General features: G+C 39.2%; 1 protein-coding gene and 2 pseudogenes across 1 annotated transcript; 1 reads left to right on the top strand and 2 right to left on the bottom strand.

The window, feature by feature from the left end:
• Positions 1-15,340: 15,340 nt before the first annotated feature.
• On the bottom strand, positions 15,341-41,770 carry CTR9 (CTR9 component of Paf1/RNA polymerase II complex). The gene is made up of 25 exons (XM_039863600.1): positions 41,526-41,770; positions 40,231-40,329; positions 38,021-38,260; positions 37,420-37,537; positions 36,849-36,938; positions 34,050-34,198; positions 33,025-33,132; positions 28,762-28,869; positions 28,423-28,659; positions 28,108-28,197; positions 27,837-27,965; positions 27,545-27,728; positions 26,134-26,222; positions 25,433-25,618; positions 25,260-25,347; positions 24,935-25,083; positions 23,235-23,351; positions 22,930-23,075; positions 21,644-21,715; positions 21,012-21,147; positions 20,708-20,854; positions 20,133-20,290; positions 18,991-19,087; positions 18,643-18,755; positions 15,341-16,418 (listed from the first exon to the last, which is right to left on the bottom strand). Exons 1-25 carry the CDS (start codon positions 41,568-41,570, stop codon positions 15,992-15,994), a joined length of 3,522 nt encoding a protein of 1,173 aa, XP_039719534.1. The 5' UTR covers positions 41,571-41,770; the 3' UTR covers positions 15,341-15,991.
• LOC120603272 (uncharacterized) lies at positions 26,943-27,061 on the top strand (annotated as a pseudogene).
• LOC120603283 (uncharacterized) lies at positions 31,682-31,800 on the bottom strand (annotated as a pseudogene).
• Positions 41,771-60,948: the final 19,178 nt, after the last annotated feature.

Below are 60,948 nucleotides of genomic sequence, written 5' to 3'. Positions count from 1 at the left end.
TTGCTTACATAGCACCTAAGAGTAACCTGTACTTGGTTTGGGGGGAGCCTCAGCAGACAGTAATAAACCGTATTGCTGAACTTGACAGACCCTTTGATGTCTTTAATCTACCTCCTGTTTTTCCAAGAAGGGTGGTGGGTAGAACCAATAATTGTGTCCTATTTGAGTCAGAGAAGTTGGCCCTTCCTGTATTCTAGTAGGCTCTTTACTGAAATTCTAACGTAGGAAATGATTTATAGCTCTCGGTGGGTATTATGAGTACAATGAAATGAAGCAGAGACTTATGTAAACACTAGATAAAAGAGAACTTTAAGAGACTGACTTTGCTAGGCTATAGAAATGAGCTATAAATTGCCTTATTCCTAGTTTGCTACCCAACCCTCCCTACCAAGGGGGAGAACTGATTTTTTAACCTGGCAAATGAGGCATATGGTTAGAGAAGTAGATCTTTGCTTCAGTTTACAGCCAGAGTTCCACTTCAGCCAGAGAATTCTTAGACCTTACGTTTTAAAACTGATGTGCAGTGTTTGTCACTGATTGCAAGTCAAGCTTCATCCACTCCAGTGCTTCAGGGATGACTCATATCCCATCTTGTTCCACACTGTGGAATAATATTTGTATATACTCAGTATGGATATCCTTATGTGGATAACTGCTTTTATCGGAGTACAAATATGTGGTGACTTAAGAACTGTATCTGTACTGTCCCTTTGAATTGTCTATTCGTTTTGACAGTTGGTTTTTTTCCATTCTCAAACAGGCTGTACTCAGACACCAAAGCTTTCTCAAAATCAATAACCAGCTATATCCAGTAGGCTTTCATTATTCTGAAGGCAACATGTGACCATAAATGAATCTTTGAGACTGTTCACTTCTTCCCAGGACACCTAATTTTCTTTCTACTAACTGGCTATTTTCAATTTCCAATTGCAAATGCCTGATCTCAAAAAACTTGGTTGACTCAATCCCTGCATCTAGTCTATAAGTCATGCTGACTCCCGTAAAAACAAATCGGACAACTCCCCTCTGCCACTCATTTCTAGATGCCACAATAGTCTTAACTAGATTCTCTGTTTAGCCCCTCCTCTACTTTTAGTCTCAGGAGCCAGAGGAAGAGGAATCCTTTTAAACAACAAAATGCTTGTCAAAATCCACCAATGGCCTACCACCTAGTTAGATTTTTAAGTCAAAATATTAAATTTGGTCTACACAGCCCTACATCTGATTTAGTCTCCTCTGCTCCCTGTCTTTACTCCACACTGACCTAATATCCTGTGTCACCCTTGCTCATTCTGCTCCCACCACACTGGCCTTGAGGTTCCTGGGATATGCCAAGCATTGGAGGATTTCTGTTCCTACTTACCCTTGGATAACTAACTGGATGACTGGTTAGCTGCTTCATCAGATCTTGGCTCAAATGTCATGTTCATTAGTAAGGTTTCCACTGTCTATATCCTATTTAAAATGTAACCCCGAACACATACTCCCCCATCCGTCTCCTTATTTAGATATCTCCATGTCTACCGTTATTATGAGACCTACTGCATATTTACATCTGACTCCCTCCAGAATGTGAAGAGATTGAAAATTTTGACTTTCGTTCACTACTGTATCCCCAGCACCTATAACAGTGCCTAGCATGCCGTAAACTCAAATTATTGTTGAACCGAATTACAAATCAATAAAATCCTACGTGGCATGATCTGTACATAGAAGAAAAGTAGAACTCAGACATGAGTGCTAGAGGTAGGATTCATCCCTACCACTTATTAGTGTGATCTGAGGCAAGATACAGCATTTCTCTGAGTATTGATTTCTTTTGAAAATGGAGCTAATGATTAAGGATTGCCATGAGAACTGAATAAGATATGTCAGTTACTAGCAGAGAGCCTCGCACATAGTAGTCCTTCAATATATGTGAATTCAAATCTCCGTAGCTTTTCCAAGACTTCTCTCAGAACTGCTTCCATCCTGAGCTTCCAATCACCAGATCAATTTAATGGGCATTTCTCTATCTTATTTGACCTATCAAAAGCAACAGGTGACCTCTCTCTTTCTTATTTTCTTTTCCTCTCAGGCTTCTTCTCAGTCTCTTTTTAAGGCTCTCTCCTAGTCTAGCTTATGAATGTTCTGCCTTCCTCCCTCCACTATCACTTAACTCTTATAGCTCTAATTACCACCTATGTGCCGATGACTCTATATCTTAAATCTATATCTCTTTCCAGAATGCCAAGCTTGCACATCCCACCAGCTTGCACATTTACCTGAATGTCCCATAAGCACTTCAAACTGAATATGTCCATCACTAAACTCCCCCAAACCAATCTTTCCTCCTCTCCTGGCTCTGAATGATACCTCCATCCAAACCAAAAACATGAGTCATCCTTGACCCCCTACGTAAATTTATTCACTTGTACATTCAAAAGTGAGCGCCTCATCACTGCCAGCCTTGTGCTAGGGGCTGGGACACAGCATGAGGAAGATGACATCTTCCCCCAAAGGAGCCCACTGTACAAGAAAGGAACAGATTATGTAGGCATAGGTGATGGGCCACACTGAGGTGTGAGCAAGCTGTCACCTGAAGTAAGAGGAGGAAACATCCTGGACAATCAGATTTCAAGGAAGAGTTGCTTTCCCCACAAACATTCAAGGGAGAGCTTTTCAGGCAGAGGCAAGGAACCCAACTCTGCTTTTTCCTGGCTCTACAAAGCTCACATCTCCCACCTACTCTATATCAGAAGGACAGAGTGCCTCTAACACTTCTGAATGGGAGGACATCCTTCTTCCACTGGAAGTGGCTGTAGAGAGCAGTTTCAGATATCAGCTATGCAGTGTGGCCAGCAGGACAGGGACTTACAAAGTTCTTTTCCACTTATCTCACTAGCTTTAGAGACAGCCTTCCAAGGAGTGTCCTCCAAGAAAAGCCAGAACTCTAGCCAAGGAGATGCCTGAACACAGAGCAGAAAGGAGCCGAAACAGGACACTGAGGTCACATGGACTGCCCAGACCCACAAACTTGTCCTACCCTGCCTCACCTGGAGTTATTCCAAAAGGATGGGAGAGAGCAAAGCCACCCATCAGGACACTGTCTCTCTAGCGCCCTCTGCTGGGCACCCAGGGAGAAGACCCCCCCTCCCCGCTTTGGCAGGATACAAGGGTACTTTGTCTAGTACATCTCATGGGAAACAGGACTAAGACCTATTGGACGTGCTCATCAATAGGAGAAAGGGAAAGTGAGAATTTTGGCCTCAACTTGGTCCCCCTGTCAACTGTAGACAATACAAAGATGTGATTGCTAAGCCAGTGAACCTCTGAGGACTCCTCAGTTCAGCCTGGGACATGCAGAGTCACAGACCAGAATCCCAGCTTCCCCATTACTTAGTTCCATGAGCTTAGGTCAATTGTTTCACCTCTCTAGGCTTCATTTGCCTTATCTGTGAAATAATTCTTGGTTTGCCTACCTCTTAGGATTGTTGCAAGGAGCCAGATAAGTAATGAAAACAATGTTGACAGGTGTGGGACTATGCTACAAGTCTATTCATCTCATAAAAATTTATTGAGTACCAACTATGTGCTAGGCACTATGCCAGTGCTAGGGATGTGACAATGTATGAGACAAAGGCTTTTTATGGAACAAATATTCTGGGTGACAGGAGAGAGAGAGAGAGAGTAAATAAACAAATATAGAGTATTAGGTAGTAAAAAATGCTACATGTAGATAAATAAAACAGAATGAGAGATAGAGAATGATGTGAATGCTACTTTGAATAGGGTATTCAGGGACAGCCTGATGAGGAAGTGACCTCTGAGTGAAGATCTAAATAAAGTGAGGGAGTGAACTATGCAGATAACTGGAGAAAGGGGTTCTGGGTGGAGGGGAAGCAAAGCCAAAGACCCTGAGATAAGAATGCACGTGGAGTGTTTGAAGAACCATCAGGGAGCCAGCGTGGCTGAGCAGAGAGTAGGGGCCTAACGCTGGAGAGTGACAGAGACAACAGGTAAAACTAGTCGACATAGTAAGGCCTTTGGCTTTTATTCTAAGTAGAATGGACTGTCTTTGGAGGATTACTATTATTAACAATATTAATCATTCATTAATACTATCCAGAGCTTTGCTATGGCATATTGTTATGATTATTCTAGCCATCATTTCTTGAGCATTTAATATACGGCAGTCTGGACTAGGTACATTAATCATCTCATTTAATCTTCCAACCCACCTTAAGGCAGGTACTTTATCAGAGTAAGCACCTTACCCAAGATCTTTCCTTTATTCAACAAGTTAGTAGGAACATCTGCATGTTCTTTCAGAGTGCTAGGATACTTAGCTTTAAGTCATGGGATTGTGATTCGGACTTGCGCTGCATCTCAAGAACCAGCACTTATCACTGCTATGCCAAATTGCATGTTGAGGGGACAAAAAGAAAAGGAAAGATAGCAAAGCAAGCAAAGCAAGCAAGGCAGCAAGGCAGGAAGGCAGGAAGGCAGGAAGGGATTCATCCCAGAGGCAGTGAGGTCGTCCTTCCTGGAAATGTGTACCCCAGGCTGGGTGACCACAAGAAAGTGCAGGTACCTCTGAGGGTGGGCCACAGGGCCTGAGGTGAGGAACAATCAGCTACCAGATCTCCCTGTCATAGGTCCAAAAAGATATGTTGAAGTCATAACTCCAGCTACCTGTGAACGTGACATTACTGAGAAATTAAGTCTTTGCAGGTGTAATCAAGTTAAAATGAGGTCACTAGGGTAGAACTCTGATCCAATATGATGGTGTCCTTAAAAAAGAGATGAGACACATCGAGACACACATCCAGAACACCATATGATGACAGAGGCAGAGATCACAGTGATGTCTCTACAAGCCAAGGAATGCCAAGGATTGCCAGCAATACCAGAAGCCAAGAGAAAGGCATGGAACCGACTCTCCCATAGAGCAGAGGTCCTCAACCTCTGGGCCACAGACCAGTACTAGTCTGTGGCCTGTTAGGAACCAGGCCACACAGCAGGACGTGAGCAGTGGGCAAGTGAGCAAAGCTTCATCTGTATTTGCAGCTGCTCCCCAGCTAGCATCACCACCTCAGCTCCAGCTCAGATCATCGAGCATTAGATTCGCATAAGAGTACCAGTCCCTGGTGCCAAAAAGGTTCGGGATCGTTGTCCTAGAGCCTTTAGAGGCTGACATCTTGATCTTGGACTTCAAGCATCCAGAATCATGAGAGAATAAATTTCTGTTTTTTTAAGCCACCCAAGTTGTCATACTGTTACTGCAGCTCTAGGAAACTAACCCCCATCCAGGGCCACCATGCTGCCTTCCAGGCTTCCCTCTTCCTATCTCCTGCCCAGAACCCTATAGCTGCACTACTCAGCGGGGTGCAAAAGGTGAGGGGTTTGGATGAATGAACGAACCAATAAATGAATGAATGAGTGGTGGAGCTTCATTTAGTTCTGAGAAAAATGAGCTCTTTGAAGAAAATTACTGTACCACTAATCCATTTTAGCACTAAAAAAATTAGAAAAAAAAAGTCAAAATAAAAGATATAAAGTTAATCACATTAAAATGTTCATTATTTGTAACAGCGTGACCTTCTAAGCATGATATCAAGGACAGTTCCAGATTTTGTAGGGCCTGAAGTTTATATAATTTGAGGGCCCCCTTTTAATAAAAAGGATACAAATTACAAATACAAAATTAGGTGCAGAGCCTTGGAAGAGGCCTGAGCACATTGGGGATCCCGAAACATAAGCTTCTTTCACTTTATGGAAAATTCACCTTTGCATGAAAAATAAGATCCAGAAACCATAAAGGAAAATGTTAATGGACTTATCCATTAATCTATTTGGCCCAAAACAAACAGGACAAACTAAGAAAAATATTTTCCATATACATAATAAAGGGTTAACCACAAAAGGCTCTTAACAATAAATAGGAAAAAAGGCTAATTTTTTTGAACCAAAGTGCGTGTCTGGCCCATGACATGCATTATTGCATTTGATTCTCAGAACAGTCCTGGGATGCAGACATTGTTATTTGAATTTAAATAGTAGGAAATTGGGGCTAAAGGAGATGAAGGCCACATTGAGATAAAGCCATCCTCCAGTGTCATATAGTTTGTCACTGGAAAAGCTAAGATATAGAGTCTGAAGAACTGTAAAGCTCATGTTTCCTATGAGACATGGTCAGAATTTCCAAAGGTAGGGAAAATGAAAGCAAGCATGGCAATTCATAACACAGATATTCATACAGGTTTTCATCCCCAAATTACCCCCTGAAGAAGGAGTGGCCTGACACTTTAGCTCTAACAATTTATACCCAATTGTACAAGGCCCTCTCAATTGCTCTTTTTTGCACAGCAATGTACTGTTTGGGGATGACACATTAACCTGACATGGTCCAACCAATGTTAGTTTTCAGTGTTTATGAAGCTGCCATGATGGGCTTGGTGTAAAAATCCAAACCAAAGCAAACTAAACAAAAAAAGCTCAAAGAAATTTAACACAGATTTAAGCATTATTCCTGGAAACATGACCACACACAATCTAATGAGTTAGCAAAAGTTATAAACAAACATTTTAAGGATAGCTTTAAAAACTGTACACTAAATGGAGATGGAAAATACCTACTCACTGGACAAATGGAAAGGTCAAATGTCCTGTTGGGATGCAGGTGAGCCCTTGTGGTTCCTGGTAACACTTCCAGCAGAACACAGAGTCTCAGACCTGGATCGCCAACAATGCCCTGGAAGGGAAGGGAATGGTCGTTCGAAAACCATGTTAGATGATTTGAAAAGTGGCTTGAGACCAAGACCCTGGCCAAATATTTTATGATTAATCTTAATAAACTTATTTTGTGAAATGCGAATGGAAAAAAACACTAGTTCTCAATGTTTCATTTTATACAACATGATTTTAAATGTGTTCGTAATGAAATTAATAAATTAAATATTACTAGCAGACACTAAAATACTTTGCCTATATCCCAAAAGTTTATAAATTTAAGTTAATTAAAAAACCTCTTGGGCAGCAAGAGAACTTTTACAATGGGAATGCGTTTTCGATCACGTTATATTCAGGCCACCTTATATTTGGGCATAGAAGATATTTGGGGCTCAAAACACAATTATTGCTTTATCTTTGGAAATGCTGAGCAGAGAATATTAAGTCATCAGTGTAATGTGGACACTGCATTGCTTAAATACATTGCTTTTAAAAAGCAACATTAATCACACATGCCATAAAAAGACAAGGTTGCATCCATATGCCTTATGCTCTAGCGCTACAATGTGGCAGGGACCTAGAGGAGGGGTTCCAGGAGTAATGTTGCTCCTGTCATTCTTATGGCCCCTCCCCTGTGCTCCTGAGAAAAGATGCATGCATAACCGAAGCTGCAGGACACAGTACCCATTCATGGCCCCACTCAATGCAGATGAACTTGTTACCCATCTCCTCATCATGCCTCACTTCCACCTCAGCTTACCAGAAGCCCGAGGCCCCTTGGTCATCCACCCTGGACCCTCACCCCATAATATCTCCATATTTCTCCAAATCTGTCGCAATTCCCCACCCCCTGCATTCTCCAATCTTTCTTCTACACCGTCTGAGTCCCACAGTCTATCACCAGCAAATGTCCCTGTATCTCAATCTCTCTGAATACTCCTATCACCTTCCTACTCTGAAGGAAATTAGCTGTCTCCTGATGCCATCACTTCCCCTGCTCTCTTTCCTCTCGTGCCAATGGCCTTGGTGTGGCCAGTGTTCACCTTGCTTACCACCCATGCTTTCCATACACTTCTGTCCTTCTTTCTTCCAAGGACCCAGATGCTCTGACATTTGTGCCACCAGACCCTACTACCTCTCTGATATGTTCACTTTCCTGATCTTCAATAACTATTTCACATCTTCTTTTCTCTCTAAGCCTCCTCTGACTCTTCCCTGTCCACATCCCCAACTCTCTACACCCCAGCCCTAGCTGATGAAATTGCTTTGTCAGGCCTTTCAGCAACACTGAAAAAATTATGGGTGTTCCCCCAGCAAGGGTGTGTATATAACAATATACAACCTTGGTATTCAAAGTGTAGTCTTTGGGCTAGTACCCCCTGGGAGCTTATTAGAAATGCAAAATATCAGACTCACTCCACTCCAGACCCACTGGATCAGAATCCCTAGGTTCTTCATTAGCCTATTAAAGTTTGACAAGCCCTGATACACAATCTAGTACAGGCTCCCTTGCTGGCCATCAAGGATTGTAGTTTGTCCCCAGCCACAGTGGTCTGGGACTCAGCTTCTATCTCACTGAGAAGATATTCTACCCATACCCCCCATATCTTCTATCAGCTTGCCAACAATGGCCCCAACACATGACTCCCTTCTTTTTACTATGGATGAAAGGTCTCAGTTCTTTCCAATGTCCAAACCCTCTTCCCATTCTCAGACTCCGTTTCCCGGGTCCAGAAAAAACTGTAAGGCACTTTTTGTCCCCATTGCAGGAAACAAGGGGCCATTGGCCAGAGCACGATGGCCATTGGGAGCACACTGCCAGCTCATGTGACAATTGAGAGCTTCAAGGTTACCTTGCATATATAGTCTGTGGACAAGATCAGCTGTTTGCAATCTGAGCTTCCAGCAGGAAGAGTCCCTGAGTCCTCCCAGAGGGTCAGAGGGGTGGAAACCTGATTTCTGTAAACCGTGGAAAAGAAGGATGCATGGTTGCAATGCCAGAAAGTTCATACTAGACCAGAAGAGGGCTGCAGGCTGCAAAATGTTAATGCTCATTAAACCAGTCCCAGCACTGGCTCTCACATAATTGATCATGGCCAAGGAATATGGTGGTACTCCCTTCCCCTACCTCCATGGCCCAAGCATGCTCCTCTGCATTGCTTCAGCTGCTACTCCAAGCTAGAAGCAGCAGGAAAGAGATAAGCGAGTATCTGCACACAGGCACAGGCACACACATGTGGGCCAGGACAGTCTAGCAGCAGGCTGAGACAGGAAATGAAGTCTCCACTTCTTTCCAGTAAAGGAAATTAGAACACTAGCTCCCATTGGAGAAATCAAAGCAGCATTGTTTCAAAGAACAAAACAGTCCAGGAGAGAACAAAGGTTTTGGCATTGATCCCTCTTCGGAGAAGATGCTATCACAGACACTCCACCCAACTCAGATGAATCCAGCCTGTCTGGAACTAAAGATCAACTTGCAATTTAATTTATTAAGATCATGCTCAAGGCTACTGATCGTTCTGTAGTTTGACTAACACTCAGTGCCTTTATAGTTGTTAAAATGAGAACAAACTCTGGTGAGCAAGAAGAATGGTTTCTAAGAAACAGCAACCTTAACAACTTACAGTGGAGAGTTTGGCAGCACATCTGCTGATGGCCACCATGTCTGTGACTCATGTCTGGACTCAGGTGCTCCTCGACTCAGAACAAATGTCTGCCATCTACAGCCCAAGTGTAAACATCACTCCAACAAAATGAATTCTTTAAAACACATTGTAAGAGAGAATGATGGAGCTACCAGAGACCCCAGTGTAGAGAGTTCAATCTTTTCCCACAACCTCATTTTTAGATAAGAAACTCAGTTTTAAGAAGAAAACATAAATTAGCACCCACTCCTTACCAAGTTTTATGCTTGATCCTTGGAAAACAGATGAAAAAGATATAATCTGTGTCCTTGAGCTCACTGTCTTGTGGGGACATACGAATAGATCATTTCGATCAATAATCTGGAGTCACTTAGGGCAGCGGTAAGGAGCCTAACGTACCTCACTTTCTATAGGAGGACATGACAATAACCAATGTTCAAATTATGACCCTGAATCATCAAAAGAGGGTTGAATACTTCACTCAGAAGTATCATATGTGGGAATGGAGAGGGGTGCAACTGAGAAAGGGTACATAGGAAGCCTCTGGGAGGGGTACAGATGTTTTATTATAAATTTTCATATTTTATTACATCACATATTCTTCTGTATGCATGACAAAAGGAGTGAAAGAACCCTGACAATACTGAATCTTCTGATTGAACTGTACCTTCCTTTTCCCAACCTACTAGATATCCAGGATAGGACCTTTCTTTATTGTTAAATCAGTTCGAGACACTGTTTACTGTGATTTGTCACCAAAAGCATCCTAACCACAACATGACTATAGAATGTAGCATTTTTCTAACTTATTTGGCTATCAAGTTCTTTTTTTAAGGATATCTTTTGGGACTACTGTTTCATGGAAATCACTCTGGGGAACACAGAGATTAGAGATTTATTTAGGAGACAGAATTGACAAGAATTTAGTGACTTCTGGATAAGATGCTTAAAAATCCAGCTTTGCTGTCTTGCACTTGATGAGTGTTCTCTTCGCTATTTAGCTGTAGACTGCACAAACGAGTATGGATTTGCCCCCCAATGCCACAATCTAAAATCATTCACCTATGTCAAGGAAAATGCATTACAAAGTTGAGATATTTTCTAGAACTTAATATTTTCAAAACGAAAAATGTTACAATAATATTTTTGCTGTAGTAAGCAGAATAAAGAAAAGCAAAAAGCAAGTATATACATTTTATAAGCAAAAAATATAACTTATCAGTATCTTTGAAAAAAATTAGACCTCAAAAGGCAGACGTGGTTTTCAAGTTCTTGAAACAGAGAGACCTCAAGTTACTAATGCAGTTGAGGCAGATTAGACAGTATGTTTAAAATTCTCTGCAATGGAGACAACAGACCAAAACCACAAGTCATGCAGCAGAAGCAGGTGCAGTGGAGAGAATGGCCTCCAGCTGCACTGGGAACCAAAGTCTTGCCCCCCAACACACACGTGAAACCAGAGGACCGGGACATAACCAGAACTTGAACACCAGAAGCCTTTCAGAAGTGAAGGGTCTATTGTCCAGGAAGATCGAGTGCTGCTGCCTCTACCATAAATGGCCAAGCTCCAAGGTCTTTCAGTTAAAACTTGCCCCACCAGTGCTTCTGCATACCTACCCACCCCCTCACCACCCGTACCCCTCACCCGATCCCTTAAAAACCTTTAACCCAGTCTTGCGAGCAAGATAGATCTGAGGAACTATTAGGTCTCCCAACTTCTCGGTTGGCACCTTCTAGATCGATAAACATTTCCTTACTCTAAATAAATAAGATAAAATTTAAAAATAAAATAATTAAATTAAATTGAAAAATAAAATTCTCTGCAGTGACCTTGGAATGTATAGCTTAAAAGGATCTCAAACAATCTTATTTTCTAGATAGGGTACTGAGGCTGAAAAGTGAAGTATTTTGTCACGTCAATATGTCAGAGCTGGGCTAGAGGTCAGGGCCTACTGCCAGGGCCTGATACAAAGTGAGACTGATGACAGGCTGCAGTCTGTGGATTTGCTCCACCTAAATCAGAAGACACACTGAGATTAAGATGAACTTGATCTGCTGTAGCACGTACTCTGTCCTGTGTTCCTGATGGCAAGCATCACGACTGACCTGGACTGCTCTAACAAAAGACCACCAAAAGACCACCATCAAAGACCACTTTCAGGAAAAAGGTACACTGGTCTATGCTCCAAAATCTAGCTTTAGGAATCCATATTAACTCCTTTAAAAGGCCTTTTTTGCCTCTATTGGCTACCTACTCTCCCAGGGAAGTTGTTCATTAGAGAAATGAAAACAAGGATTACTTAAAAAGCTCCAAGAAAGTCATTTTTCCTGGAGATTAAAAATATTTTTCTCAAATATTTTTCTCAAAAAAAAACTAGAAAGAAGCAAAAATTCTTAAAAGAAAGAGTTATAAAAGAAGAACCCACCCAGTTCCCACTTGGTCTGAATGAGGATCAGTGAGCCCTATGAATACCACCAGGCATTCAAACTGATTCGATCCTAGGGAGGACTTTCCTGAAAACCTACATAATGCTCATCACTGAACCTGCTTTCATAATCCTTACAACAATCCTATGAGTTGCGTATATAGTCTTCTGCTATAATGGAATAGTTGCCCACTTCTGAAGCATAAAATTATTATTTTTGTTATAAAAATAATAATTCCAATGGAGAAAGTGATTTAATTATAGAGTCAGAATAACAAAGTGGTTTTCTTGCCTAAATTTAAGCAAAATTTACTTTAAAATGTAATAGCTCTAATTATGGTTGTGGTACTTGGTCTAGTTCTGAATTAACATCAAAGCCAATACAATTCACATTCTCTAATTGTGAAAGATCCAGCTGAGGCTTTCAAAACCTACAGTGTAGGAGGAATGGCTTGTTTTAGATGAGCAAAGTGGCCTAGCTAGGGAAGCAACTTGTCCAAGGTTACATGGCTTATCAGCACCACAAATTAAGACTCTATCCCGGGACTCCTGGATGTCAGAATTTCTTAACCAACTATACCTTGCTGCCTTCCGCGGCTGAAGCACCGACCCCACTAAGAAATGGAAAGCTGAGGTTCCAGCTCAAAATGGCGGCAAGGAAGAACCTGAACTCAGCTACCCCCCCACGACAAATCTACAGTCATATGGAACAATTTCCCCTGGGGGAGGAAAAAAAAATTTAAAACCAGCAGGATGACTCCCTCACATCTGCAAATAAGAAAAAACTACTTCGAAGGGGGTAGGAAAGGCTGAGAGGCAAGCTCATAAACCCGTCCTCTGGCGCAGCAACCCACAATCACGGGGGAACCCAAAACCCAGAGCTCTTCCCTGAGGAGCGAAGAGTTTCTACCCCACATCGGGCACCCCAAATGTTAAGACCTGCACCCGAGAGATGGGCCTCCAAAACATCCAGCTGTGAAAACCAAAAGGGCTGGTGCCCAGAAGACCCGTAGGGCTGTGGGGAACTGAGACACGGCTCTCAACAGACCTGCGTGCGGACGCACTCACCTCGGGGCCCAGCGCAGAGGCAGCCTTGCGGAAGAGCCCGGACTTCAAGTGAAAGAGGCTCATTTGCTAACTGTACAACGTCAGCCTAAGGGCAGGGGCCGGCTGGGGTGCGCTCTGGGGACGGAAGCTGGCGGGTGCGTCTTCGTGGACTCCGTCCGCCTTGCTAAGCCTGCAGGCGCCATCTTTTTCTCCCTCGCGGCTGCCATCTTTATGTTCCCGCCAGTGGCTGCCATCTTCCTGCTCTCTGCCGTGCTGAAGCTGCAGGCACCATCTTTTTTTCTTTTTCTTTTTGCTTATTTTGGTGGGCGCCATTTTCGCACACCCCCAGTGGCTCACTCCAGCACGGCATTATTTTCTCGCCCGCTCGCGCTCGCGCGCTCTCTCTCTCTGTCTCTCTCTTTTTCTCTCTCTCTCCTCTCTCTCCTCTCTCTCCTCTCTCCTGTCCTCCAGAGCACGGGAGAGCTTCTACACACAGCTAGTACCCTAGTGTTTACAAACACTCGTTTTGACGTGTGTGTGTGTGTGTGTGTGTGTGTGTGTTGGGGGGTTATAGCCCTTGATTCCCTGGCTCTGAAGCCAGAGGGGCTTGTGTTCCTAAGTCCCATGGAACTGTAACAATCGCACAGACAGTCTTAGCAGGCTACCGCCCCCAGGGCACTGCAGGAACAGCAGACTGAAACCCCCTGTGAAAGAGGGCTGTTTATCTAGGAGCTTTGGCCTGAGGGGAAGGGTTTTGGTTTTGCACACATCTAGGGAATCTGTGGAACTGCCCTCGGGGAACAGAGGCTGATAGACACAATGTCTACGTTCTTCCTCTAACCTGGTACAACAGTATTTCACATAGCTGTCACTCTCAGGGCACAGGACAAGGTAACAGGCCCAAGGACTCAAGTCTTTCTGTGAAAGAGGGCTATTAGTTTATCATAGGTGTTGCTTGCGGGCCTGCCTTCCAATATGTATCACGCTTTCTTTATCCATTCATCCATCGCTGGACATTTAGGTTGTTTCCATGTCTTGGCTGTTGTGACTAATGCTGCAGTGGACACAGGGGTGCAGCTATCTTTTTGAGTTAGTGTTTCCATTTTCCTTCTGATAGATACTCAGAAGTGGGATTGCTGGCTCATAAGGTAGTTCCATTTTTAATGTTTTGAGGAACCTCCGTACTGTTTTCCATTTTTCTAACTATGTATGGTGATGGATGTTAACTAGACAATGTGATCATTTTGTAATATATACAAATATCAATTCATTGAGTCACATCCCTGAAATTGTTATGTCGATTATACCTAAAAAAAAAAAAAAAAACAAAAAAACAAGAAAAGGCTAATCCTGACATGCAGGCTCTGAGTTCCCAGGGCAGTGGCAGCAGAGCAAAGGCAACAAGTCAGTCAGATTTCCTTTGTCTGACACATCATCTTCCTCAGTGGGGCATTCTCCATATCTGTCATTTCTCTCATCTCCAGCCTCCAACCGTGGCCAGAGGGAAGCTGTGCAGAAGAAACTGAAGTGACTTTTGACATGGGCAACATGGCTGGGGGAGAATATTGTTCTGCTAACCTGAGGACACACCTGAGAGAATATCAATAGTAAGGTGGAACAGCCTCCAAAATTACAAACAGAGATGTGCAGTCAAAAGTACCTGGAGCAGGAAATATTAGACAAATTACTATCAACATTAGGTTAAATCCCTCTATAAATCTCTCTCCAAGGGATCATCTATCAATGAACTTTTTTGTTCAGTTACTGCTTGAGGTTAAGTGAGGCATCAGTTGGGAAATGCTTTTTAACTTAAATCTTTGTCACTTGGGTATTAACTAATTCACCTCAAGTTATATGTGACATTGGAAAAAGCAAGGAGAGTTTGAACCTCTTTTAATAGCTGCATAAACTTCTGAATTTCAAGTTCTTCACCTTTCAAAGCCTTACCTCCCTTAGTTATTCCAGTTCCTAGAGCTGCACATGCGACTCTCACTGCCTATAACACCCTCCTTTAATTCTCCACTTGGCCTGTCCTTTGAGTCATCTCAGGCCTCCAGTCCTTCAGGAAACTTTGCCTTGGCTTTGTCCTCCCTGTGCTCCTACAACCTATGCAAACATTACCCCATTTTTCACACTACAGGGACAATGAACTTATCTTCATCACCAGATTTTTCAGGACAAGAAAGATATTTTATCTCTGCATTCTCAACATATAAGTAATGCGTTTAATACTTACTTGTTGACTATATTCATTACAGCTCTTTTACAAACTGTAGTGCTACATAAAAATATTGCTCTTGAATTGACTAAATTATTGAACATAAAACTCATACTAGTACCTTAGTTTTCTTGTATCTTTTTTAAAAAAACTACAAATCTACAAAGAATTATAAAAGTTTTCGGCAAACAACCATCGCCTTAATTCAGGTTCTTCCAAATATTTGTCTAGTTTATGCTAAATTTTTATATACAAATATACTGAGCCAAAAAATAATGACACAGAGTCAGCCATAAAAGTTGGTAAAAGAATTTTATTATGTGGCTTAGGTAGGTCTTTGCATTCTACTAACAGAAAAGCATTTTTCCACATCTTATTCAACCTAACAAATTATATATTTGTGATGTTATCTACATGGCTGCAGTATTACACTACTGAAGAAAACCTTCCTTTTGTTTGTACTTTGGTGAAATTATACAGTAGACACCCATTCCTCCAGAAAATAGAAATATTCTCAATCTAAGTTTAAAGTAGAATAAAGACGGTAATGCCAAGTTTCTTGCACCACTTGGTAGAAGATCGCAATAAAAACCAAAACAGTATGCTGCTTAACACAAAGATGAGTCGTCTGCCAGTTTCAGTCAAACCTTTGTAGGAATGATTTAGCATCTGGGTTTATTTTTACGGCAGTTTTCACATATGATAGGTGGAATTGTACCATAATGAAGAAGAGTCACATTCTTCATTTGCACAAGAGACTCAAATGTTGCACTCTAGCAAAGGAAATGTCTCTTGGAGCTTAGTAATATACAAACGGATAGAAAAAAAATTGCCTTAGGAAAAATTTCACAATTGTTTGACTAAACATCTGAAACATTTTTATCACAGCTTTCATATATTAAAAAAGTTTTCTCCAGAGATGAAGCTTATTTATGAAATAAAACCTAGTCACTATCATCTGACCCATGTTCGGAGCCCCGATCTGAGGCCTCATTGTTGGATCCCTCTGGTTCCGATTCATTTCCAGAGCCTCGGCCAAAACCCTCATTATCGGATCCTCTCTCGGAATCTCGATCTGACTCGGCACTTGGAGAAGCCGGGCGAGAGTCAATCTCAGACCCTCCCGAGCGGCTTCTCCCAGACTGCAGAGATTCATTGTCAGACTGTTCGGAACCCGAGGGCCTTCTCTTTCTGGATGGCTGGTCACTGTCTGAATCCTCATCTGACCGCTGTCGTCGGGGCCTCCGGGGACTGCCAGCCTCACTGCCAGACTTGATCTGGTTCTCATCTGAGTCGCTCTCTGAAGAGGTGTGTTTCTTCCGCCGTTCACCCTCGTCTGAGTCGCTGTTGCTGTTGCTGTTCCGTGGATGTCTGGCGAAAAGACAAACCCTGGTTAGGTACCAGGATTCTGGCCAGTGGGGAACTTGACAAGTAGAGAATGTGCTTTTAAAAAATAAGGGTATTTAATGTTCTATTTCTTAACCCGAACGGTGTTTATATAAATGTTCATTTTCTAATATTTGTTTTGTGTACTTTTTTATCAATGTGATCTGTTTCACAATAAAAAGATTAAGAAGGAAAAAAGAATAAGGTACTTTATCAGACAACATAAACAGTGAAGGATGATTCTTACTAGGTTTTATCAGACACCTTTCATCAGAATGAAGCATTTCTCAATTTCATTTATAAACTTATAAAAAAAAAAGTATATTTTTATTTTTATAAACAAATTCACAGCAGCAAAGGTAAAACCCAGGATCTCATTTGGCTGTAGAGACTTTGAAGAATTAACCCTCCCCCAAGGCTAGATGAGCAGGAAACTTCCTGCCCTTATTACCATCTACGCTATCAGTATCTGAAGGGCAAAGCCACCATTTCTGCCCCAGGATCTGCTACTACACTGCCCTCCCCTATGACCAGATTTAGATTTAGTCAAGACAGGAAGTTTGAGTTCAAAGAGTTCTGTGGCTTGTTTACTTTTGCTCTGAGTACCCCCTCTACTTATCAGTTGTTAGGTTAAAGGGAAAGAGACTTGTGCTTATGCTTGGAATGCTGGTGGCACCCAGGGAATCTTGGTTTCCTGATGGCTCTGGAGGAAAGAACATTCCTTTAACCACTGTGATAGCTCCTTACCCCACCCCCTCACCCCCAGAGCTTTGGAGAGGACGACATACTTCTCTGGTATATTCCTTAGTTTTGGTTTCTATGGTAGATATTTCAAGAGAGGAATACTGAATCCTACATGGTTCAGTCTAAGAAGGGTGAGGGAGGTGAATGTACTACTCTCTTCAGAAACCTACACACACATGTAATTCAGGTCACTGAGAGAATATGTAGAGAAACTAAGAAAATGCTATATATTCATTCTGTACATACACTAAAAGCCAGTAGGCCCCCTGGGATCCAATTTACTCCATTCCATCTGGCCAAATAAGTAAACACTTCACCACGGTCAGAGCAAAGTTTAACCGATGCAAGTGGCTCAAATCAACTTGGCCTTGACCTCAGGTGTAGGTTTGGCAGCAGCTCAGCCTCTCACACTGGACCTTTCTGGCTACAAATTTTAACAGTGCTTATTCTAAAACCATACATTTCATTGCTCTGATCACGCATGCCACTAACCAATGGATCAGGGCAATGCTTGGGTAAGGGTAAAACAGCACTTTAGGGAAAAGCAACCCAAACTTGTGTCATTCAGTCTTCAGAGTAAAGGGGAACTGCAAATCTTTACAGATGGTTCCCAACAGATCTCTACTCTATGAGATGAGCCTACCACTAGCACCTTTAGCCCATCGGTGTGCTAACCTCCCACCTCTAACCAACCAGAACCACATATTCTAGTACTCAACTCAAACAGCCTCTCCTTCACAAAAAAATATCACTTACAGCTCCCCCAAACAGCCCAACTCCAGATTAGGTATGGCCCTTAGAGAAAAAAAAAAAAATGCAAAACCTAAGGACTAACGCTTATCCCACAATAATGTGGTTTTTGGTTTATCTGTGATTCTCCATTGCCTCTAAAGCATAAATTCCTTGGGAGCAGGGTCCATGTCTTTTTCCCCTGTATCGCCAGCACTTACACGCTATCCTATACAATGGATGTTCAAATGTCTGATGAATGAATGAATGAAACGATGGCCATCAGAACATGGTGTAGTATAGTGTTAAGAGTCCTAGACTAGGAATCCAAATGCGGGGGCGGGGGGCACCTCAAGTTTGGGGGGCAAGTTTAGGACAAGTAAAATCAAATATGACTTCACCTGGTGGGCCATGAGCTAAAGGAGAGCACCGGACAAGCAGTCTAGGATAAGCCCTCTGCAAAGCAGGCAGAGCTGAGTCACCACTGTTCAACGTGAGAGGAAATGGTCAAGCAAGCAAGTCCCTATCTCCACAGGACCAGGATCAGGCTACTCATCATACTTTTAGCCAGCCAATGATAGTGTAGCAAAATGATATACTTAGGAGAATGTCATGCAGGAAATTTCAAAATAGGTTTTTTTCAAACACTAGACCATTCCGAATGCCTGAAGACAGTGTCTCTGGAAGAACTCTATTATCTTTCATTGGAAGAATATACCAAGGGAAAATTTCCTACCCTTCATCAGCAATCTTAAGTTTATCCTCATCCGAAGAATCATCACTCGATGATATTATGGCTTTGGATTTTATTTTTCCCTTCATTGAAGGAGGCAGACGTTCTGGCTTGGGCTAAAGAAAGATGACCAAATATACTAGATTAGTCAAGGCTCTCACGTTAGGACACCTTGTTAAATGCGGTCTGCACTCTAATAATACAATCAAATGGTAACCAATAAACTTCAAAAACCAGCATTTGTGCTTGAAGAAATGGCAAGGAAAGAATGTATTCTAATGTACTGCAATCTTTTATGCCTACAGAAAAGACTATGTAGGGGGACAGAAACCTACAGTATCATAAACTTACAGCCTTCTTCTTCTCTGCTCTTGGTGTACGGCGCTTTTTTGGTCTTGGGCCATTTTCCGTTTCATCATCATCAGATCCTTCTTCTCCCTTTGTAGGTCTTAAGTAGTGAACACCAAGGAAAAGTTTGTCAAGATTCACTCATGCCTATAAGTCCACAACGACTTTGCCATCCCAATTCTGAATACCTTTCTATATGGGTGCCTCAACCATACTGTACAGTCTTCAAGGGGGAGGCCATAATTTATTCTTGCTGCACACACGGACCAGGAGTCTGCGAAAACCATGTATTTACGCAATGTCTGTGGACTAATTTAGTCACTGTTGAACTCTCTTATTAATCTAAAATAAGTCTGAATCTTGCATTTGGTGGAGTGATAATGGATGTGACAAAGACCTAGGTTCCAGACCTCAACATCTTTTCCCTCCTCCTTCTTCCTTCCCAACTACTCATTCCAGGCCTGCTAATGTCCTATCACAGCTTCAATTCCATAGCTCTGTGTCTGAATGAATTCACAGCTTCTTTCCCAAGTATAGTCAGCCAAGGGTTGGGAAGAACAGATCTAGGTAAGATAGCCGACGGGAGGTTCCTGGACAGTGAAGCACGATGAGAGGAAGGGGACAGCTTAGGGGCACCTCCAGGTGAGAGATATGCAGGGCACCTCTTAACAGCAGATGGTACTGGGAGGATTAAAAGGCCTTTCTTTCACATTAATCCACATTTAAAATACCCAGCAAAGCCATTAAGTGGACATCACTATTACCATTTTATAGAGAGGAAACTGAGGCTCAGTGACTTATTCTAAGATTGCACATAGACAGGTAGTGTGAACACACCGGGTTCTCATTCTAAATTGTATAGGTATTCCGATAAATATTACAATTTTTTAAGACATAAGAAAGCCGATTAATATGACTAAATCATAGCTCTCAGAAAGAAAGCTGTGGAGATGTGTGGAAATTCCAAGTACTCAGGGGATTTTGTAGTGGGGTCTACCTTAGGATTCAAATAGGACATAGGGTATGAAAAGGCTTTACTGTCTGGGAAGATCAAATGTTTGCAAATTCTAAACATAAGAAAGTTTCAAAGGTTGAAAAGTATTTCTGCCACCTTAATAAGGTTATTTAAAACACATTAATAATACCTTCTCCTCTTTTTCTTCTTTCTGTCACCACCCTCCTCTTCTTCACCTTCTTGTTCACTCCCACTGCCCTTTCTTCTCTTCTTCTTCTTGGATATTGGCAGGTCTTCATCGGTGTCATCATTGACAAATTCATCAAACTCTCCTCCCTTCTTAGAACGCTGAAATCCAAACAAGACTACAATCAGTTCTTTCCTGGTTGATGGAATGTGGCTGAAATTCTAAGGTGCAGGATGAGGCCCTATCCTATCAGTCATTTGACAAATGAAGGATCTTTTACCAACTCACATGGAAGAGGTGCTTGTTGAGGCCCAGATTTTAATGACTTCTAATTGGAAGAAATTTCTCAAATGGCAAAATCATCAACTGCTTAGGTTGCAACAAGGTAAAAATTTGTATGGGGCCAACATTGGGAAGCATTTCTAAATACCAACTGCCAATTAAAGCATTCCATCTTGGAAGGCTGTTTCTTGGCTAAGGACTAAGTATGGAGTGAATATAATCATTTTTATCTTCACTTCTGAAAGTCAAAACACAGGGACTGGTACCGGCAGCGTCAGTGGTTAGTCACATCTTACCCGTCCACCACCACCACCTCTTTTCTTTTCTTTTGTTGCTTCAGTCTCTCCAGTAAACATAAGAATATTTTTGGTCTTCTCTACATACTGTGCCCGCTGTTCCAAAAGTTTCTTTTGCTCTTCCTTTTCTCTGAGTCGTTTCTCTTCCTATGAAAAAAAAAAAGGGTAGGGAAAAACCTCATCAGAATGTTCTTATGATGAAATAAATCATGGCTACCATAAGAAGGACTTCATTTTTACCATACAAAGTACATAGATGCATGTAATTCTTTAACTCTAGTATAAAAGAAAACACAATAAATACCTGTTCTTTAAGAAGTTTCTGCCTTAACAGTTCTTTTTCTTGCTCTTGTTTGGCCCGCAACTCTCTCTCTTCTTCATCCTGTTTGCGTGCCCGGGCCACATGGTACTGGGCCTGGCTCAGTAAGTCAGAGCATTGCCTAAAATATTTCAGATTTAGAGAAGCATGAACGTAGCTAGCGTACTTTTTGTTAAAAAACTCAGAGCAAGTTTTCCTTACACAAATTAAAAAGTCTGAAGCAGGATCATTAGCTGCTATCTACAGGAAGTCTTAGCAAAATTAACTTTGTTTCTCGTAAGCCAATGCCGTCAACTATGTTGTTTCCAAATTGTTGTTCCCAAAGCACAGCTAAAAAGGTTTCCAACGTTATCTTCACATGTGATTCAAAGAATCAGGAATCATATCCTGGTGACAGCTGATGCATCTTCCCACAGAACTTAAGTATTAAATAAATTTTGACATATTACCTGAAAGGACACTTAGGAAAAAACCTTGGTCTAGGTTAGGGAGTCCCAGAGAGGAATGTGAAGGCTGACCCTTGGAAGGCCAGGAACCTGCTCACTACTGTGTCACTCTCTCAGCCCACATCTATATCGCTGCCTCACCCAAAGTCACCTTCCATAAACAGTAATTACCTGGCTTCTGTAGCAGCAAGGGCCAAATCGAATCTCATTTTATCTCCCACTTTACTCAAGTAACTGAAGTATCTAAATGGAACAAGAAAATAAAATACTTTACTTAAAAAAATTCTAATGAAATAGGCCCTTTATATTTTTAATCTGTTGTACAAAAATAGTCTGAGAAAAGGCTTATATATTGACTGACTTACATGCACGTATTTAATACATGAAGGGCTATCATCTCAATAGGAAAATTATATATGCAACTCACTTAAAAAAAGACTCTCATCAATATGCCACTCAATCTGTTTAATAAAAAACAAGTTCATTAAGAAAAGCCAAGTTACATTTAATGTTATCAGTAAATTAACAAATAACCAAAAATAAGTTCAAGCAATAAATATTTACTTAACACTAAATTTACTAAATACGTCAGCATGGCAGTTAGGAGGCTTAGGCCATGAAAGTACGCAATCTACCAAGCAAGGCAAGAAATGCTTAAACAAGAATTTAAATAAGGTTGGACAAAACCTAAAGAGATGTCAGGTTTTAATTTTACCATACACTGAATTACCAAATAAATACTATAAAGTTATATAAATTTGAGCTGAGTTGAATAAACCTATTCATTATTTAAGAGGAAAGGCCTTAATCTTAGCTCAAGGAAAAATATGCCACAAAAAGATAAACTGGTATAACAAATAAAACCAACATAAATGGAATCTAAAAGTTTCAAGTGTGTAAAATCCTGGTCATATTATTGTCAAGTTAATGAAAAGTCTAGGACAAGCTTGCAAAGCTAGCCAGCCAGTTCGAGGGATCAGACTACAGGATCCAAATTTGGCAGCATCCTAGCTATGGTTTGGCGCCACCTGGTGGCAGCTGTCTGTTTTGGGTTCCCCCCACCCCCTTTTAATTTTTATTTTTAGAGTTGACATTCAACATTATTTTATATTAGTTTCAGGTATACAGCATAGTGGTTAGACATTTATATAATTTATAAAGTGATTCCCCTGATTAGTCTACCACCAACCTGGAACTATACATAATTATTTTAATATTATGGACTATATTCCCTATGTTGTACTTCACATCCCCATGACGACTCGTAACTACCAATTTGTACTTCTCAACAAACTCCCCTTTTTCACCCAGGCCTCCTACCCACCCTCTCAAATAGATTCCCTTTTGAAATTTCTTTTTTCTAATAGATTCCAGAGGGAAGTGATTTTCAGCACCTTTTGAGACACATGCGTCTAAAAAAAAATGCATTTCGAAGGTTGTTTCTACAAAATCTTTACCTATGTGCAAGTTCCAGTTCTTTCACAGCATTGAGTACTTCCTTCAGATTACTCTTTTCATCTTTCAGGACAGAGGTAGCTAATCTTTGCAGGACCAAGGCTACGTTAAACATTAGAACTGTATCACTGGGTGCCACATGTCTAGCCTATAAATAAAAAACAAAGCAAATATTTCATATGATCTAATGAAATGAAAAGAATTTTAGTCAAAGAGAGCATAAGGTATGTGAACATGCTTAAAACAGAATAAAAAAATAGATAATGGAGCAGAGAATTCAATGAGAATAATAATGAGTTCTTTTTACCTTCAACAAAGTCTGTTTGCATTCCTGCAACTTGCCACACTTGAAGAGGGCTCGTGCCAGATAGAGCACAACTTCAGTGTTCTGGTGCTTATAGAACTTCCGGAGACAGTTTTCGTACTACGATAAAAGGAAAAGTTAATTAAAACACAAAGATTAAATGATATCATTCTGTAATAAAATTTCAAGTGATTTTAAAGGCATATGAAAATGTATTTTATACCCTGAATGGTTAATTAAAAAAAAAAAAAAAAAAATCGAGAACAATTTCCCACAGCATTCACCCAGGATATATTTTTCACAACATAAAATCATCATAAGAAAAAATGCTTTTCCCTCTTCCAATTCCCTCCTTTCCCCCGACCTATGGATATAAGCAGCAGCACACTTCCTAAGCACCAGATTTATAGATAAAATGTAATGGCTCCAACTGAGGCGTGAACCCAGGACCTTCTGTATGTAAATCAGATGTGCTAACCATAACACTAAGGAACCTCCACAAAAAAATGAATACTTGAAATAGTTTTTCCATTTGAAATACGGACCAACACTGAAAGGATAAGAAGATCTTTTTCATATCTTTAGCAATATTATCTAAAATTAGCTTATTGACAACTATTAGATATCATACACCTAGCTACTTTGGGTTCGACTCTACCACTTTTCTTTAGGATTGGTGGAACCCACTGGCAATGAGCATGAGAGGTATTGTACTTCCAGTTGTTAACTTTTTGGTAAAACCAGTATTACAGCAATACCAGTGTTAATTTTACCATGAACATGTCACTTGTTGACCATGGAACATAACTTGTCATAGGTAAGATCTTTTTCGGGGAAGATGGTTAGACAGTTTTCCCCTGAATATCCCATGTATTAGTTCACATTTTAAAAGGCAACATTACCATTCTGCAGATCAGAAAGGCCAAAAACATAACTTCTGAGACTTTCATATGCAATCTGGGTTCTCTAAATCCTTATGACTAGGGCCTTTCCAACATTCTGAATTTAGTAATAACCCCCTTCTTAGAAAAAAGGTTAACCACTTCCCAGAACCTGGACTACTCTTGGCATCTTCCTTCATTAAGAAGCTTGTTTTTATGACCCTAATAATTCCCAGAGAGTCCAAAAGCCTTTTAATTTTAAAATAAGAGCAATATGACTTTTTTACTTCAAGTTTAAGCATTCAACAAATATGAAAAGCATAACAAAATTCTATAATCGTGAAAACATCCCCGTGGAATTTTTTCCTTTACTTTAAAAAATGTCATTTAACCTTTGTGAAACTCAGTTCTCCCATCTGAGGCCTAAGAGGATAAAATAAGCAAACAGATATTAAATCCCACCTATCTTCTGGGCACTACTGATATACTCAGCAAGTTAGTGCCAAGTACGGTGCCAAGTACTTTTCCTACTGTATCCTCACAAAATTCTGAGATTAAGCTACAATTATCCCCATTTTATAGGTAGGGAAATTGGCTCAGAGAGGGTGTCCTTTCCCAAGGCATGCAATTAGAGGTAGAACCAAGACTCATATCTCTGTCTGGACACCACAAACTGGCCTTAACATTATATAATGATAAACCTCTGAATAGACACAGTATCATAAAAGATAGCAGCATGCAGCACAATGACAGGGTCGGAATGGTTAAGAAAACATCTGCTCAACAATGATCATAATATAAAAATATTTTAAAAGACATTACCATCTGAACAGCACTAATATATTGCTTCTGTTCCACATAGATGTGTGCTAGGTTCAACCACACATCACTGATATCTGCTGTTGCTTCTCTTACTTGGGCAAATACATCACGAGCTTCACGGAAATATCCTTTGTGGGCCAAAACAGCTCCTAAAGTTAGAAAAAAGTTCATGGTTAAGAATTTTCTAATTGTAGCCAGAAAAACAAGAAAAGTCCTATTTTAAAATAGCTACCTTCATTATATTTAGAGAAAAATTCTGATCTACAAACATTTCTGCAAAACCATTATTACACAAATTATTATGGATATCCAAGATTTATAGTACCTATGCCATTTGCAGCATACAGATTCTTTGCATCATTTCTGAGTACTTGCTTATAGATGGCCAACGCACGATCTTGATGACGCTTTTCCTATAAAAAAAGCGAAGACTAAAAAAAATTCAAACAAGAATGAAATGAGTATCAGTTTTGTTTTAAAGAGACAAAAAGAAATTACCTTTTCTCGATCTCGGGTGGGCTGATGTAAAGTTTGGAGCCAGACGTTGCCAAGGGCCAGCATAGAATAAGTGTCACTCTGTGTAGATGGCTGTTTTAATATCCTCTCAAATTTCTTCTGGCCTGGACCCCATTCTTGTTTCGCCAAATGAAGATTACCAATCAAAGACCAAGCATCTGGATGGTCCTGAAACACACATATAAAAAGAAGCAAAATTTGGATTCTGTAATTTGGATTCAGAGAGATCAATCATCTCTCCACAATAGCTGACTACTGAAGAGGTTTACAAGCTACATTTATGTCAGTGTTTTTCAGACTAAGAGTTGAGAAAGATTAGTGAGTTGTAAAATCAATTTGGCATGTAGTTACCAGGATAAGAAATACAGTAGAATGAAAATATGGTTAAAATATCAGTGTAATTCACAGGGCAAGAGCACAAGGTGATTTGCAAAACTTTCATTTCAGTTGCTTATATATACAAACTTGTGCATACTAGGCTATGATTTGAAATCCATTTCTTACTGTGGGCCTCAATCAAAAAGTTTAGATTAATTCAATATGCTTTAATATCTTTAACAAGTAAATGAAAACCGAGAAATGCCAAGATAATAGAAACATAACAGTCATTAAAAGGAAAAATATTTACTGGGGGAAAAAGATGAAATAATTATTTTTCATACCTAAGAGTTTATATTACCAACCTGATTGATCTGAAGAGCTTCCTTAAACCAATCCGAAGCCTCATAAAAGTTTCCTTTATCTCTAGCCATGGCTCCTAGGCGGAGATAGCCTGAAAATATACATTTAATTAAAAATTTTTGTTTAAAACATTAGCTATAAAGGATCATAATTTTAAAGTCACACTGCTGAAACAATTGTTTTTTGTTAATACAGTCATGCAATGAACAGAATAGTTCCACAGGTGAAAAATTATCAAGCATCAATATAATCAATAACCTAACAAGTTAAAGCAACTCTGTCGCCAACAAGTCTTACTGTTTGACATCGCAGACATCTCTTCCACTCCATTCCCAATGCTGGCATCCTGGTCCAAGTCCTTATTTCAAACTAAGTTATTTAAAAAGCTTGGAGCTGTTCTGTTTCCAATTTCTCTCTAATGCACAGCACTGTCAAGTTATTTTTTCTTAAAAAGCTGCTTGTCATATGGAAAAATTTGAAAGCATGGGTTACTAAGGACTATTAGTTAGAAAAACTGGGCTCTTACTGTGGCTCTTCCACTTAATAAAAAGTGCCATATAATTTTAAGTTATTTTCTCCATAAAATGTCACTCTCCTCAAGAAACCAACCACAGCCTACTATTACCTACCAAATCAATTCAAATTCAGTCTGGCATTCAACTAAAATCTTATTTATTTTAAATCTAGCATCCATAACAGCATGGCAGGGGCCAAGTTAATAGCTCCAGATTGGACCAGAGTCTAAACATCATAGCTCTAGGTTCTTTTAAGGGAAGTATAGTATATAAATTGTTTTTAATTAAAAATTTCTGTCTGCAGCCATGCCACCCTGAATGTGCCCGATGTCGTCTGATCTTGGAACCTAAGCAGGGTCGGGCCTGGTTAGTACTTGGATGGGAGACCACCTAGGAAGACCAGGTGTTGTAGGTGTTAAAAAAATAATAATAATAAAATAAAAAAATAAAAATTTCCCTAATTTTACAATGTTTTAGGTTATAAAATTCAAGGTAGGACATTTTTAGTAATTACTATTTCAAGAAAAAACACTGCTCTTTCTCACTATTATATTAAAAAAATGTTTATAGGAAATCAAAGCAGACCATCATAAAAGTAAGTCCATCACCAAATATGCAAAGAGTTGTTAAGAGTCTGATAAAGGGAGCCGATCCACTGAAAATAGCCTCATCTATGAAATATGGTCCAACTGACTTTTTGTTGTTTTAGCTTCTAATATAAATTTAAGTAAAGCTGCATCTTTTTTTTTTAAGGCCACGAATTTGCCCTGAAGAAAAGGGGACATTATAACCTGCAAATTTTTTTACTATCGATTTCAAGAAAGATTTTTTTTTCAGGCTAAATTTTTGCTGCTGTTGTGGGAATTTAAATACATTTTAAAAAGTTTAAAATTCTTACAGTCAACATAATTAGGATGTTCCCGTAAGATGTTTTTATATAGTTTTTCTGCTTCATGGAATTCACACATTGCCTCATATAGCCTGGCTAAATTGTATGATGTTGTAACAGAAATGGCATTATAATAATGTTCATCATGCTCAGCTTCTGCCTTTGCACGGTCCAATGATGCCAAAAAATATTTCTGAGAAAGAAAAGAAAATTACATTTTTAAAATACTTAGTCGATCTATCTAAAAAAGTATGCATTCAACTTGATAGTATAAAAGAAAGGAATGTTTCTATTTTCCTACCTTTGCCTCCCCTAGATTTCCAAGTCTAAAATGGAGGGCACCCACATTATTCAAAATCTCTGGGGGAACATCGGCCTGCACTTTCTCCTGAAGGATCCGGGTCGCTGTTCCATAGGCTGAAAGTGCACCCTAAATTTTCGAAGTGGACAGAATAAGGTGTAAGTGAAAATAAGAGAGACACACACTACACTAGCCTTACCAAAACAGCAACAACAACAACAACAACAAAAAACCACTAGGTAGGAAATGAAAGAAAAACATTGCGAAATACCTGTATATCGGTCTGTTCTAAGATTTGTGCCAATTCAATCCAAGCTTCGACGTCATCAGGATACTGTTCTGTGACCTTCTTCAAATGGCCCTGGGAAACAGAGATCATAAAGCTAAAATGTCCACCACAGGCTGTCAGAGTATAAAGCGGTGGCCGCTGCACCCTGTTTAATAAATTAAGTGTTATTTCAACTAGAGCTAGCTCAGCTAACAAAACTGCTCCCATCATATCTTTACTAGCAATAACAAAAAATGAGGAATGAGAGTCAAGGGATAGACAGATAACAGAAAATAGCTAAGATTTTAAAAAATGTACCTTGGCAATATCTCGTTTTTCCTGATCTTCTGAGGCAGCATACAGAGAGCCAAGAATTTTCATAGTTTCATAGTTATTTGGATAAGCTTTCAAAACTTTCTCAAAGCACTGAGATGCATTTTCTTTGTCACCTCGATAAATATACATTTGTCCCAAACCAAAAAATGGCAGCACAAAAGAGGATGAGGCAAATTGTGTGGCTTGATAATAGTACTGGAAAGCTTGGTCATAATCTTCCTAAAAAAAATGAAAATAAAACAAGACCAACAGTACGTATAGTTTTTAAAAACTATAAAACAAAAAAGATTAGATATTTAGAGAGGTGTAAAGTTATCTTACCTGAACATGGAATGATCTAGCCAACTGGTAGCAACTTTCTGCTTGCATAGCCTCCACTTCTGTATTATGGAATGCATGGAGAGCCAAGTGCTGAACTTTACTATAGTCCTGGAAGATGAAGATCCAAAAATCAATTGAGCGAACTCAAAACAACTCTAACAGTCTCAACCATAAGGCTTCTTTAAAAATGTTAATTGAATTAACAACAACAGCACTGTATCTGTAATTACTAATCATTTTTCTCATTCCCCTTACACATAAATTCAGGGGAGATGGGAACCAACATTTTCCCAGTAGTTAACATTTGCCCATTACATCTATTACTTCATTTAATCCCTACAACAATCCTTTGTGGTATATCAGCCCTGTTTTTGTGATGAGAAAACCTAAGAGAGGTTAAGTCCCTTATTAATTGTAGTGGGAGCAGTTACAATTATTGAGAACTACTATATGCCAAGTACTATGCTAGGTATGATGCTTACATTAGTTCCACGTTTAATCAAAAACCCTACAAAAAGTGTCATTGTTACCATTTTATTGATGGGAAAGTGAAGGCTTAAAAAGATAAAGTGTGTTGTCTAAAGTGGAAAAGATAGAATCTGTTTTCTGTTTGTTTTTGACTGCAAGGAAATGTTGTACCACATGAGAATACCAAGTGTCGGAGCTGGATTTGAATTCAGGTCTACTTGAATGCAGGGGCCTTGACCTTTCCATTAGACTCAATTTTCATTTGGATTACCCAGCTAAATTCCTCAGAGTCTCAAAAAGTCAGAGTTTATACACTGGAAGTAGGAAATGACTTTCCAGTTTTAATAGGAATGCATTTTATTCATTTGATTAGGAATCTGGTCTGAAGTACAGCTTTTGTTTGGTCAATGGCCAGTTTTGACTTTTTTTTTTTTTTCACATTAGGAATAATAATGTGACTAAAGTCTTTAATTGTAACTGTTTCCCATTAGATAAGTATTTAATGTGCATATTACATTTAATCCTAACTACCAAGCCTCAAATTGTATAAAGCGATTATTACTGTTTTGCAAGCAAGGAAATTAAAGTTGAGGGAAATTAATTTATTTCCCCAAAGCCTATAACTATATAATGGTGATGCCTGAATTTGAATTACGTGATTCAAACTCCACACTTTTAACTATGTTATACAATCTTTTAGTTAAGTTTACATATTGTTCAACTGTTATGAGGGTAAGGGTTAAATGTTCAGTTTGTCTTGTTACAGAATCTAACTTTCCTATTTTTATTACTCCATGACTCATGACACCCTTTTAGGGAATAAAATAGTTCTATTTAAAATTTAATATATAATATTTTAAAGAGTAGATTCTATTTTAAAATCCTCATTCATATCTTTTTTAGCACAACTGAGATGAGACTTCTCTTAGTTTTTTTTTCCCCCAAATTTTTGTTCTTAATCCACTCTACATTCAGGCTGCTGCTTTTTCCAATCAAAAGACAAACTTCAATTCTCAGCTCTTTCTAGAGGTCTGTGTTAATTGTTCCAGGAGTCAGAATAGCTCCCATATCAAAACTCACTTCATCACTCAATTACTGACGTGTCTGGGATGTTAATTAATAATACCATTTCTTCCCAGCTAAATTATTCTGCTGTAGGGGACGCAACGCAGAATGGTGGATAGAAAATTAAAAGATCGGATCTCAATTTTACTATATCTAGCTGACTGGACTTCAGTAAGTGATGTTACTTAACTTTGCCAAGCCTCAATTTTATCTGTAGAAATGGAAACAGAAATAGCCTGCCTACCTCCCTAGGGCTGCTACAATAACAAATTGAGAAAATGTATGTAAACATGCTCTGTAAACCTTAAAGACATACATTCAATGCAAAATGACCTCACATCACCTGGCACAATGCTGATTACAGATCAGGTGTCCTGTAACACTCAGATTGGCTAATTTTACATATTTCACTTTGTGCAATCTATAAGGTTCTGTATATACTGGTTGTGTTAAATACAAGCAAGTCTCTATCTTCAGCAGTGGAAGGGTAACTAGCATTGAAGATTAAAAATGGAACAATTCTTTTCTGGTTCAAGAAAGCTGTCCTACAACTATGAATACTGATTCTTAGATATGCACGCAAATATTTATAATCAGTCCTTCCTTCCTAGTAAAAACCAAACTAACATGTGTAACTGTTTTATCTTAAATAGTAACTCTTCATTTGCTTATGAGACACATTTCCATCTTCTCTCTAAATAGTTGCCTTTTAGTACCATAACAGTTATAGCATAAAGCTTAATTAACAATTCATTATGAAAGAGGAGTATGCTTCTATAACCAGAGGGAGTAAAGCATCATGGTTAATAGATGTGCGACCTTGGGAATTATTTATCCACAAAATGGGGATAATACTACCTACATCATAGGATTGTTATGAATATTACAAATATTCATGGAATGCACATTCGACAGTACTTGGCATTTAGAGCATTGACTGAATGCATATTAATAGCAACAATAACAGTAACATAGTATGTATTATTAATAAAGATTGATGCGGTTTTGTAAACTTTTACTTAAACTGCTAAATAACTAGTTAAGGTTCTTAGTACAATTTAGTACCTGGTTTTGCTATGGCAAATTAAAGTTTCATGCTTACTGTATAACCTTGTCAATGAAATCTTGGATTTAGTACTTAATAAATCTAAAACACCATTGTTTCTACGGAATTAGTGGCAACTTTAAAAATCACATCATGATCAATATGCAAAAATTTCAATGACTCCTTGTTGCCTACACAAGTAAGTCCAAATTCTTTACATTACACAAGTGCCCCACCATCTGGATCCCATGTATCACCTACCATGAGCCCACCATAGGCTAAACTTAAACTACTAAGACCGGTTCATAGATCTGTGACTTTCCTCTTTCTTTTTTCTTTTTCTTTTTTTGGCACTTGGTCTTCCTGGGTGGTCTCCCATCCAAGTACTAACCGGGCCTGACCCTGCTTAGCTTCCGAGATCAGACGGGATCGGACTTGTTCAGGGTGGTATGGCCATAGACAAGATGTGTGACTTTCCCCTTTCAACTACCTCTTGACTTCCTCCTAAAAACCTAGTTAAAGAGCTTTTCCTTCTTGGTGAAAATCCTCCTTTTAACCAGTGATCATTTCCTCTTTTATTTCTCTACCACAGCAGGGTAGAGACCTTTATTTTTACATTTACATTTGTTTACATGTCTGTTTTCTAAGAAATGGAACTCCTTGAGTGCAGAAATCATGTTTTACTGACCTCTGCATCCCTACTGCAGTGTTGGGTACAGTATAAAGGGTCAATATATGTTAAATGAATAAACGAGTAAGTGGAAAAATGTATCCACTCCCTGACAACTAACCCCCAGATAAAAACTCTAATTTGAAAAAAACTCTTGACATTTTCACATTGTTTTCCCAATTAAAATTATAAAGTATCAACTATTATACAGAAAAATAAAAAATCAGGATTTAAAAGTAGAGCACTTCATACCTTCTTGCCTAGTCTGGGACAGTGACTATGGAAAATAGTATGGAGGTTCCTTAAAAAATTAAAACTAGAACTATCATATGACTCGGCAACCCCATTCTGGGTATTTATCCGAAGAAATCCAAAACACTAATTTGAAAATATATATGCATCCCTATGTTCACTGCAGCATTACTTATATAGCCAAGATATGAAAGTAACCTATATGTCCATCAATAGAAGAATGGATAAAGAAGATGTGGTACAAATATACAATGGAATATTATTCAGTCATAAAAAAGAATGATATCTTACCAGTTGCAACAACATGAGTGGACCTAGAGGGTATTACGCTGAGTGAAATAAGTCATATACAGTAAATACCATATGATTTCATTTATATGTGAAATCTAATAAGAAACAGAAGAAATGAACAAACAAAACACAAACAAACTCATAGATACGGAGAACAAATCGATGGTTGCCAGATGGGAGGGGGGTTGGGAGGCTGGGTAAAAAAGGTGAAGGGATTAAGAAGTACAAACTGGTAGTTATAAAATAGTCACAGGGATGTAAAGTACAGCATAGGGAATATAGTCAATAATACTGTAATAACTATGTAGGGTGTCAGTTGGGTACTAGACTTATGGGGGAGGCGGTTACTTTGTAAGTTATATAAATGTTTAAACACTATGCTGTATACCTGAAACTAATAAAATATTGAATGTTAACTATAATTGCAAAATTTTTTAAAATTAGGTAAAGAACTTTAATAAATGACTTCTACCTTTTTGAAGAAAAAGTGATTTGCCAAGTGGTTCAATACCATAGGGTTGCTAGGATCAATAGTATAGGCTCTGGAAAGAAGCTGGACACCATTTTTGATGGAATCGGCCTAAAAGAAAAACAATGATGGCAGGATTGAGTGAAAATATTACTTTATTAGCACTTTTTCAGTTTTCTTTATAGTCTGAAGAAATAAAGTTATGTAAATCTAAGTTCAGATACCAAAATACAGCTTTTGTTTTAGTTGACCTTCACCAAGGATAAAACATTTCAAACAGTGAATTAAATTGTTAGAATTTAGTTTTCTTAAACTTAATTGTAGAAGTATCTCCATTGGAAACCCTGTCTAGACAATTATACATAAGAGGAAGCATGATGGAGAGCTTCCTTCTCAATATAGGATAGAACTTCCCCAAGAGAAAGCCTTTTATCCTTTCCCTTTCTTCCCTCCTTATAAGGACGATATAATAATGAGATGCCTAGAGATGGAAGAGCTATCTTGCAACTATAAGGTGACAGCCTTGAAAGACCAAGTATTAAGGGAGGACAGAAAGATATAAAACTCTGGGTTTGATGATACTGAGGCGTCAAATCCAAGACAACCTAGTTGAGTAAATAATAAGAACCCTAATGTTTAATTCACTGTAGTGTTCTTTTTTGTGACTTGCCACTGGAAGCATTCCAAACTGATATACGTCTATGGTCCCTTATCTGAGATTCTACAATCCAAAAACCTCTAAAAAAGTTTTTTTGGAGCAAGTTCATTTGGGGATAAAACTTAACCTGAACTGTGAGGTTATCCTATTAGTGTGAACAGTCACTCATTTCGCCATAGAAATATAAGTTTTTATTTGGGATCGTGTCCTAATAACTGGGATGCTCTATATTATGCAGTGCAGGGATCATATTACATTTCTATAATCTGAAATCTCAATATGTAAAACACTCTGGTCTCAAGAGTTTTAGATAAGGGACCGTGGGCCTGACAAATCAGACAGGAAATAGATAACTTTTTCACTCACATACCTCTTTATTGTTGAGCTCTAGAACAGCCAGTCCAACCAATGCTCCCACACATTTGGAATTGAGTTCCAGGGCTCTGCTGAATGCCAGACGAGCTTTCTCCAGTTTGTTAAGTTTTACAAAGCAATGGCCCATACCCAAACGAACTTCCGCTAAAAAAATAAAATGAGGTCATTCAATCTGTCACACTAGAGCATTTATAGGGTTCGAATTTTTAAAAATGCTTAAACATTCTCTATTTATGAGTTGCAAAGTCCCAAAATTGAGTTTAGTATAACTACACTATAAAACCTTTTGGTATATCACAAAATTGGTTTCACTAGAGGTTAGATCATTCCCCTCCCCGCCGTGACCCTCACTCCTTCACTATGGATACCTTTCTCACTGTAGAACCGAACACCTATAATACTGGTATCTTTCTTGTCTTCCAATACTCTTAGCTATACTTAATCTTCAATATCTAATTTTTGAAGAGCAGGTTGTAAATAGAGAATAAAAAGGCTTCATTAAGGCCTTAAATACTGTGACTGACTACATGTACATACTGTCATCCCTTCAGAGTTATGCTTATACATGCTACCCAATTTCAAGGCCATGCCTAAACACAATCGTGTTGCTATCTAAGGCCAACCTCTCCTCTGGTCACTAGATCCTACCCCTTCTAATCTACGTAAGCAGCGGTCCCCAATCTTTTTAGCACCAGAGACCACTGCTCCTATGAAAATCTAATCCCTGATGATCTGAGGTGAAGCTGAGGCAGTGATGCTAGCGCTGGGGAGCAACTGCAAATACAGATGAAGCTTCGCAGTCTGTGGCCCGGGGTTTGGAGATTTCTGTATTTAAGGACATTGCTCCACAACTCTCCCCTATTTTTCTTGCATTATCAAATTTTCCCACTCTACTAGATCATTCTTATCTATACATATTCTCCATGTCAAAAAATCCTGTCTTAATTCTATTTCCCTTTCTAGTTGTCAACCCATTCTTCTTCTTCCCTTAACAACAAATTCCTTGAGAGATGTCTACATTTACTGCCTCCAATTCTTTTCCTTCCATTTTCTCTTGAATCCACTCCAAAGAGGAATTCACTTCCACCAATACAGTAAAGGTCACTAATGATTTGTATGCTGCTAAATCCAATGATCAATTCTCAGTCCCTATTTTATTTGTCCTAACAACAGAATTTGACACTGCCTGACCCTCTTCTGGAAACATTTTACATTTGATTTCAAGGACACTGTACTTACTCTCTTTTCCCCCTCTATCTCTGGCTGCTCCTTCTCAGGCTCCTTTGTTGATTCTTCCTCATTTCCATAACCTCTAAAAGTCAGAGTATCTGAGGGCCCCATCCTTGGACTTCTTGTCTGTCTATACTCATTTCCCTGGTGACTGCACAGTTTCATGGGTTTATATGCTATCTATATGTCGATGACTTCCAAATTAATACTCTGGCCTCTCCACTTGCATGGCTTAGAGGCGTTTAAAATTTTTCATGTCTAAAACTAGTTCCTCCTGAACTATCTTCCAAATGTAGTACAATGTAACTCTACTCTTCCATTGCTTATGCAAAGGAGATTCCTTGAACTCTTCCTTTGTCACACACAATACCATATCAGCTCTCTCTTCAAAATGCACTTGGAATCTGACCTCTTGTACCTCCACTATTACCACCCTAGTGCAAACCACAGTCATCTCTGACCTGCATGAAATGCATAGCCTCCTACCTCAACGGTCCCCGATTCCCAGACTGTGGACTATACTAGTCTGTGGCCGGTTAGGAACTGGGCCACACAGCAGATGAGCGGTGGGCCAGTGAGTGAAGCTCCATCTATATTTGCAGTTGCTCCCCAGCACTAGCGTCACTGCCTCAGCTCCACCTCAGATCGTCAGGCATTAGATTCTCACAGGAGCACCGGTTCCTGGTGCCAAAAAGATTGGGGATCGCTGTATCTACCTGATTTCCCTACTTCTTTCCTTGCCCATGCCCCATTCTAGTTTCAACCCTGAAGTTCAAATGATCCTTTTAAATATGTCAGATCATGTCACTCCTCTGTTCGCAGGCCTCCAATGACTTCCTATGTCTCTCAGAGTAAAAGCTGAAGTCTTTACAATAATAACCTATGACATCCTACATGATTGCTCCCTAGTTATATTTTTGACCCCAGTTCTTACTAGTTTTCCTCATTTTCTCTCCATTCTAGACACGCTGGCTTCCTCACTGTTCCTCAAACTTGCCAGGCCTACTCTTTCCTCAGGACCTTTTGTATGTCCTATTGCCTCTCTTTGGGAATAACCTTCTCCCATATATCTGCACATCTCAGTTTTTTTTAGGTCTCTACTCAAATGTTACCATTTCAGTGATGTATTTCCCTGGTTAACCTTTTTAAGCTGCCCCCCATGCTCCTCATACTCCTTTTCTATTTTTCTCCTTAGCCCTTATCAATATCTTACATAGTATATATTTTACTCATTTTACTTTTCTCACTGGAAAATAAATTCCATGAGGGAAAAGACTTTGGTCTGTTTGGCTTATTATCTGGGTCTAGAACAATGTCTGGCACATAGCTAGTACTCAATAAAATTGGCTAAAATAACAAAATTTGGGAAAGAAAAGTAGTATAGGGCAAAAAGATTACAATACAATCTATTATTCAGCTTTTGAATCAAATATTTTATTAAAATCTCAATTCTGTCGTTTCGACAATGCTGCAGTATCTTTTCACAACTTCAATAAGCAACTGCCAAATCTTCAATATTTTACGTTGTATCATACATAGCTTAGACTTAAAGTTTTTCTCTTACCTGGACATCCTGGGTTAGTACGCAATGCTTTCTTATAGTAAGCAAGAGCTCCTCTGTAATCCTTCTTGTTGAATGAAATGCAAGCTTTACCTGTAATGGTTTTTAAAAACAAACACGCATTGATTAAAGAACACAAGTCTCATATGCTCTACACTAACTCACCTAAATCAAATACATCTCTCGGTAAGAAATACTTGAAAATAATGAAAGTGATTTCATATTAAAACTTGTTTTCCATAAGGGTATATTGATTTATACCTATAAATAGAACAGTCCTGTCTTTATGTTAAATATTATAAAACAATAATTAAAATGGCTCAGAATTATCCAAATTGAGATTGTTTATTGACTCTTTAGAAGTGGGTAACAAATTATTCTTAACTGATATATACTTTTTTTCTGTAATTTCCAAGAGAAACAATGATCTATTTCAGATAATTTCCTTTTTAATAATGTAAAGCTCTTCTACTTTGCTCTCAAGCCCATTACTAAGGAGTTATTACAAAGATATATATTCCAGGTATATGCTGAAAAATATAGATCCCTAAGATGGCTGCCAAAAATGACTTACCAAGCAGGGCTGGAATATTATTTGGAGACTGGTTGAGTACAAAATGAAACTGTGCATCAGCCTGATCCATTTTGTCACCTTCAAGTAGACAGAAGCAAGCTCTTCCCAACAAATGGTTCTGAAAAAGTAAGGCATCATCTTAGACTTGACTATACCAAGGACTATCCTTAATTTAACATGAAAATATAACACTAAAATGAAAACCATTTTGAAAGAAGGTTCAGCATCATAAAAATTCCTATATCAACTATAATGTGTGTAAACTAGTAATAAGCAATTCTTAATTATAAACTGAGAAATTATCCTGAAATGCAACAAGTCTTCTGTGCCAGGTACAATGACAAAAAGAAAAGTTCAAACTTCTTAAAATATGCTTAAAATTCACCAGGAGATGCTGGAATTGCTGACTCAGCCTGTGGACAGGTTTTTATATGCTAAATTATTTCAACAGTACAAGGACCAAAGAAATTCCAGTTTTAACAAGGAACCCTTCTTCATTTTGACTATATCGACCATGTTAAGAAAAAACTCTTTCAAAAAAAATCTTTGCCTATCATACACATTTTTCCTCATAAATTCAAAGAAATATGACTTACTTTACCTGATCATACATAATAATTTTATCAGCCATTGTATACAACAGAGTTGCCTGTGTAATAAGATCTTTCTTATTGTCCTTATTCTTTTCCTTCCGAGCCTGTTGTACATAGTAAGCCGCCAATGTATCCAAGCAAGTCATCTGGTCTTTTTCATGGTCTCTATAGTCCAAATTGCCATCTATACGTGCTGCTTCCAACAACTTTACAAACTCTTCTGTTTTTCCTTGCTTGTAGTATTCCAGCTATAAGGTAAAATAATCAAATTAGAATTACTAAGGCATATGTCCATGCAAAAAGTTGTACACAAATCTTTACAGCAGCTTTATTTTTGAAATAGTCAAAACTGAAAACAACCCAACTGTTGATCAACAAATAAATGGACAAACAAGCTGTAGTTTATCTGTACAATGGCTACTGTTCAGTAGTGAAAAAAAAAAAGAATTGTTGATACATGCTGCGACATGGATAAATCTCAAAATAATTATGCTGAGTGAAAGAAGCCAGACCAAAAAGAGAACATACTGTATGATTCCATTTATACAAAATTCTAGAAAATGCAAACTAATCTTTAGCAATAAAAATCAGATCAGAGGTTACCTGGGCACCGAGGGTACCAGGGGAGAGTTCAGAGGAAAGTTTTGGGGGGTGATGAATATATTCATTATCATGATTGTGGTGATGATTTCACAAGTGTATACATATGCTAAGATTTCTCAAATGGTACACAAGAAATATATGCAGTTTATTATAGGTGAATTTTATCTAATAAAACTATTAAAAATGATAATTCCTACAAATGTTTCCAACTTACTTCTTACCTAACAATAGTTGATTTCAAACTAAATCAGAGCCCAAGAGAAAAAGCAATATAAAGAATTCTAAACAGAAAACTTGGGTTCTGATTCTAGATCTATCAAAAATTTTCTATGACTTTGGGCTTGTTGAATAACTTCCTGGGCATGTTTCATTTATTAATAATAAAAAGAATATCAATCATTCATTAACCACCTACTATGGGCCACATACCATGCCAGGAGCTTCATATTCATTATCTCTAATCTGTACAACTACGCTTAAAGTGAATACTAATATGCCTATATTTTAAATGAAAAAACAGGTTCAGAGAATAAATCATTTGTCTAAGGCCATAAAGATAGTTAGCAGCCAAGTTGGAATTTAAATTAAGGCCTCTCTAATCCCAAAGCCTACACTCTTTTCTCTGTAACAACTTAATGCCCACTATACTTCACCAGTTTATTTTACCACAGGTGCCATGCTAATCCTCCAATACTCCAATTTTTGTGTAAATGCTGTTAAAGAAAACATTCATACAAAAAGAATTGAAGTTACCTTCAAAAAATGTGTGGCAAGCACGAATGGCTTGTTCTCCACAGATTAAGAAAATTTAGCACTTCAAGTTAGGAAGGCACTACTTGTCACTGGACTTACTGTAAATCCATATCTAAGATACTCTCAAGAGTTAGGCTTGAGCACTGAATACACGCCCAATTCTTGACCTACTTCTCTGACCTTTCATGATAATATTAGGAGCCTGCTATGTATCTTTACATAAAAGTGACCTGTGGCACACTTGCTTAGGAATAATGATTATAGCATTTACTATATTGTATCACTATCATCATTTACTATAATGTTCCCATAAAAAAGAAACATCATGCAGCCAGTGCTGGGTAGGGTGGAGGGTGTGAGAATTTTAGGTTCTCTGAGGTGATTCTTCTGAGACTCTCCAGTAGTATTTATGTTATAGAGGGACCAAACAAGAAAAAAAGCTAAGCCCTACATCCAAAAGGCCTTTTGTGAATTAGCCTGGAACCTAATCACCTTCTTGAGTATTTTATGGGAAACAATGTTAAGTAACAATGTTTACATCCCAGCATCTTGCCTTTTCTCAGCTTATCCATAAACATTAAGTTAGTCTTCACTGAGTAATCAATCACTAAATAATCAAATACTTAATACAGATACTATTTAACTTAAATGAATTTTGTCTTTAGCAACATATACTAATTTACCACTGGGGTAGCACATCTTTTCGGAAACTGGCCTTTTTGTTTCATAAATGGTAATGAAATTAACTTTCGCACACTGTACAATTAATTTATATGCACATAAGCTGGCTATTACTATATCTGAAAACAGAAACCACATACTTTTCTCAGTCATAAAAAATATTTGTTGCATGAATACTGACCGCCAAAGCAATCCATATGTGCAGTTGTGTGTGTTCCTGTTTCAAAATACTGATAACTTCATCTCCCTCCGGTAACTGATCGAAGTCAAGTTCAATGACCTAAAACACAAAATATAGGTTTTTAATTCTATTTTTTAAATTCACATTTCTTCTTTGCTGCTTTTCTTGAATATTCATCAATATGGATATATGTATAATTTGTGTTCACTCTTAAAAGGGCCGAGCGAATATATGTTAAGAAAAGTTTAAGGAGCACATGACAAGTAGGTTATATGGTAATATTTTTTAAAAAGCATAGAGAAGCAAACAAATCCTGCTACTTGTCTTCAAATCACTAGAACTATAAAATACTACAAAAGCTTTGCTTACTCGAAAATAACTAAACAGAATCTTGTTTAACATATAATGTCTGTAAAGTGCAGACAGGCACTCTGGAGACTCGGATGCCATAGTCTGACAATCCTAGAGGCAATGCAAAGTTGTATGCCACTGTACACATTAGCCATGAAGGCAGCATTTGTGTGTTGCATACACTCTTGAATGTGGGCATGAAAATAGTAGGAAAATGTTCTGGAATTAGATAGTGGTGATGGTTAACACAACTTTCTGAAAATTACTAAAAACTACTGTATTTTATAGTAAGTGAATTATATCTCAACCAAACGAATAGAGTATGAGATCTCCAATAAGACAACATCAAAGGTGAAGCTTTACTCAGATAAGCCACAGGCCACCCATGAAGGAGGAAGCATCGGGAAGCGAGAGTGGGTTAACTCTATCAGCACACAGAACGGGTATACCTTGGGGGCCTCTATTTCGCTGATGGAGCTTGTGTGGTCAACATAGTGCACCATGACAGACTCGAATTTCTAAGGCAGAAAGGGCGACATCCTATATATTCTCGGGGAAAGATACTTGGTTTGAGCAGCAGAGAGATCACGGTGACATCAGCGCCCACCTCCACGATCTGTGAGGTGCTTTACAGTTTACCGAGCACTCTCACACCCCTGCGTCCGTGAATTAAGAAAAGAGCAGAGTACTGTCAAATACAAACAGGGTAGACAGGAACTTTCAAGAACTCCTCGAGTGGCCCCCAGGCTGCAGGAACGCAATGTTCCCACCCTGGGAGGGCGCAGGGGCTGGGAAAGGAGGTCATTAGAGCTTCCGCCAGGGATTTCGATCTGGGCTTCTGGGGGAGAAGGTGCTTTCTCTTCGGAAACAAAGCCGAGAGAAAGTGGGAAGAGGTGATCGTCCAAGTTCACGGCCCCAAACCCTCCCCCATACTCGACACTTACCTCGTCAGTGTCCCGGAGGGGAATCTCTATGGAGCCCCGCGACATAATGAGATCAAATGGTGAGCAGGTGTCTCGCCCTGCCGCTTCGCGACCAGTACTCCTGGCTTCTGGCTCGTCCAGAGACTAGCGGCGGCTCGGGCTCTGGTAGTGACTGCCGCCCCGCGGCGCCGCCGGAGCTCGGGTTTCTCCTTCCCTTCAGACGCTTAAACAACGAGCAACAGAAAGCTCCCAGCCACTTCCGGCAGCTCCGCCCCCTGCCCCGGAAACAGTCCTCGAGGGAGGGCCTAGTGGACCTCGGGCTCGCAGGATTTCGTTAACACAAGTAGCTGTCCACTGGCCAGCGGCTTCTGAATGTGAACCCCTCACTGGAGCAGGCCAGGAGATACACTCCGAAGGCGGAGCCACTCCGTCCCACGGTGGGCGGGGAGACTACTGAGGCACAGGTTCGGGGGCAGGCCACTGACTGACACGAGACCTCTAGCCAATGCTATCGATCCTCTCTGGGTCCTGGACTGGCCTCTGTGGAGTGAGCGTGGCCAATCTTGTTTTCCTCTCCAGATTGCTGTGAATATTTCAGTCATTCATTCTCAACCCAGTCATTGGTTCCCCGTTGAGCAGCTATTATACGCGAGTCATGCCTGTGCTACCTTTGTGATCAGTTTAAATATAAATGTTACATTGAATTCTGTAATCATTGTGATAGTTCGTGTATTTTGTGTGGGTTTTTTTAGTTGTTCTTTGAAGCATATGAGATTTGTGATTTTAATAAAATTGTTGAAGAATTTGATTAAACTTGTAATCAATGTTTTGATTAAATTACAGAATTTGATTAAATGTTTTAATTACCGTTTTCATTAAATTATAGAATATGATTAAATTAGCCTGTGTTCAATGTTTTGATTAAATCAGAGAAGAATCTGATTAAATAAATTCGTAAACAGTTCGGTTTTACCTCTCAAATATCTTTCAGATGTATCTTCTCTTCATCTCTACCACCTCCATTCTAGCCTAAATGGTTATCATCACTTTCCTATCTGTATTACTGCAGTAGCCTCCTGGTTTAACAATACTTCATCCACTCTGCCCTCAATCCGGCTTCACCGTGTTACCCACTTATCTTAAAAATACTAATTTGATGTTTACTTTTCCCCTCACCTCCCTCAAAACCTTTAAGTGGAAACTTTGTTAAATTTATGTTTTGGTTAGTTGCTAACTATTTCAATGTTTGGAATTGTGCTGTCTAATACAAACATAATGCCAGCTACATAGGTAATTTAAAATTTTCTAGTAGCCACATTTAAAAAGTAAAAAGAAGTAAATGTAATTAATTTTAGTAGTATATTTTATTTTACCCAATGTGTCCAAAATATTTCAACATGCAATCAATATAAAAATTGAAATAATTTACATTTTTTCATACTACGTCTTAGAAATCTAGTATGTACTTTACTTACATACTTAATTCGGTTTAATTTTAATTGGAAATACTGGATCTGTATTTAGATTTCATAAAATTTACAGTCAAAAAAAGAGATTCGCATACTTGGGTTTTTCCAAACCACTTAAAAATTTTTCATAACTGAATCAACTACGACTTTTAAATTTTGAATTAACAAAGATAAAATTTAAAATTCAATTCCTCAATTGTATTAACCATATCTCAAGTGCTCAGTAGCCACATGTGCTTAGTGGATACTGTTTTGGACAGCACAGCACAGTATTTCCAGGAAATACATTTTAAGGTTTATAAAGTGAGCATTAAGTAAAAATACACATAGTGGTGTTATTCTCCATGTCCAAAACCTCTCTGGCGTTAACGATCTTAGCAACACATTTGAATTAGTCTTTTAGTTACTGGCAACCAAAGCCATCCTAACTGACAATGAAGAACACTATAATTGAATAATATAACTCAATTAGATTAGGATTTGGAGGAAGTGACATATAAGTAGCAATTGGGATGGTGAGTAATATTTGGCTAGGTAAAGGCTATAGGGGGTGTGTACCAGACAGAGGGGACAGCGTGCTGAGAAAAACTGTGAACCTGAAAGGCGGCCATGTGGCTGGAACACAAAACAAGGAAGGGGAGAATGCATGAGTTGAGGATGAAAACATAAGAAATAGCCAGATCTGAGGCTGAAAACATCAGAAGTAGCCAGATCATGCCCAGATTAATCCATGTACAGTGAAACCAGCACCTTGCCCTGCTTCCAATATGAGTATAAGTAATTGTACACATCGCATCCCACAGTAAGAAAACAAAACACTTTGCACCCTGAGGTAAACCAAAAAAAGAAGTGTCATACCACCTATAGTCTCCAAAATGAATGAAACCTTCAGCATGTTACTGGCATCCTAACAAAAACAATTTCATTACTGACTTTTGTAATAATGACTTTGTAAGTTTGAAGATATTCAATAATCTGGAAAAATATGGCAATATGACAAAATTGCTCTTTTTCTATCATGAACCAACTAACTATAAACATTATAACTTTGGGAGGTGTGTGTTTTATGAACCAGTCCTTCCAAAGCTTGAACTCACTTGTAAACGCTTCCAAGTGTTTTTCTAAGGAAAGTTGTTTTCTTTTTAATGCCTTTGTCTCTGAGGCTTCTTTTGATATAGCATAGATAAAGGAGTTTAGATTTTATCTTCAGTGTAATGTAACTGAAAAGTTTGAAATTATGTGTATATATTAAAGAGGATGTGTGTGTGAAAGAATTGGTTTTGTGTTTTTAAAAGATTTTCTGGCTGCGTTGCAGAGAATGTATTGGAGAGTGAGAGAAAGTGGGGAGATGATTTAGGAAACAACTGTCCAGGTGACACATGATAAATAGCTAGGAATAGATTTAAGGTGAGGTGGAGAGAGCTATATAGAAAATAAATATATTAAATATAATATAAATATAATAATATATTCAATATTAATAATAGAATATTAATATGTTAAATAATAATATAGAATATAGTTACTATATCGTAAATATAATATGTCTTCAAATATATATTTATATATTAAAAATTTATCAAATTGTTAGAAAATATAAATATACTTAATATATATCATAAACATATTTATTATATATAAATACATAATAGAAACATATATAGTAAATATAAATATGTACATAGTCTTAATCACTAGGACTTCCTAATGCATTGGATACAGGGGTCATTAAAAAAGTAGTGTCAAGGTGTAGTGTCCGGGTTTCTGGCATGAACAACTGGGGGAACAAAGTGTCATCTTCCAAGATGGCAGCGATTAATGGAGTAGTACATCTGGGCAAGGGTAAATCACTAGTTGGATATACAGACCTGGAGCTCAGAAGACAAATTCTGAGCTGGAGAAATAAGTCTGAAAGCTGAAATTTAAAACTATAAATGAAATTTAAAATTATTGAATGAGATAATCTACAGAGAGAATGTAGGATGACAAGAGAAGGGCTCAGAACCAGTCTCTGAGGAATTCTAGCATATGGCGGCAATACAGGGGAAGAGCGTCTGCAAGGAATGAGAGGAACAGATGGAGAAAAAAATCACCCAGCAACAACTGAACCTTAAACCGCAACTCTTGACGCTAGCAGCTACAGGCAGCTTTTTGTTTTTCCCTAACTGTAGCAGATGCTGATTGAATTAGACATCTTAAAGTTGTAGAACCCATTTTGGATTGAGTACAAAGATTTTATTTCAGTTGGTATGATTGGACAATGTCCGTTCACAAAATACCATGCTCTTATGTTGGGCCTGAGAGCACCAGATCAAGGTAAAGCAATTAGTGTATTTGGTCAGTGTGGGTTTTTTTTGAGTACATATTCAAAATAGATAGCTAAGATTCTTTAGTTCTCTGTTGTTGATACTGTGGTTGGTTGTAGCGTTGGTAAATATCTACATTCAGCCAGTCCAAAGAATTAGCTATTTTCTATGTTGATAAAATATGTTAATTATTAAAAAGGAATACAAAATTTTTGATCCTAACAAAGAATATTTGAGATCTTAGATATCTTTTAAATATCGGGGCACAATGGAAAGTGTTTTAAGTAGTTTATATACATTATTAAGAAAGAATAGGAAGTTATATTATTTTGCTAGCACCACCATTACAAAGTACTACAGACTGGGTGATACGAACAACAGAAATTTATTTTCTTACAGTTCTGGAGGCTGGAAGTTCAAGATCAAGGTGTTCACAAGGTTGGAGTTGGTTTCCTCCTAGGCCTCTCTTCTTGGCTTATATATGGCTGTCTTCTCCCTGTGTCTTCACATGGTCTTTCCTCTGTGTCTACGTTCTAATTTCCTCTACTTATAATGATACCAGTCATATTATGTTAGGGCCCCCTAATGACCTCATTTTAACTTAATTGCCTTTATTATGATCCTACCTCCAAATATAGTCACATTCTGAGGTACTGGGGGTTAGGACTACAACATATGAACTTTGGGAGGACACAATTCAGCCCTAATAGAGGCTATTAATTGGATAAATCTTTGCAGGTGCATTTTTAAATAGTGCTTTCCCCTGTCAATTGTTAAAATAAGGCTCATTTCTGAAATTAGGATATAGGATCACTAGTAAAACATTTTAGGGTTATAATCTGACATTACATTTGTTTGGGCCATTGTTTTATAATCTATGCCATAGTTTCCTCTGGGTTTTTAATAAACATTCATCTCTAAAACATGAGCTTATTTTCAAGAATTTAAAACTATATAAAATGCTTCTTTAGGTAAGAACTGGAAATGTAAAGGTTAACAGGCCTAATTTGATTGTCAATAAAAGAAACTGTGATAGAAATCTTAGTTCAGGCAAATTAGAAAAACCAGAAAATTCTCCTACTACAAACACCTACAGATGCTGGATTAAAAAACGAGAACAACATAGTAAATTTTCTTTTAAATGCATAGCTTTGAGATCTAATCATCTGAACAACAGGAATTTAAGCCTGTGCTAAGACTACCCGGATAGAGGTGGGCACAAGCAGGATGTTGTTTTCCATTACTTCAGGAACTTGAGTTTTAAGGCTCACACAGAGACATAATTAGAGACTTTGGGCCCTTGCTGGAAGCCTGAAAAGATTACATTCTAAGTAAAAGTGTGTGGGACTAAAGAAAAAAAAATCCCACCAATACAGATGACAATTTGACCTCTGGTTATAAAAGTTGCAGATGGGGGCGATAATGATAATGGAGGCTACTGGGAGAGGGGTGGAAGGGTCCCCTTGATAACCTGCAACCCCTAGCTCATATCTCAAGTAGGTTTGGTGTTTGACATTACCCACTTGGTCTGGGACTTCCCAAGGCAAGAAATTAACATAGGAATTATCCCTAAGTGTGTGGTATCCATGGGATGCCTGGGTAAATTACTTAATCTTTTTGATTGATCTTTACTTCTCTTAATGGGATTAAATAAGAATAAATAATAGATATTGAATGTTTACTTGTATCAGCACTTTACATGCAGCAGCTCATTTAATCTTCAGAATAGCCCTATAACATGGGTACAGTAATCTGTCAATGGTGTGAGACAATGGGGGTGGTCATATCTGTCTCCTAGGATTAAGTGAAATAAGATGAGGTGTAAAAATGTGATAGATTAATGCTTACATGAGTACTTTGGAAACTGTGACTACATGCTCTATCCTTTGGGGTTTTCTCACTTCAAGTAGGACACAGACTCTCAGACTTTTCTCTTCCTCTTTCTTGTTATACCCCCAAAATAAGATGCACAAGATCCCTCCTTGTTTTAAGGATTTTATTATTAATCCTTATTGAAGGGAGGAAGGAAAGAAGATGGAATTTGAAGTGGCCTTGAAAGATGGGTAGAATTTGAATAGACAGAATTCTGAAAGTGTTTCATGTAGAGAGGATATTGAGCAAAATCTTGACGGCATAAATAACATTCTTCGAAGTCCAATGACAAGTGAACACATCATAGCATTAAAACTTACCAATTCTTTGACATCTATCTTGGGTCCCAGCTCCTCCAGGATGTCTTCCTTGTTAATATTCTCTCTCCTTCTTATTCTTATTGTCTCCACAGTAGCTTGGCACTGAGTTTGGAAGAAAAGTATATATCACAATATATTTTTTAAAAATAATTTGAATGTAATCTTTTCTCCCCTCTGACTCTGATCTTTCTGAAGGTCAGAATACTTTTTGAATACTCCCCTCTCCCAGTATAAGGAAACGAGAACGCGCTCCTAAATCATAAATAGATTTTGATTTGCTTTATAAAAACCACAGTTAGAAGCACAGCAAAAGATACTGCTTCCAAAAGTAAACATACACGTGGAATTTTCACGTTACTGCTTTGCTTTGTATAGATGAAACTCTCTGCTTAACTTTTATAGCATTTATTAGATGCTGAATTTACTCCTGGGCCATAAGTTTTTGTTTCTTCAGTTTCTTCTGGGATAACCTTTTTCTTCTGTGCAGCCTCCTCTCTTGGTTTAGGAACAATTTGCTCTTTTTCAGTGAGGATCATCTCAGAGCGGCAGGGAGAGCTCCTGTCTGGGTTAATCACCCACGAGCTGTCAGTTTTATGCCGCATCTTGGAAGCTTTGTTCACTTGGATGTGCTCGATGACCAGAGAATCTACATCTAACCGTTAAGTTCAGCATTACTCTCTGCATTTTTAAGTATGTGCGGCAAAAATTCAGCACTCTTTTTGGGCCACCGACCCTGCATCCAGCCCCGCTGTTTGTCCTTGGCACACCTACCGACTCTACCATTGTAATGACAGAATCGCACACATTACTTCTATAATGTAACATCCTTCAGATACTTGGTGGCTTTTCAGATATGCATACCCTTGATGGCCTGTGAAGTTTCACGAGTGTTCTTAAAGCAAACACGATGATTTGAGCTTCTCGATTTGCATGATTTTGTGGGGTTTTCTGGGTCAAGAGCATAGAGAGCCATTTTCGGAGGTCGCCATGGGCCACTTACGGGAAGAGCTTAAATAAATATTTTGAAAATACTTTCAGAACCTTGAAGAGTAAAGATTGTTTTCACATTCCTTCCCAAAAATTGTGAGAAGCATTTCAAATTCAAGAGAAGATGGATTATTTTGACTAAATTATCGCGTTTTGTATATTAAAAGACCTTTGTTTATAAAATGAGTTTAGAACTGTTTAAAAGTATTTTTACCTGATTCTTTGTGTATCTTTATGTATGTTATAAACACATCACTGTGTTCTGGGACTTGTTAGGGCAGAGAAACAATTAATGTGCACTACACTGAGAGTTATTTTTACTTATCCCTGGGTGACTTTGTCCCTAAAGATGTATGTAATAACGGTTTCGGAAATTTTTTCCCAACTATCCTATCCACTTACCCCACTCTATGAGTGCAGAAAATCAACTTGACCTGTAATTTATGATTGGTCAAGTTAGTGGCTTACACAGTGTAACCAAACTTTGCCAATTGATTAGTGCTTTTTGTTAAGGCCAGATCTTGCCGAAATTTTTACCCCAAGTGCAAATGGCTCCTGCCTGTGATGCTTGTTTACAAAGACAATTAAAGAAAAGAAAAAAGAAAGAAAAGAAAGAAAAAGAAGAAAAGAAAGAAAGAAGAAAAAAGAAAAGAAAGAAAAGAAAGGGAGGGAGGAGGGAGGGAGGAGGAAGAAAGAAGAAAAGAAAGAAAAAAGGCATTGGGATCAACGTTTTAGCAGTATTTTCACTTTAAAATAATTTTATTTTATGAAAGGGAGAACTTTACAAGTTTTGAAGAAATTTTCCATTTTTGTGTTTCAGACTGTCCGTCACAGCGGTGTTTCTCAAACTTTTTAGTGTAACAAACATCAGCTGGAGAACTAGTTAAAACTCAGATTTCTCGGCCTGACCCCCAGTTTCTGATTCCGTAGGTGTAGGTCAGGGTGGGGAATTTGCCTTTCTAACAAGATGCTTCTGGCCTAGAGACCATACTTTGAGGACCACTGCTCAGAGAACCTAAAGTCAGACCTCTGAGTGGAAAGTTTAATTTCTTCATTACTTACACCGTGTCAGGCACTGTGCAAGACACTTTCCATACATTATGTCTAATTCGGACAACAATCTTACAAGTTGAAAATGATTACTCCCATGTTATAGATCAAGGAACTGAGGCTCAGAAAGTTAAGTTAGCCAAGATCACACAGCTAGTAAGCTGCAGAGCCAGAATTTAAACCTTGTTTTTCTGTTTCCATATGCATGCTACTTCTGTTAAAATACGCTTTTTTATCTAGTTTAAAGTTTTTCTAGTCCCAGTGCCTTCCTCAGGCAGGAATGATTTCTCTAACATCTCTGAACCGTGGTTCTTCAGCTTCCGCTCACACCTGTCAGAGAGGGGCGCTCACCGCTTCATGAAAGAAGTCTGTTGGGACCAACCATCTGGTTTCCCAGGGTGGGACTTTCAGTTTTAAAATCTGGACCCGGGCAAACCAGGTATGATTTGTCACTCTAGGACGGCTCAAACCATTTTGAATGCTCAAACCATTTTGAATGCTTTATAATGAGTTCAGCTTCCTGTAATTTTCCATTTCTATTGTAGTTTTGTCTAATGGGGCCTTGTACATGACTGTCCTTCAGCTATTTGAAGATAATGATCATTCCACCAGTTTCCAGACTGTCTTCATTCCCCTTGACTTTTCTTCACATAACACAGTTTATATAGCACTTACTATGCGTCAGAAACTCTTCTAACTGCTTTATGTTTAATAACATGAGGTAGGTATTGTTATTATCCCCATTTTGCAGATGGGGTAACTGAGGCACAGTTAAGTACCCTGCCCAAGGTCACGCAGTTAAGAGACTGAGCCAGGATTTTAACCCAGAGTCCACACTCTTAATCATTATACATTAATGCTTTCCATTCAGTCAATAAGGCTTTACTGAGCACCTACTATGTACTAAGTGAAAAGACACAGAAGATAGACTTGGTGTATACAGTCTAGTGGGAGGCACATGAGCAGTAAGTAAATAAATAAAAGAAATGAAATAATTACAAATTAGGAGAAGTGCTAAGAAAAAAATAATCGCTAAGATAAAAAATATTGGTGAATCAGTTTGGGTCCAATGAGGGGATAGCAACCACACAGGAAGTTAAATAGAGGAAGTTTAATGTAAATAATTATTAACTGTGATAAAGAAGTAAGGAAACTATTTGATACCCTAAGGCTGAGGGAGTGTGGCTAAAGAAGGACAAACTTGGGAAGGATTCCTCTTTCACTGGAGAAGGTGTGTGGATTAGTCAGCTTGGGCTGCCGTAGACTAGGTGGTTTAAATAATAGAATTTATTTCTTACAGTCACCGAGGGGGGAAGTCTAAGATGAAGGAGTCAGCTGATTAGGTTCTCCGGCCAGGACTGTCTTCCTGGCTTGCAGACTGCCACCTCTGGCTGTGTTCTCACCTGACGGAGGAAGAAGAAAACAAGCTTTCTGGTGTCTCTTCTGCTAAAGCATGAATCTCATCATGAGGGCCCCACCTTCATGACCTCATCTAAATGCGGTTACTTCCCAAAGGCCCCATCTCCAAATATCAACTCATCGGCAGTTAGGGCTTAACATTAGAATTTGGGGAGCGGGGGAACAAAGTTCAGTCCATATCAGTGTGGGTCAGCCATGGGATAGCAGAGAAGTTGGCTGATTTGGGCAGGCTGGAGTGGTTTGGAGTCACTGGGCGAGGAATAGCCCACCCTCTCAAATGCAAGTCATCAGCACTTGATGATGTGGGTGGTCAGTAGCCCAGGCTTAAGCAGGAGGCCTTTGAAGCTTGTGGGCCACCTTGGGGCTCAAGCTTTTGTGGAGAGAGCTGTGGAAAGGTTATCGGCAGGTTGGGGCTGAAGGATTACAGAGGGATAGATAGTGTTCTGTGCCATGGCTGGGGCAGGCTCCAACAAATGTCGTCAGACCAACTCCAGACGCTGGCAGCAAAGCCTCTTCCTCCCCGTGGTGACCTTTCCAATGCCTTTAACTGAGAACGCATGGTGTCTTGCTCGCTTTAAAGGAGATATGCTTGAAGGAGTTAAGTTGTTTAACAGAGTATATATTGAAAGGTGCATTTGAAGCTGAGAGGACATAATTTGATAATGAACAGTTGAGTGCTGAGTTTTTTTAAGTGTTAAAAAATAATATAAACCCAAATTAAAAATTGTCAAGTCCTTCAGCATTACTCCATAAAAATACAAAATTTGCTCCAAAGATAAAGAATTTCCTGTAATTCCTTTCAGAAAAACGTATGTATCCACATACTTGTCAATGTTATAATTTATACAAAAGAGATTATTTTCCTCTACACCATACTTTTGAGAATAAGAGAATTAAGAATTATCTTATTATTAAGAGAATTAAATGTCTTAAAAATCTTTCTCCATCAGCATATCCAGATATTCTTTATCCTTTTTAACCTCTGCATGGTATTGTGTCATGTGGATGATGGATAATTTATTAACTTTTAATGGACACTTTGGGTTTTGCTTTTATAAAAATTCTGTCAAGAAGATTCCTGTATACATATATGACTGTATTTTTTGTAGGTATAACCATATCTAGATTCTTTCCTATGTGAAAGGATATGTGCCTTTTAAATTTTGGAATTTACCAAATTAACTCACAGTAAAATTGCATCGGTTTATACCTGCCTCCATCAAAAGTAGGTGACAGTATTAATTTGCTCAGATCCCTGCCAGCATCGGAGAAAATTTGCACCAGTTTGATACGTGAAAAAAAATGTTTTCTTACTATTTTGATTCGCATTTCTTTAATTATGTATGAAGTAGAGTATCTTTCCATATGTTTATTATCTTTTGAATTTATTTTTCTATAAACTATTTCTATCCTTTGCACAATTTTTATTAGGCTGTTTTTTTTTCATGTTCATTTATGTCAGTTTTATTTAAGTTAAGGAAAAAAGCTCTTAAGTAAATATGTTTTAAATATGGTTTTCTTGTTTTGAAACTTAGTCTTTTGATTTAAGCTTTAGTTGTTTTTTCCCCCCATCTTTTTAGTACCAAAATTACATTGCTACTTAGACAAATTTATTAACCTTTTCCTTTACAGCTCCTAGATTTTATAGCCTTCTCAGAAATATATAGATATTACAGCCTTCTCAGACTAGTACTAAATTAACCCACCTTTTTAGATATTTTATTATTTATTTTTTACATTAAATATTCGATTTGTCTGGAAATGATTTGCGTATAACCCAGCTTTGTTCTTAGTAGGTACTGACTAGTCGTGCCATCATCAATGATTTACTAATCTCTCTTTTCCTCAGTGGTTTGAAATCTCATCTTTACACCTATACAGTATACTAAATTCCCTCATGCATTAGAGTCTGATCTTTCTTTAGTTCCATTAATTTCTTCTCATATCAAATGGCTTTATTGACTGAAGTTTCAAAATATGTTTTGATATCAGATAGACCTAGAAGTAGACATCCTTTGGATGGAGTAGACAAAGATCTTGCTGATAGGAGGCAGTTAGCTTGACATTTGAAGAACGAGAAGTCACCGGCTCCGTGGAGATGAAGACAGAAGTGTTCCTGGTAGAGGAAGTTACACTTATCCAAAGGTCGGGAGACAGTAAACAGCTTGGTGTCGTTTGAAGGAACTAAAAAGAAAAGACTAGGGTGGTGAGCACAGCAAACACAGGAGAGAAAGGCTGGGATGGCAAAGATAGGCCAGGTTTTATCGGCAGAGATTGGTTTTCTGTTAAACATAAAGGGAAGCAGTTAATGAATTTGAAGTAGGAAAGTGACATGCTCCAGTTTCCCAGACTGTAACATCCTCTGTCACTCTGGCTGTTGTGTGGAGAATGGGCAAGAGGAGGGCAAAAGTTGCAGTAAAGTAGCCAACTAGGAGGTTGTTGCAGCGTTCCAAGTCAGAGATGGAGGGGCAGGCTACAGCTTGGGCTGGGAAGATGGGGAGAAAGGGACAGATCTGAGACACATTCTGGAAGAAGAATCAGCAAGATTTGTTGGTAGCTTGGGTGTAGGGTGAGTAATAGGAAGGGCTCATGGCTGATGCCCAAGGGCCTTCTTTTCATTTTGTACCTTTCTGGACCCTTTAAGTTTACCCACCTTCTGAAGGTATACATTTTAAAATGGAAAAAAAAAGGCAATGGTTGAGGAAGGGACTTTTAAAAAACATCATATTCTGGCATAGTTATATTTTAGTCTCAGTAAGTGATACCATTTGCAGAAATGGGGAAGACTTAGAGGAGAAATAGGTTTGAGGGTGAAGGGGATTAGGCTGAGATTATAACAAGAGTGCAAGGCTGTGAAGTTTGAGATGTTAGCAAAATCCAAAAACAGATAGCAAGTAGGCAGTTTGATACATGGGTCTGGAGCCAGAAGGAGAGATCCAGGTGGAAATGCACACCCACATATGAATGTTATTTAGAATCATAGGAATGAGTGGGATGGAAGGAGAAGAGAAGAAAAGAGAACCCAGTACAGAGCTGTGAGGAAAACAAGCATTTAAAAGTGGGTGGAAACACAGCTAGCAAGAGATAGGGAGCAGGCAGAAGTATAGCAGGAAGAGTGGGAGGGCACAATCTTAGAAATCCACCTCCCAACCTTTTGATGGCTTCCACTGCACCGAAAATAAGGTCCAACTACTTTCTACTCTGTCTGAGGCTCTGCCCTCCCTGGCCGGTGCCTACTTCCCCCATGTCAGCTCTAGCTATTCTCAACCTCAGCCACCTATTTTTGAGCCTTCACATGTTTTTCGCTGCCTCTCTGCTTGGAAAACTCAACTACAGGTCCCTTATCCCGTGCTAAATGTGTCTCTTATCTGCTCAGGTGTTGCTTCTTCCTTATTCAAGTAGCTTTTCTCGTTATAGTCTATCCCAACATCTTATTATTCTTTTATGGGATAGTTTCCTTTTTATTCCTTTTTGTGTCCTGTTTGCCAAAACAATGTCTAGCAAACAGTAGGTGTGCAATAAACATTTGACTCATGAATGACTGAATGAATGAATAAGCCCTTTTAATCTTCGCCTTGAGGTGAGAGTTTTAAATCCTTGCCAACTTTTAAAATTTTTCATTTTATGTTTGAACACCTAATTAGCAATGGGTTAGTTAAAATATTGGTGAACCGTTCCAGTGACCAGACCAAAAGGGATCTCTGATAGAGTTGGGAAAGAGAGCCCCTTGGTCCCCAGTTGCTGGTGAACTCCAGGGCTGTTTAAGCAAGGCCCCAGGAGAGGGCAGCAGAGGGCTGCTCAGGACTGTGGCTCCACTGATTGGGGTGTGTGCATGTGTGCGGGCCGTGGGGTGGGGGAGTGGGGGATGGGTGTATGGTGAAGGGAGGGGCTGGGCAGCAGGCTAGGTAGCTAGAACCTGCACTAGACTAGGGTTTGGGGAGAAGATGACCTGTCTAGTTCTTTGTAAGAGTCTAAAGTGCGTTGATTGAGAGCGTTTGAGGCCACCTTTCTGTTTGTTTAGATTGTGCTGATTCTTACCACACAGGGTATAATGAAGCTGTTTTACTGTGGGCCTCCTTGTTGAGAAGGGCCAAAAAGGCTCCTGGAACAGTGATGTGGTGGGGGGAGGGCCCTGAGGCGAAATGGTGAGTACAGATGGGATTTTTGGCTTTGGCTGCAGGGGACAAGCCTCTTGGAGACTGTTCTGCAAAGCAGGGAATAAGGTGGTGTCTGTAAGTTAAAACCAGGCAGGAGCTGGGAAGGCTCGAAAGCAGATTGCATTTTGGGGAAAATAGGAGGTAATCATTGGTTCAGCACCATACATTGTCAGAAATAACTTTGTATGTTTCTTACGCGCTTTGAATGATATCTTCTCTGTTCTCCTTTTTTGTTAGTCAAGTTTTTAAAATTTCCAACCTATCATCTGTGCCTAGGGGAAAAGGGACTTTGCACACACATTAGTCAGAGGGTCAGAGGGGATCACAGTGCCCCTTAGTGGCCAGCAAGTGGTAGCAGCAGAGGTGAGAGTGAAAGGCCCCAATGGAAGGGACAATAGTCTGGGCACATGGTCTTTTCAACTAACACACAGACACACTTCATGTACACATATGTATACACATAACATACATACACTTATATACATGCATCTCACACAAACATCACATGCAGAAAACACACTTATACACACAAACATACATACACTGACACACCACACATATACACATTGACATACACAACACAACACTCCCACACTTTTTGTATTGGGTTTTGTATTGGATACTATGATTGCCTGTCCAGTAGTCATCCCATTGTGTATAGCAACAATGTGGTTTAAGTCTCTTGGTTTCAGGAGTAGATTCCAGTTGGCCTAAATTATCAATATAATCCCAATCCCCTTGGTGTTCCCTTGGCCACTGGGATTGTTTTAGGAGAGAGCATACAACCACGGAAGTCCATTAGATGTGAACAAGGAATCACGTAGCCCTGGAAACTATCAGCAGCCATTCTGCTACCCCAAGGAAAGGCATGTTTAGAAAAACGGGGGGAGGCAGAGAAGAGAGACTTACAGGCAGAGTGAAGGTCAGGTTGAGTTTCTTCTATCAGAATATCTCAGAATAGATCAGCTTCTATTATAGAACACTTCTATAGAAAGCCCGGGAGGGGCCCAGTCTCTGCTTTAATATGGAGGACTGTTCCTTCCCAGCCTTCCTTTGGCCTCTTGGTCCTCAAAGTCAACACAATGGACCTGGCACAGTTCTTAAAGCGTTTCATGCATAACAGAGAAGATAATATTTAAAACCAAGACCAATAATAACCTCTTTGCCTTCTAAGGAAAGTGATACAACTTCAATCTATGGAGGAATAAATTTTTAAATGGGTCTCATGCCTTGCAGAGCCTGAGATGAGATTCTAGCCAATGGTTTTGAATTCCAAAGAGCAGGCAACCTTGGCTGACATGAGAGATTTTGTACATACATATATACATACGTACGTACATACATACATACGATTGACCCTTGAATAACAGGTTTGAACTGCACGGGTCCACTTATATGTGTCTTTTTCCCCCCAATTAAAACAGCCGTGGATGGAAAAAAAGTATTTTTGTATTCCCAACCGCTGATTCCTAATGGAGAACTGAAAGTACTGTTTTAGATTTGAGGCTGGTTGAATCTGCGGATGCGAAGGGCTGACTATAGAGTTAAAAGTTACACGTGGATTTTTGTCTGAGCGAAAATTGGTGCCTCTAACCCTTGCTGTTCAAGGATCAACTGTGTACTCATTTAATCCTCCTAACCGCCCTGAGAGGTGAGCATTACTTACCCCTTTTTTACAAATGATGAATGAGGCCTGGAGAGGTGTCACCTGCTCAGTGTCAAACAGCTAAGAAGGAGTGTTCAGCTTTAAAGCTCACTCGTGGGCTCCCTTCCAGGGTAGCTCAACACTTATCATGCCCATGGCTGCCTCTTGGGTGTGATTTGGTCTGGGTGGGCCTTTTGGGGCGTGGATGTGGAAGAGGTATGAAGTTATTCTTGTATGTTTAGTTAACATTTCTTGGAGGCAGGGGAGGGAATGCGGAGGATAGAGAACCTCTTACGCCAGGGTTCTGATCATGGTAGGGAGAAGGAACAAAGTGGACTTTGAAAAGTTAGCCTCTGCCAGGGAGAGAGTGTGGCACAGAGGCTGCCACACAACCTCAGAGCCCATCTAGACCTGGGTTCAGGTCCCAGGGCCACAGAGTATTAGCTCTGTGACCTCAGGCAAGTTACTTAACCTGTTGAAGCTTGAATTTCCTCTTTAATAATGATCCTTGCCTCCTAGTGTCTTCATGGAGGCTAAATAGGAAACACAAGTAAATCATTTAGCACAGTGCCTGCACTCCTCAAATGGTAGCTGTTCTCATACTCTTCAAACTACATAGTGCCCTGCAGACTCTGGGGAGACATTCTAAAGGCCCCTTCTGGTCCAAATTGCAATGTTCAAACACTATGTAATACAAAGAAGGCAGAGGGAAGCAGTTTATGCACAGTGCTTTTCTTTTTGTAAAATTTTTATTGTGATAAGATACATATAACATACAAATCTATCATGTTAACTATTTAAAAGTATACAGTTCTATAGTGTTAAATACAGTCACAATGCTGTGTAGCCAATCTCCAGAACTCTTCTCATCTTGTAAAACTGAAACTTTATACTCATGAAACTCCCCATTCTTCCCTCCCCCAGCCCCCGGCAACTACCATTCTACTTTATGTCTCTATAAATTTAACTACTTTAGGTTAGTATTTGTCTTTTTGTGACTGGCTTATTTCACTTAGCATGGTGTCCTCAAAGTTCATTCATGTAGCATGGGTCAGAATTCCCTTCATTTTTAAAGATAAGTAATATTCCATTGAATGTAAGTACCATATTTTGTTTATTCCTTTATCTGTTGATAGATACTTGGGTTGCTTCAAACTTTTGGCTATTGTGAGTAATGCTACTACGAGCATGGGTATACAAATATCCCTTCAATTTCTTAAGGTATATACTTAGATGTGCAGTTGCTGGACCATATGGTAGTTCTATTTCACATTTTTTGAGGAACCTTCATACTGTTTTACATAGCAGATGCACCGTTTTACATTCCACCAGTTATATACAGGGTTCCAATTTCTCCATATCTTCTCCAGCATTCATTTTCTATTTTTTTTTTTTTATAAACAAGAGCCATCCTAGTGGGCGTGAGGTGGTATCTTATTGTAGTTTTGATTTGCATTTCTCTAATAATTAGTGATGTAGAGCATCTTTACATGTGATTGTTGATTATTTGTGTATCCTCTTTAAAGAAATGTTTATTCGAGTTTTTGCCCATTTTTTTTAAAGAAGAGGGATTTTTGTTTGTTGATTTGCACGAATTCTTTATATATTGTGGATATTAACTCTGTATCAGATATATGATTTACACATATTTTCTTCCATTTTATGGGTTGCCTTTGCACTCTGTTGATTGTGTCCTTTGATGCACGAAAGTTTTGAATTTTGATATAGTCTAATGTATCTATTTTTATCACAATGCTTTTCTTCTTTTTTCTCCCTTGAGTGCAAGTTGGTGGCAAGTAGGGTGGGCTTAGCCATGTTCTGCCTCTATCATTGTCGTTGATGTGAAAAAGGAGAAGGAGTTTCTTACTAAACAAGTCAAAAGACCAGTATCCTTCAAGGAGACATCAGGAAAGAGAGATTTAAATATGTCTGTTTACTGAAGACTGCTAAATTGAGGAAGCCTGGCATAGAAGGGTTGGCAGGAAATCTGACTACTGTGGTTGGCCAGGACCTGTTTCTTGTTTGTCAAGGCTGGGGGAGGAGTGCAGGGAAGGTCTGCCCTGGAAGCTGGCTGGAACTAAGGTGAGGCAGGTGAAGCACCGAGGGCACAAATTTTAAGGAGACACTCACTCTCATGTGTTGACTTTGCCTTTGCATGAACCAGAGAGGCAGTCCCTTCTACAATGTTGTGCCCTGGGTACCTCCATTGCCTTACTTACCCCAGTCCTGGCTCTGTGGGCCAAGGAGAGAGGTTCTGGCATTACTACTTCTGTTTCAGAATGAGGGAGACAGCTGTGGTGGTTAAGGGCACACAAGTGTGTATGGCCCACATCACAAGGGTGAGTGCTCAGGCTAGAGTCTGCACCTGATGGGTAGACCCAGTGGATGCTGACTGTGATGAACTCTCAGATATCTTTCTGTGGGTAGATGGTCAGACCATGCAAATGAGAGTATATCTCTTTCTCCTCTTCACTCACAGAGAGCTTTGGCCCAGATATGGAACTCATGATACTCTGAAGGGAAGTGTGTTAGTTATCTATTGCAGTATAACAAATTATCCCAAAATTTAGTGGCTTAAAACAACATGTATTTTTTTTTTCACAGTTTTTATAGGTCAGGAATCCAGGTACAGCCTACATGGGTCCTCTGTGTCAGAGTATCTCACGGGCTGGAAGGAAGATGTCACCTGGGATGCAGTCATCTCAAGGCTTGACTGGGGAAAGATGCTCTTCTCAAGTTAGCTCATGTTTCTGTTGGCAGGATTCAATTTGTTCCCAGCTGTTGGCTGGAGAACTCCCTTAGTGCCTCGCCATGTGGGCCTCTCCAACATGGCAGCTTGCTTTAGCAAAGCCAGAAAGCTGAGAAGGCAAGAGGGAGAGAATGAAAGCAAGATGGAAGTCATAGTCCTTTGTAGCATCATCTTGGAAGTGACACCCAATCAATTTTGCCATATTCTGTTTGTTAGAAGCAACTCACTAGATCTAGTCTACACACACACACACACACACACACACACACACACACACACACAACATATGAACACATACAAACACATACACAAACACACACATAAACACACACACAAAAACACACACAGAGGAGGTTACACCAGGGTGTGGATACTCAGAGACCCAACCATCAGGAACCATTCCAGAAGCAGTCTACCATAGGAAGGAGTAGATGTAAGCAACTAGAATTTATTGAGGTCCAAACATGTGTTGGGGCAGCTCATAACAAACCCACTAAATCCTCACAATAGATTTGTGAAGAGCCTGGCTTTAGTCACTCTCTGCACAGAAGAGTATCGAGGAAGGTCTTTGAGGCGTGAAAGGCCAATGGGAGACCCATATATCCATCAGTCTGAGGAAGACAAGTATGAGTGCTTGAGACCCTGCATGTGGGATCCCTGAGGTTGAAAGTGAGAGATTAGTTAAGTTTGTAGCGTGGCTGGTAACTGACAGACAAGAAGACTACAGAACCCAAAGCCACCATTTGAATGGGAAGGATGGAGAACACTGATGATGAGGCACAATGAATGGGCACAATGATGAGGTCTCCAGGACAGCTCCCCAGAGGCTGAGGTTGGGATTGAATTTATGAAGCAGTTGAACAATGGCTGTTCCAGAATTTTTGATGATGTTGGAAGAAATACAGAAAGACTCCTACTGGAGGAAAGCAACTAAGAGGCAGCCTGTGCGCTTCCAGAAGGGTGGCAAGAGGGTATGTCAGCATAGCAGAACATCACCTCGGGTGACAGTCTCAGGCAGGAGCTGGCAGATGAGGTGGTTCCTGAGGTGCTCAGTGAGAGTGAATGTTGGCCAACATAGGAGGAGCTTGTGTACAGAGGATGTTAAAGTGGAGACCACGCAGAACGTTTGAAATTTCTAATGCATGAACCTGTCCATTTACTCTTCCTTAGCTTGTATGGGCTCTGGGAGTGGGGGTGGGGTGTCTGTCCCGACACGAACTGGGCAAATAATTTATCCACTGTAAGCTTTAGTCCCCATACATTTAATATGGTGATAACACCTACTCATAAGGTGTTGTAGGAATTAAATAAGTAATGGATATAAATTACCTAGTATATAATAGGTGCCTAATAAAAGTCAACTCTTTTCTCCGTTCAACCTCCTTTGTCTCTTCCCCCATTCAAAGTAATATGGTGTGGTATATACATAGTAGAGTGGCACACACCTTCATTCCATCTACCTTCTAGTTG

This window comes from Pteropus medius, unplaced genomic scaffold (genome assembly GCF_902729225.1).
Source record: "Pteropus medius unplaced genomic scaffold, Ma_sr-lr_union100, whole genome shotgun sequence".
NCBI classification, from domain to species: domain Eukaryota; kingdom Metazoa; phylum Chordata; class Mammalia; order Chiroptera; family Pteropodidae; genus Pteropus; species Pteropus medius.
Note: the sequence above shows the minus strand (reverse complement) of the source record. Positions and strands in the feature narration are given on the sequence as shown.

Bases quoted from the DNA above. Each gene is read 5' to 3' on its own strand.
- CTR9 (XM_039863600.1), bottom strand. From the start codon at position 41,570: ATGTCGCGGGGCTCCATAGAGATTCCCCTCCGGGACACTGACGAG. The intron at 34,199-36,848 runs GTAAGAGAAAAA...TTATTTTTTTAG, and splicing joins TACTAACCCAGGATGTCCAG to CGGAAGTTCGTTTGGGTATG. The intron at 27,966-28,107 runs GTATTTCGCAAT...TCGAAAATTTAG, and splicing joins TAGAACAGACCGATATACAG to GGTGCACTTTCAGCCTATGG.